The sequence below is a fragment of the Thamnophis elegans genome, chromosome Z (assembly GCF_009769535.1).
Source record: "Thamnophis elegans isolate rThaEle1 chromosome Z, rThaEle1.pri, whole genome shotgun sequence".
Classification (NCBI taxonomy): Eukaryota; Metazoa; Chordata; class Lepidosauria; order Squamata; family Colubridae; genus Thamnophis; species Thamnophis elegans.
Window position 1 is genome coordinate 126,704,200 of NC_045558.1, and position 71,287 is coordinate 126,775,486.

General features: G+C 44.4%; 3 protein-coding genes across 7 annotated transcripts in view; 1 reads left to right on the forward strand and 2 right to left on the reverse strand.

Annotated features, from left to right (window-relative positions):
• The window catches only part of TEP1 (telomerase associated protein 1), a 174,783-nt gene extending 174,643 nt beyond the window's left edge, over positions 1 to 140 (forward strand). For both annotated transcript variants that reach the window (XM_032237579.1, XM_032237580.1), the window contains exon 58: positions 1 to 140. This exon is cut by the window's left edge and continues 304 nt beyond it. The gene's annotated coding sequence lies outside the window, so the exon portion shown is untranslated.
• A 2,940-nt stretch (positions 141 to 3,080) lies between these two features.
• Positions 3,081 to 30,761, reverse strand: PARP2 (poly(ADP-ribose) polymerase 2). Of its 4 annotated transcripts, none has more exons than XM_032236968.1 (23): positions 30,533 to 30,756; positions 28,190 to 28,334; positions 27,740 to 27,859; positions 26,587 to 26,799; positions 25,671 to 25,802; positions 24,711 to 24,830; positions 23,489 to 23,617; positions 22,877 to 22,990; positions 21,548 to 21,667; positions 20,880 to 20,950; positions 16,732 to 16,782; positions 14,583 to 14,679; positions 12,379 to 12,454; positions 12,175 to 12,277; positions 11,924 to 12,083; positions 10,516 to 10,654; positions 9,002 to 9,065; positions 7,453 to 7,611; positions 6,183 to 6,310; positions 5,995 to 6,094; positions 5,363 to 5,461; positions 4,601 to 4,719; positions 3,084 to 3,585 (listed from the first exon to the last, which is right to left on the reverse strand). In XM_032236968.1, exons 3-23 carry the CDS (start codon positions 27,807 to 27,809, stop codon positions 3,426 to 3,428), a joined length of 2,424 nt encoding a protein of 807 aa, XP_032092859.1. In that variant the 5' UTR covers positions 27,810 to 27,859; positions 28,190 to 28,334; positions 30,533 to 30,756; the 3' UTR covers positions 3,084 to 3,425. The 4 variants fall into 4 exon arrangements, with proteins under 4 accessions (XP_032092861.1, XP_032092859.1, XP_032092860.1 ...); XM_032236969.1 differs by having other exon boundaries at positions 7,453 to 7,587; positions 30,533 to 30,750; XM_032236970.1 differs by lacking the exon at positions 23,489 to 23,617 and having other exon boundaries at positions 3,081 to 3,585; positions 30,533 to 30,761.
• Positions 30,762 to 33,541: 2,780 nt separating this feature from the next.
• LOC116520682 (perforin-1-like) lies at positions 33,542 to 55,331 on the reverse strand. The gene is given in 15 exon segments (XM_032234978.1): positions 33,542 to 33,997; positions 33,999 to 34,114; positions 34,117 to 34,222; positions 34,224 to 34,364; positions 34,366 to 34,422; positions 34,424 to 34,536; positions 34,539 to 34,923; positions 34,925 to 34,942; positions 34,944 to 35,019; positions 47,014 to 47,125; positions 47,128 to 47,307; positions 47,310 to 47,429; positions 47,432 to 47,610; positions 49,209 to 49,325; positions 55,047 to 55,331. Coding segments are annotated over 13 exon segments (1,665 nt in total). The 5' UTR covers positions 47,565 to 47,610; positions 49,209 to 49,325; positions 55,047 to 55,331; the 3' UTR covers positions 33,542 to 33,889.
• Between the last annotated feature and the right edge of the window lie 15,956 nt (positions 55,332 to 71,287).

Below are 71,287 nucleotides of genomic sequence, written 5' to 3' on the forward strand. Positions count from 1 at the left end.
ACTCCACTTGATGATCATAGCGGAGCCTGGATTGAATACAATCACACGGTGTGCCTGGGACTATACAAATTTATATGGAATTTAAAGAGATTTTTCACACGAGATTTAAATGGAATTAAAATTAAATTTCCTTCGCTGCATGCATTGTGTCTTTAGTCTTCTTTTTTTACACGCCTATTTGTTTGCTTCCACCTCTCAAGCCAAGCTGCCATTTTACTTTCTCTCGCAGGGTATTTATGAGAGCAATAAAGGTAAAGGTTCCCCTCGCACATATGCGCTAGTCGTTCCCGACTATAGGGGGCGGTGCTCATCTCCGTTTCAAAGCTGAAGAACCAGCGCTGTCTGCAAATGTCTCTATGGCCACCACTAAGTGCTGAAGGCGCACAGAACACTGTTACCTTCCCACCAAAGGGGGGGGGGTCCCTATTTTTCTACTTGCATTTTATGTGCTTTCAAACTGCTAGGTTGGTAGAAGCTGGGACATGTAACGGGAGCTCACTCAGTTATGCGGCACTAGGGATTCAAACCTCCAACCTCCCAATCTTTCTGATCGACAAGCTCAGCGTCTTAGCCACATCTCTTCCCCATTGGAATGCAAGACATTCCCCCCCCCCCATCATCTATTGAGTGGTTAATTTCCTAATTGGTGTGCAGCGTGTTTGCTAAGGTGTTCTGAAACTTCATACCTGCAGGTCCCAAAGATGCATTTTTTCAAAAGGCAACTGGACTTTCTTAGTTTTTAATTTGAAAACAAGCTCCGCGGTGCTAGGGATTCGAACCACTGAACTGCCAACCATTCTGATTGACATGGTCAACGTCCTAGCCACCGAGCCACCGCGTCTGTGAGAGCATTAAAAAGCTTCCTATTGTTTATTACAGAGGAAACTAAATATGATGAGTGAGGCAATTTAGGACTAGTTAAGGCAGACCCGGAATTTAAATTTGCTCATGGTCAACTTACGTAAGTCCTAAAATTATGACAATTAGGACCAGAATTTCCATTGCTAAGCAGGATGGTTATTAAGCGGTAGGTGCTTTGATTTGAAAAACCTGTTTTTTTAACTTGTTTTATATAAACAGTAGTTAAATTAATCACCTGGCTCCTCCTGTTAACTTTGCTTGTTGGAAGCCAGCTGGAAAAGTTGCAGATCACATGACCCCAGGATTCCTGCAACCATAGTAACTACATCCTGGTTGCCAAGCACCTGAGGTTTGAACATGTGACCATGGGGATACTGGGATGGTTGTGTGAGGGATGGTCACAAGTCATTTTCAGTGTGGTTTTAACTTTGAACAGCCACAAAACAAATTGTTGTAAGCCAAAGAACTACCTGCTAAGTTCCATTTCCCTTAACTCTGAAGAGTTACTCAGATTTTTATAGTCCGTACCCAGAAGTTCTAAATTAGTAAGTTTCACCTGAACTTTCTTAAGCTTTGAATACTTTCTTAGGAACGCTTTTGTAGATCCTTTTGGAGGAATGATGGGAGTTCAAATGCACTACAAATAATACATCTAATATTTGGGGTTCCTGCTTCCAGATGAAGAGTAATTTTGAGGTACATTCACCATTCTGTGCATGAATTTGAGCAGCTGGTTTGATATGATCTGGGCCCAGAATGAAATGAATCTTGGATGGTTTGGGCAGAAGTGATTGGGTGAGCAGGGTGAAGCCAAGGACATCAGCAACAGAACCAGAGACCCGCAATCATACCTGATCGAGCAGTTTTCCAAAATGTTCAGAACACCCCTTTTTAGAAATGGACCATTCCTGTTGTGAATAGCTTGTTTTCCCACCAATAAAAGTGAATGCAGCATCATGCTTCCATCAGTTATTTGATGCTTTCTGTAGCAGCACGTGAATTTGAGTTTGGTCACAGTGACCGCAGATCTTTTGTTAACATATTTTTATAATGTTGGGGCCAAGTTTTCCACTAAAAAGAATCCTACTTGGTGATACAAACTTCAAACTGTTCTAAAATGGTATGGAGAAGCAGAGAGTGATCTGAGTGAAGTGGAATCTGATTGTGGTGAAAATTTTGTAATGGACAATATTGAAACCACCCCCTTCCCCAACAGCTGATTCTGACATTAGCAATGATGAAGCTCCCAATGAAATTGATGACCAAGTACAATCTACATCATGTAAATAATTTAAATGGCAAGAACAAATTCAAATGGTCTTATGCAACCTTTTGGAAGCAATAGATCCAGAACCGCAAGTCATAATATTGTTAGGCAATTACCTGGACTACGGCCAGCAGCTACTAAGCTCAAAATTCATCTCTACTCCTTTAGAGATTTAGAAATTATTATTTTCTTGAAGAAATTATTAGTGCCATCATTCAGTGCACCAATGTAAAAATTAGGAGTAGAAAGATTGAAATTCAAGGATGAAGAAACGAAGGGACCTGTGCGATGTGGATTTGATATTTTAAAATCATTCTATGCACCAATGTTTAGATCCAACCATGAAAACATCAAATGCCTTTGTGCTATTGAAGTCATGACCACATGTAATAGCATAGCCGAAATAGTATATCTGTGGTTAAGGATTAACTCAAAACCCAGAAAGTCCAAAGCATTAAATTAAATTCTGCTGATTTGTCTATGCAGATTCCCAGATCATCCAGATCTTGGTAATTCCCTGTCTGTTTTTTCAAAAGGTTTTGCTTTTCCATGAAGACATTTTGCTTCTCATCCAAGAAGCTACTTCAGTTCGGACTGTACGGTGAATTGTGGATTTATATTCCTTGCAGTAAATCCTTCCATCTTCCACCATTCAATCAGAATTGAAAAAGCTTCTTGGATGAGAAGCGAAATGTCTTCAGGGAAAAATGAAGTCCAGTTGCCTTTTGAAGGGGGAAAAGAAAAGCACCTTTGGAACCACAGTGATTGATCTAAAACAGTTTGGCTAATCCTCCTGAAGTTTCAAAACTTTTTATGCACCTGCATAGTGAATATTTGGTCTACTAGAGAAAGGAGGGCTATATGACCCAAAAATACAAATTACATTAATTAAAAGATACAAAGACATGTTATTTTCTTTCACCCAAGTCCGAAGTCATTGACACACACCGAAGAACAAAGTGACGTTTATTCTTTTATTTTACAAAAATGTTAAACAATTGCTGTATTTCTACCAGATCTTCAGATCATACAAAAATAATAGTAATAATAATTAAAAAAAATCACAGCTATAAACCATGAGGATTAGCTTTCCTTCACGGCTTTCCTTCATTTTTGTCATTTAGGAGCCAGCTTTGTAACAAAAAAAATTAAATTAAAATACTGCAAAAGGATGAAACCAGAGTCGGTTTCAGGAGCTGATCTCTTCAGCCTCTCGGTAGAAAACAGCCATCAAAAAAATAACCATCTGTGCTTCAGGATGTTGTTCTTGCACCGGTCTTTCTCTTTTTCCCCACGTTCACCGAAGCGGCTTGAAATTGAAGCGCACCTTGAGAAGGTACTTCATACGCACCTGGTGCGGGTCATAGATAACAAATTCGTTGTAATTCAGGGTATAGCCGTTAGGGTTTACTACCCCGGTTTCTTTAGCTGGGCCCATGGGAACGGTTGCGCCATGCCTGGGCAGGAAGAGATGAAACCGTTATGTCGACTCCCTCAGATATTGCCACTGTTCCACCCATCATTTCACAAAGTTTTAAGAGATTAGCAGATTTGGAAGGGACCTTGCAGGTCATCTAGTCCAACCCACTGCCCAAGCAGGAGACCCTACATCTGCCTCTACCTGGGATCGAACTCACAATCCCTGATTTGAGGCAAGAGCTCCAGTGGCTAGCATTAAGACACCATGTAGTTTCCACTTGGACATCAAGTATTTTTTTATACATTTTTGCAATACAGCCTTTCTTCTTTAAATAAAGGGATGTTTTGCTCGACCACAATTACCTAAAAATTCACAAAAAAGCTGCGAGCTCTCTCAAAGCTACAGAAATCGAGATAAAATGTGAGAAGTTTGAATCTAATAGTTCAGGCACCTAGTTCAAAACCAGGAGATGGTGAGTTCTAGTACTGACTTAGGCATGAAAGCCGGCTGGGTGACCTTGAGTCAGTCACTTTCTCTCAACTCAACCAACCTCACAGGGTTGTTGTGGGGAAAAAATAGGAGGCAGGAATATTAGATATGCATGTTGCCTCAAGTTATTTATAATAACAAAGGCAGGAAACAAATATAAATATTCCACCTATGTTATCTTTTTTCTTTGTAGTACCCAATTCGTATTTGCTCAGGAAGAGAGCATGGAAGAAGCTCGTGCATTTAACTTCATTCTCTTTTAAAAACCAAATCTCAGCATTGTTTCCATCCCTCTAAATCTGAGTCGGCTCCTTTATGACTTGTGGACTTCAACTCCCAGAATTCCTGAGCTAGTATGGGAAATCCTGGGAGTTGGAAGTCCACATCTCTTAAAGGGGCAAGGTTGACAAACACTGGTCCAACTCTTTTTTTGATAGTATAAATAGACAGCAGTCATAAATAGACTAAAAGATATGGGAGTGTGATACCCAGGTTAGGGGAAACTGACTTAAGTAGCAATTTTTCATCCCTGGCTGCTTTCTTCCCATCATCCCCAAACTCACAGAGAAATACAATCAGATGGAACAAGCTTGCCAAGGCCTTTGGTACTGTGTTTGCCGAGCAGTAGTTTTTCGGCTTCTGGATTGGCATCCACCAGTTCATTGCATTCTCCCAGAGCCACCTGTAAACAAATACAGGACTTTAAGTGCTGACTCACATATATCCCATAGATGCTGTTTCATAGACAAATAGGGGAGGGGAAGTACAGCCGAAGTGCTAGCAAAACAAAAAAAAACAGGAAGCCAGAGTCAGGCTACATCGAGATGGTTAGATGAAAATCTGCAATTATTATCTTAAACCAAACCCAGAGGCAGGTTTTCCGGTCAGCTTCACAATTGATAGGGCTTTCGGTTAGGACACATAGAGGAAAAAGGAGGAGACTCTATGGTGGGGAAACCAGATTTCCAGTCGGCTCCAGAACTGAACGGGGGGCTTCCGGTTAGGACCTTTGTGGCTCCTTGAGTGTTTGATTGCCGACCCCTGCCCTAATCCTTCTTAAACTAGACATGCACAGTTCCTGCAACCGTTCTTCATATGTTTTAGCCCGAATCTCCCTAATCACTCTTGTTGCTCTTCTCTGCACACTTTCCAGAGTCTCCACCTCTTTTTTTTATATCACGATGACCAGAATGCAGGATGCCGTACTCTAGCTATGATCTTGCTAAGGCATCATTAAAGTGGTTTTAACACTTCACGTGATCTTGAGTCTGTCCCTCTGTTAAACGTTCTTCGTGTTTTAGCTTCCCACCAAGATGTCACCTCACCTCTGACAGCAAAAGGAAGCCAACGTCTTTGTCACGAGTGGCGAAACAGTAATTGGCACTCTTAGAAGACATGTCCGCAAAGTAAATGCCTTTTCCAAACTGGGGGAAGAGAAATAAGAAGAGGTAAAGACTAGGAACCTGACTGCTCCCTGAGTTGAATGAATTCTGGGTTCAGCCTAGAGGCGTGAAGGCGAACCTATGGCATGCGCGTCAGAAGGGGCGGAGCTCTCTGTGCAGGCACCTGAGCCGTCGCCCCAACTCGGCTCCACCGCACGCCTCCCGCCAGCCAACTGATTTTCAGGTCACCGCCATGTATGCGTATGCAGGGCATATGCAGGAGACACCCGTGCATATGCGGGGTGTGTGTGTCACGCATGCATGAGTGAGGGGCAAGAGTGTGTGCAGAGAGGGAGAGTGCAGCGCCCCCCCTCCCATGGCCCATTTTTTATCCCAAGAGGCTGCACGGAGGCCTGCTAGGCCAAAAACAGGGTGGGGGCCTCATGCACGCATTCGTGGGGAGGGGGAAAGGAGGAGTATGTGGGGTGTAACGCGCGCATTGCATTATTGGTGCGGGCACGCACTTTTGGCACATGACGACAAAAAGGTTAGCCATTGCTGGCCTAGAGACTCACCATGTAGCCTGTGACAGGCGCTTCTGGTGGAGCCACACGCAACCCCTGGCTCAAAATCCCCGCCCAGTTACCCAGGCGAGATCCGTGCCACAGCAGCATCCTAAAGAGGGGAAAAGGAGGACGAAAGATGCAATTCAAAATATAGCCCAAGGATAGGTTTCATTTTGCCCCATCAGCCCTCTTCTTACCTGTTGGGCAGGTCAAAACGGAAGCCGGCTTCTAAGCACTTCTTGTTCACTTCAAAGGCCTCGATCAGGGTCATTTTGTAAGTCTTATGTGTGGGAGCATGGGTGGAGAGCAAGTAGCGTTCCAGCACCTGAAGGAGGACATGAAAGACTTAGATTTGACACCCTTGTTCTACAGTCTTCTTATATGCCTTTGAGCTGTGGTGCAGGAGGAGGCTCCTGCATATATACGTTGGACAGAAAAGGTGAACTAACAAGCAAGTACTGGAGCGCATAACACCAGACACGTCACTATAAGACCAAATCGTGAAACTCCCCACTCATCTTGGAGGGTGTTAGAAGGAGGAATTCACTGGAGAAAGCAATTATTTTTGGAAGAGGACTAAAAGGAATCCAGGCCATCAAAGAACATGGTGTGGCTGGACATCCTCAAAAGCTGACACCATCCAGAGCATAGAAAAACTCAAAAGTGGTAGTACAAGATCAGTAAGATGTAGAGAGGTGGTTAGGTGTATGGTTTTAACCCCGTGTTATTCTCATTACAGGACACACTTTTCTGCTGAGGGGAGGGCGGCCTGTCAGACCTGGAAGCCATCTTAGGCCTTCAGGCCTGCCACATTTTCTACTGTGGGAAAACAGGAGGGCGGATTGCATAGATTGTGGGCGATATATAGCCAAAATAGCACTCTTTCTCAGAGAGTCCTTGCCACTTTGCTCGCCAGCTGCGATGAGGTGACCCGGGAGGCATCTCCAGTTTTGGATGGTGCCTGATTGGATCCTGTGATGGACATGTGGGGAGGTTGGGCAGGGACTTGAAGTTTCTTTTGGGTGGGGAAAACTTGGAAACTTTCAGATTTTCCCAGACCTGCCAATAGGACACCTCTAATAAAATGGAACTTTGGGGAAAAAATTCAAGCCTTGGATAGCAATAGCAATAGCAGTTAGACTTATATACCGCTTCATAGGGCTTTCAGCCCTCTCTAAGCGGTTTACAGAGTCAGCATATTGCCCCCAACAACAATCCGGGTCCTCATTTTACCCACCTCGAAGGATGGAAGGCTGAGTCAACCCTGAGCCGGTGAGATTTGAACAGCCAAACTGCAGACAGCTGTAGTAGCCTGCAGTGCTGCATTTAACCACTGCGCCACCTTGGCCTCTTGGAGTCTTCCTTTCGTTGGGGCTGTTACTTTGAACCCTGACAACCCGGCCCATAGAATTGCCAAGAGTCAGATTCAACTGAATGGATAACATCACCATATTCCCGGCTACACACCTTGAAAATATCACTGGTCTTCTCCAAGGGCAGGAGTTCACAGTCGAGACTCCTGTAGCTCCGGTCCAAAGGGTGTTCCAGATCCAGCTGTTCTAACTGCACATGTTTGATACCAATACGGACTTCATTCAGAGCCTTGAGAAAGTCAGCAGAGAGAACCTATTATGCTTTCAGGATATTATAGGGCAGCGTTAACCTCAAGAGGAGCTAGATATCTACATGGCTGCCTTCCAGGTGTGAATTGAATTGAATTTATTGCATTTATATGCCGCCCTTTTCCCCGAAGGGGACTCAGGGCGGCTCACAATCCAAGTCAGGGAAGGGGGTACAGATAAGGGCTAAAAAAGACGAACAGAACAATACACAATTTAAAAGCATACAACAACCATACCATTCGGGGGGGGGGGGGGGGCAAAAGCTCTTTAGTCCCAGGCCTGTCGGAACAGCCAGGTTTTAAGGGCTTTGTGGAAGGCCTGGAGGGTGGTGAGGGTTCGAATCTCCACGGGGAGCTCGTTCCAGAGAGTCAGAGCAGCCACAGAGAAGGCTCTTCTCCGGGTAGTCGCCAGTCGGCATTGGCCGGCGGATGGAATTCGGAGGAGGCCTAATCTGTGGGATCTAATCGGTCTATTGGAGGTAATTGGCAGCAGGCGGTCTCTCAAGTACCCAGGTCCAATACCATGAAGTGTGTGGTGCCCAAAATACATGGAATTTGTCACATTGGAAAAAGCTTAGTTGAAAGTTACAGCTGTAATTGGCTCAATTACTGTCATAATTTGAGGACTGTTTATTGTCCCATCTGTCTGGTGTAAAAGAATTTAGGGATGACCGAATGGTATGAAAGAACCATTAAAGAGAAAAGCAATTTTAATTTAAAACTGGAAAAAAAAATGATAAAGAAATTCAAGTCCGCCTTGTTTTTAATTATCACTAGTGCTGTTAATTCGGCATTATCTGGGTATTTATTTATAGGGGAAAAACATCCGGACCAAACGTAATTTCTAATGTTGGATTTTCCCCTTTACCAGAGGGAGGCCCCTTGTGGAGTACTGTGAACCCATTACCATGGCAACTCCACTGCGCTGCACAGTACAAGCCATTTTATGGCAGTACAGTAGAAGCCATTTTAAGGCGCAACAACCTGTATCTGAACAGAACACACACCCTGAAGTTTTATAGGAGTGTCTACCCCCACAATATTTTTCTCCAGATGGTAAGTAATCTGTACATCAAGTTTGGTTGAAATTGTTGAAGGCGTTCCAGAGTTATGCTGGAACACACACACACAAACACAATTTGATAGATGGATGGATGGATGAAGGAGGAAAAGGTACAGAAACATGAAAAGATTTTAAGGATTCTTATTATCCCGTACTACAATAAAACAGCACTATTGATATCCTGTGGCATCTCTCTCTTGAAGAACTGACATGTTTTTCATTTTCCAGTTCAGCACAGAAGCTGAAGAACTACATTTCCCCTTGATCTTAATAGCCAGAATGTCCCCACACCAACTTTCTTTCCTTCAGCAATTAAATATGACTCCCTTTACCTCTAGCAGCTGTACTTTTTCATGGAGTTCCTTCAAGGTCTTTATTACTGGTGGTGTTCTCAGCCTGAAAAGGAGAAAGAGAATGAGAGCAAACACTTAAAATTTTTTGCAATAAGATGATGAATTGCCCTTTGCTGAAGGTTCTCTTCAGACCTTCAGAGATTGGGGAGGTAGCAACCACAAAGAGGACCTTCTCACGAGCACTAGTTACAAAAAAAACCCTCTTCTTCAATGAGGGAGGCACATGGTTTGGTTTCCAGCCTCTGACTGGATCATCATAGCAATAGCAATAGCAGTAGACTTATATACCGCTTCATAGGCCTTCAGGCCTCTCTAAGCGGTTTACAGAGTCAGCATATTGCCCCCAACAATCTGGGTCCTCATTTTACCCACCTCGGAAGGATGGAAGGCTGAGTCAACCCTGAGCCGGTGAGATTTGAACCGCTGACCTGCTGATCTAGCAGTAGCCTGCAGTGCTGCATTTAACCACTGCGCCACCTTGGCTCAAAATCTAGTGGAAAAATGTAAAGGACTGTGGGAATAACCTTGGGAGACAGAAGGAAGAGCTGGAGCTAGGGCAAGTGTCAGATAAGGGATATCTCGGTCATCAAAGGCAAAAGGATGGAAAACGCATTGCAGAAATGACCCTACCTAATTTCTCTGGAACATATAAGGAAGGGTGGGGAGAAATGCTTTCAGGCTGTTTGCCAGGGCTTTGCTGGATGTGCATGAGAGTAATTCACATTAGCTTAATAAAAGGGGTTTTTGTTGGGACAAGGAGTCTGCTTTGTGATTTTGTGAAGCCTAGGTCACAACTGTTCTACACCCAGGTTTCCTTAAAAAGCATGAAGCAGAGTCTTGGTCCCGGCAAAACCCCTTCTATCTACATGACTGTGAATTCGTTTCATTCACAGTCAGCAAGGCTTAGCAAACAGTCTTTCCGAGGAACATTTATCAACATGAACCTTATCTCGTTGGGAGCGCTGTCAGATAACTAGTTTCCAGACGCAGGCGAAGGCAAAACTTGGCAGAGGGTCTCTTATAGTCACAAACAGAACATTCCATTCTTGAAACAATTGAATGAACTGTTTCTGCAAAAGCCCACTTCCCCATTTATTCCTCTTTTGCTTCCCTTGGGATGGGCCAATCACCTCCAAGGTGTGGCTTTACTCCTAAGTCGACCCTGCTTTCTTAGATGTTCTTCTCTTCTGGCAGCTTTAGGCATATGCAGACTACTCCAGCTGTCCCTTCTGCCTCACTGCTCTCTAACTCCCGTCTCTGCCTCTGATGCAGAGCCCTCATCTGAGCTTTCCTCAGCTTCAGGACTGGCCCGTGTTCCTCCCCAACCTCCTCACTGTCTGACTCCATTGCTAGCTGCCAGCAGATCACAACAAGAACGTAAGTTGAGGATCATCTGCATAGAAAAGTATGAGAATAGTGCCAAAAGGAGACTGGTTTTTCTTCTTCTCCAGGACAACTTACAAACTACAAGGTGGTGAACGGGTGCTACTAACCCAAAATCATGGGGGATCCGGGTGTAGAATTCATTGCACGCTTCTAGCAGGGAGGAAGCAGCCAGGTTGTGCTTCAGACAATCTTCCACTTTTTGAAGTGACTGATAACCTGCCCTGATCTGTTCGGCTGTCAGCTTTCCTAGAGAAGAGGTTTAAAAGAAAAGAAATCAGTTGGATTCAAGGAAGAATACTGTAAGGAGCTCCCCACTCCTGAGTAAAGGGAGTGAAATGTCTGCCAGTTCCAGGGCCTTCCGTCCTCTCCCAGGTGGAGTGGCAGCTGTGTTTTGGGTCTGAGCCAGAGGTGGGTTCCTACCAGTTCACCTATTCGTCAAATTTACCGAACCGGTTAGAAGGGGTTCCACCAGTAGACCTGGAAAGCAGGCCACACCTACAGAAGAGCTTCCAAAAATTTTTGAAACCTACCACTGGTCCTTGGATATGATTATTCTACACTATCATGTTCATATTTATAAAACTCAGTGCTTCTGTGAAAGGTAAGGATGACTACTGCGTTTGTGGTGCAATCAGAACATTGCGTGTGTTGAAGTTGTTTTAACGCAAACCAAAGATGCCTTTTAAAAAACAAGTTTACATCCTATTCTTATGCATGCCAGTGCTGTGTGTGAGGTAATTTAAGGTGGTTCTGACAAGTATCGTCGGCATCTTCATATCTGGTCACATGGGCGGCAAGCCACTCCCATCCAGTCACATGGGTGGCAAGCCACTCCCACAAAGGAGGCCACACCCACAGAGTAGGTTCAAAGAATTTTTGAAACCCACCACTGGTCTGGTCTAAGTGAGGGGGAGGAACAGATGAGGCCCATCCCAGATGCACTGGTCTGGTCTAAGTGAGGGGGAGGAACAGATGAGGCCCATCCCAGGTGCACATTTGCATAGGGAGGAGAGGAGAGCAAAGGAAAACAATAAGCTGGATCTCAAGGAAAAGCAGACACAGACGCTAGCCAACCCCTCCCGTGGCTGAGAAATAAATAGTAGGAATTTGGGAGTGGCCTGTTGTCACACACAACCATTTGTTTCTGGTCTACAGCAAGAAATTTGGATTTCTTGGCTAAACCCAGGTTTGTTGGGACTAATTACGTTCCATTTTTTGTTTGTTTATCCACCTGAATAAAAGACTGTTGCTGCCCTGTTATAAAAAAAGGGGGTTGTTTTACTCGCGAATAAACATCTTATCACTACTTGCCAAGGCTAGGTCCGAATAGATTGCTAAATCAAGGCCTCTTGTTTATTTTCAATTAAGATTTCCTAAGCCATGAACCTTTCTCATTTTTTTCTAAAAGATAACTTAGCCTAGTGCACTTTCTCTACTAAAAAAGGTGACGCTGTTTGGACAAGTTGACCTCATTAAATATATTAAAACTAAGGGTAAGAGGGAAAAGCTGCGTACCTAATGGAGCTTTTCGTGTGTCGTACTTCATCTCGGTCACCATTTCCTCCATCGTCTGAATGTTACATATCAGCTCTATCAAAGCCTGAACTCTTAGGTCCAGCTGGGAAACTGGCTTGGGTTTGGAGACCGTCGCCTCCGGGGCAGCTTCTGGATTGCTCTGGAAGGAATGCAAAATGAGGTCTTGTGAGCCAAATATATTTGCTTTCTAAAGCTGCCTCCCTCTGCTCTTTCCTGCCAAAAAGTCTTACATCATCTTTGACTTCGTAGTCCAGATGGAGAAGATCATATTTGCCAGAGACCTTCTGGAAGTTGGCACGGTTGCTCCATTCATTTTTGGTTTTGTCTAAGAATCTAAGAAGCAAAAAAATAAAAATAAAAAAAGTCAGGTTCGGGAGAAGGGAAGGTGTTGAGTGGGATAAGAATGTTGCAGAAACTTTCAGAGAGGGACTCACTTCTTTGTGAAGATCTCCTTGGCTTTTGCCAAATCTCCAAAGCAAGGAATAAGGGTGTGTTGTCCAGGCTTACCCACTAGAAAGTTAAATAATAATAATAATAATAATAATAATAATAATAATAATAATAATAATAATTGCTATTCCAAAAGCACTGGAATTACATTTAAAACAGTTAAAAATTGACAAAATCACCATCAGTCAAATGCAAAAAGCCGCACTGCTTGGATCTGCACGCATATTACGAAAATACGTTACGACGTCCTAGGCCCCTGGGTGGGGCCCGACTAGTAACCAATGCCAAATCCGGCGAAACAACTGGCCGCTGTGATACAATTGTACAACAACAACAACAACAATAATAATAATAATAATAATGATGATGATGATGATGATGATAATGATGATGATAATGATGATGATAATGATGATAATGATGATAATGATGAATTAATACTGTTTCCCTGAAAATAAGACCTACTGTATATACTCGAGTATAAGCCTAGTTTTTCAGCCCACTTTTTGGGCTGAAAAAAGCCGCCTCGGCTTATACTCGAGTCAGTGAAAAATTTGCCCGAAATGGAGGAGAAAAAGGGGCGGGGCCATGCCGCTGGGTGACACTCGTGAATGGCCCAGTGCCCCTGTGAGTTTCCCCTCCCTCTGTGTCAGTTTGCCGCGCAGCACGCACCGCACCATCCCCCCTCCTCACGTTCTAATGTAATGCAGGGCTGTCTTACGATTCCCCTTCCTCCCCCTCCTGCCGCTCTGCAACGATGTCCCACCTCCTCCTTGTTATGGCAAGCAGCCACATAGCGATGTCCCACCTCCTCTGGTACAGTGATCCAATGATAGGAATCACTGTGCCGTGTGTCATAGGAGGCGGGACATCGCTCCCGCGGCTGCACGGGACATCATCATCACAGCGGGACGTCAGCATCATGAGGTGAGTGAAGTATTTCATTGAATACACCGCTAGTTTACTGTTTTTCTTTGAAATAAATATTCAAAAACATTATTATCTATTTTTATTTTTGAAATTTACCGGTAGCTGCTGCATTTCCCACCCTAGGCTTATACTCGAGTCAATAACTTTTCCAGTTTTTTGTGGTAAAATTAGGTGCCTCGGCTTATATTCGGGTCGGCCTATACTCGAGTATATACGGTAACTGGAAAATAAGTCCTAGCATGATTTTCCAGGAGGCTCGTAATATAATTCCCCCCCCAAAAAACAAGGGGCCAGTTGTCAGTCAAATGGATGCATTAAGTACTGTATTTCCCTGAAAATAAGACCTAATCAGAAAATATCATCTGAAATAATTTTTATATAAAGTATAGCAATAGTATTTACACTTATATACCGCATCAGTGATTTACAGTGACCCTATAAAGTGGGTCAGCATATTGTCCCCCAGCCATCTGGCTCCTCATTTTACCGACCTCGGAAGGATGGAAGTCTAAGTAAGCCTTGAGCCTGTCAGGATCAAACTCTGGCAGTGGGCAGAGTTAGTCTGCAATACTGCATTCTAACCACTGTGCCACTACCGCATGAATGAATGAATGGATGGATGGATGGATGGATGGATGGAATCATCAAAAGGACCACTGAGGAGTACAGAAGAGGTGAAGCCACATTCTATAACTCAGGAAAAAAAGCAAGAACTGCAGAAGAACCCAAAAACTTGATGTATCATTGTTCACTAACATTTCAATCATCTAAAAAAAAACCCAAACATATTTATGATAACATAACACTTAGCACTTAAAACTTATACACTGTTTCCTAGCGGTTTACAGAGTCAGCATATTACCCCCAACAAGCTTGATCCTCATTTTGGCAACCTCGGAAGGATGGGAAGGCTGATTCTACCTTGAACTGGTCAGGATCGAACTCATGGCAGTGGGCAGAGTCAGCCTGCAATACTGCATTCTAACCACCTACAGCGTTTTTAGGCAGTGAAATCCCTGATAGTATTTCTCGGTGCTGACAACTTTAAGATGTGTGGATTTCAACGCCCAGAATTTTGCAGCCAGTATGAATTCTGGAAGTTGAAGTTTACTAATCTTGGAAGTTGCCATGGTTGAGAAACACAATCCTGGATCCATGATTGCTAGGTGAAATACAAGCATGATTTGTTTTTAAGTTTGTATTAAAAATTAAGACTCCCACTTCCTTCCTACAGGACTCATGCCTTGCACCAACTCACCGCGTCCCCAGCGCATCCAAACACTGTAACTTTGAGGATTATCTTCTTCCAACAATTGTATGACATAATACTTGTTATTATTAAACTGGAGATTTGTCTGCAGGAAGTCAAAATGGAAAAAAAAGAAGCTGGTCAGAAATGAGAAAACAACATCTTGTTCCATTTCCATTCCATGTACTGCTTTCCGAGCTGTCTTCTGAACAAACCTTTATGAAAGGTCGGGCTTTCATGCAAATACCCTATTTTTCAGAGTATAAGACACACTTTTTTCTCCCCTAAAAGAGGGCGACAATTTGGGTGCGTCTTATACACCAAATGAAGCGCCCTTCGCTCTTCCGCCTCCATGTGTCGTGTTTTAGACCTGTTCCAGGCTGCAGGGATTGCCACAGACCATTTCCCCCTCCGTGGCTTCCGTTTTTGCCCTCTGTGGCTTATGCTTTCAGTTTCTGAACACTGTGAGACTGGTTCAAGGCTGCGGGGATCACCAGAGCACTTCGCTGCCGATCGCCGCCTCCGTGCATCACGTTTCCAGCCCCTGAGCATCGCATTCCAAGCCTCCGCACGCCCTCCTTTCGGCTTCTGCGCGGGGTGTTTTTTGGTGGCGATCGGCGGCAATGCGCTTTGCTGTTCCCCGGTCTCAAATGGAGCGTTTGTGAAGTAGTAGTAGTTTGTGAAGTGCTTACGACTGACAGCCGGCAACAGCCAAGCCGCACCTGATTGGTTAAGGCACGGCTGGCTGAGCGTGAGCTGCCGGTCACGCGCCTATTGGTCGTCCTGCTTGACAGCTCCGTATAAATAGCTGTCAAGCAGGGCGAGGTGCTGAATCGCTACTTACTAGTTGTGTTGATTCCTCTGCTTCCAATAAAGCTGTTTACCTTACCTCAGGCGCCTCCTGCCCCGTAATTCCTCGGTCTACTTCACTGGCGACGAGGACAAAACAGTTTGGAGGCTGGAAACGCAAGGCGCAGACTCCAGAATGACAACCCGGAACAGCTGCTGCTTTGTCTGGCCACTTCTGCGCTTCACCTGCTTGACTCACTGGAGCTCCTTGTGACAATCAGCTGTGTTTTTGAAGCTGCTATCAGCCTCAACGAGGGCTCACAACCAGCGAACTAATGTGTTGAAGCTGACCAGGCTGTTTGCTAAGGACGCTGGGTGGATGCTGGTTAGGCAGAGGCAGAATTTTTTTTTTGTTTCTTATTTTCATCCCCCAAAACTAAGGTGCTTCTATTCCAGAGCGTCTTATACTCTGAAAAATACGGTATTACTCCAATCTCTCCAGGGGAATTTTGTTCTGTAGTGTGATAGGAAGCCAGCTGAGGAAGCGGGGAGCCCAAATTTATCAATAAGCTTCCCCTACTACATCAGTGGTTCTCAACCTGTGGTCCATGGGGGGGGGCACAATGCTATCACAGGGGGTTCGAAAAGGCTTGGGAAAAAATGTTATGATTTAAATCTTGAGTATCTTAAGCCTTGGGGGTCTGTAGCCACAAAAGGTATTTAAAAAGGTTCTGTGGTAAAGAAAAGTTTAAGTTTAAGTTTAATAAACTTATAGGCTGCCCAATCCCGAAGCACTCCGGGCAGCTTACATAAAAGACAATTGAAAAAGTACTAAAAAGTTTAAAAAGTAAAAGACAAAGCAGGTTAAAACACAACACACACTCAACCGTAGTGGGGCTGGACCTCATTCAAGAGGTCAACAGCCCCAGGCCTGCCGGAAAAGCCAGGTCTTAATAGACCTTTTGAAGGCTGCGAGAGTGGGGAGAGTCTGGATCTCTGGGGGTAGATCGTTCCATAGGGCCGGAGCAGCTACAGAGAAGGCTCTCCCCCAAGGAGCAGCCAAATGACATTGTCTAGTTGACGGCAACCGGAGAAGGCCCACCCTGTGAGAAAGGTTGAGAATCACTGACCTATATTCCTTGGGAGTTTCTAGTTCTGTCCCCACAATTTTGTCTTCCAGATTATCTTACTAAGAACAAGAGATTTAAAGATAGGCCTTGTCTAACCTTTTGTGGGCTCGGCAACTAAGATTGAGGCATGAACCTAGTTCTCCCCAACTGAAGTCCAATCTTTTTTTTTTTTTTAACCTGGCAGAATCTCTTGATTGGGTGAAAAAAAAAATCCAAAACAGATGATAGGGTGCACTCACTTGGTTCAACATAACATCATAAGTATCCTCTGCGTCACAGTAAACGTGAGCCTTTGGAAAAGGGAAGGAAAAGGGAAGTTATTCAATGCCCAGGAATTTTTTTAAAAAAATAAATGATAAAGAAAGCCTCTTTTAAGCTGGACAACCTATGCAGTTTCCTTGGCTGAAAAAATACAGTTATCTTCTTCCAATTTGCTAATCTGGTCTACAGCCCTAGGACTTCCTTGCAGGGCTCCATCAAGTCACCAAAAAGTTCCAAAAAAGAGACTCAAGAAGCAGCTTGGAAAAAAGTTTTATTTTGGCTAAACAGCTGGGTGGACAGGTCCACAGCATACAGGCAGCAAGCATGCAAGGAAAAAGCTACACCGGAGAAGAGTGTGGCAAGCATCTTATACATTCATCTACCCAGTCAGAACAAAAGTTTGTTACCCATTCCTTGACCCTGTCCTAAATATGCCTTTGTTATCTACAGAGAATTCCTCGTAGGGCTTCTTCGCGTCTTATCTATTTTGATTTCACCTTGGGCAGCTTTGCGTTAGGCTCTCTCTTATCTACTGGACAAGGCTGCGCCTGGCGCCACCTTAGAAGCAATACACAGAAGCGAGAAGGCGGGCAAGAAGATAGCAGGGGATAAACTAAGGGGAATTTGTAATAACTATGCAGGACGCGCTGACCCTGCAATCTGCTGTGCTTTTGCAAGACAAAAATCTAGAGAAGAAAGAGAAGAAAGGGGGGTAGGAAGGAGGGAGGGAAGCAAGGAGGGAAGGAAGGAGAGAAGGAAGGAGGGAAGGAAGGAGGGAAGGAGGGAAGGAAGGAGGGAAGGAAGGAGAGAAGGAGGGAAGGAAGGAGAGAAGGAGGGAAGGAGAGAAGGAGGGAATGTAGGAGAGAAGGAAGGAGGGAAGCAAGGAGGGAAGGAAGGAGAGAAGAAAGGAGGAAAGGAAGGAGGGAAAGAAGGAGAGAAGGAGGGAAGGAGGGAAGGAAGGAGGGAATGTAGGAGAGAAGGAAGGAGGGAAGGAAGGAGAGAAGGAAGGGGGGAAGGAAGGAGGAAAGGAAGGGGGGAAGGAAGGAGGGAAGGAGGGAGGGGAGTAGGAGAGAAGAAAGGAGGGAAGGAAGGAGGGAAGGAAGAAGAGAAGGAGAGAAGGAGAGAAGGAAGGAGGGAAGGAAGGAGAGAAGGAAGGGGGGAAGGAAGGAGGAAAGGAAGGGGGAAAGGAAGGAGAGAAGGAGGAAAGAAAGGAGGGAAGGAAGGAAGGAAGGAAGGAGGGAAGGAAGGAAGGAGGGAAGGAGGGAAGGAGGGAAGGGGAAGGAGGGAGGGAAGGAGAGTAGGAGAGAAGAAAGAGGGAAGGAAGGAGGGAAGGAAGAAGAGAAGGAGAGAAGGAGGGAAGGAAGGAGAGAAGGAAGGGGGGAAGGAAGGAGGGAAGGAAGGAGAGAAGGAAGGGGGAAGGAAGGCGGGAAGGAAGGAGGGAAGGAAGGAGAGAAGGAAGGGGGGAAGGAAGGAGGAAAGGAAGGGGGGAAGGAAGGAGGAAAGGAAGGGGGGAAGGAAGGAGGAAAGGAAGGGGGGAAGGAAGGAGGAAAGGAAGGGGGGAAGGAAGGAGGAAAGGAAGGGTGGAAGGAAGGAGGAAAGGAAGGGGGAAAGGAAGGAGAGAAGGAGGAAAGGAAGGGGGAAAGGAAGGAGAGAAGGAGATAAGCAAGGAGGGAAGGAAGGAGAGAAGGAGAGAAGGAAGGAGGGAAGGAAGAAGAGAAGGAGAGAATGAGGGAAGGAAGGAGGAAAGGAAGGGGGAAAGGAAGGAGAAAAGAAAGGAGGGAAGGAAGAAAGGAGGGAAGGAAGGAAGGAGGGAAGGGGAAGGAGGGAAGGGGAAGGAGGGAGGGAAGGAAGGGGAGTAGGAGAGAAGAAAGGAGGGAAGGAAAGAGGAAGGGAGGGAAGAAGAAGTAGGACCGTTGTAAGATAAGATGGATCTATGGGATGTTAAAAAAGCAATCTTCAAGTATATTGTTAACAGTAGGGAAAAATTGTTATAAATACATTTTATTAATAACAGTTATGAGATCATATAATTGTGAATGTATATATGAAATTGATAAAATAAAATAAAATAAAATAAATAAAAAAATCTATTCCCCCAACCAAATGCTTTGCCGAATGTTGGGGTTTTCAACTCCCAAACATTCCCAGAAAGCATGGCTAATGGTTCTGTTTTATGCTAATGTCCAGCATTGACTTAAGGAACCTCACGGGCAACCAAGGTGTCACACACACACACACACCAACTTTCTGCAGAAATTGGGTGATTCTCCCTCTGCTAGCGAGCGAATGAATGAAGTTATCGGACCGTAATAACGGTGGGAGAAGTTTCCTGCAGTGACAATCGTGCCCATGTAGCTCTTTATCATGGCAGCAAAGGAGGGATACCATCAATCAATCAATTGCATAAAGACATTAAAAAGGAAACCAACAACAGAAAACCATGTGTCATGGCCCCAATCGGCCCCTAGTTCGGAGGAGGCAAGCCCGGAGAAGGGTTGCAAGGCTACTCGTCCCATCCCTCCTAAGGAACACCAGATATGGAGTGACGTAAAGAGAAGCTTTGTGGTTTTAGTTAGTCTCCTCCAGGGACAATTGTTTGGCTTTGGCTTTGTGCGTATTGCTGTTTGCCTTTGCCTTGAAGGCTGCTTTTCGCCTCTTGTTTTGTCTAGCTGTGAGGACTTGTCTTCTGCCATGGACTTTTGCCTCGCCCTGTGGAATGTGGTTTGCCCTTTGCTTCACTCTGCTTTCAAAACTGCCTTTCACTTTGCTATTCTGCTCTGAGCACTTCCATTTGCCTTGTGCCTGAACTTTACCTTGTGGACTAGAGTTTGCCTTCTGGACTCACTTAACCGGACTGAAGTTTTGACACCCTGGACCTGTCAGGATGCTCCTACCTTGTGGGCTGTCTTTGTAACATAGGGGCTGCTGTTTAGCGGACTGACGGTGGCTGCCTTTGGGGTAGCATGGGGTGGAGCCTTACCGAGAGTTGGCGGGCCGTTTGTTCGAAACATTTATTGAGAGCAATAAAGGACGCTCTAGAGTAGGGGTGTCAAATTCAAAACCCGTCAGCCGGATGCTTAGATCTGGTCCATTGGACTGACCTGGAAACAGCGAAGGACCGTCCTGCGGTGCCTCTGCCAGCGAGAACAGAGGGCTGTAAATGGGCCCTCCTGAGATAAATTTTCGCCGGCAGAGGGTTGCAGGAGGCCGTCACAGCCGAAAACGGAGCTGTACGCGGTCCTTGCAAGCTCCATTTTCGCTGGCAGAGGGTTGCAGGAAGTGGTTGCAGCTTCGAAGCTCAGGAGCCAATTTTTGCTGGCAGAGCACTTGGCATCCCCGGCACGAGTGGCATCGAACTGGCCATGCCCACCCTCTCCCCAGCCCCTCCTCTGAGGTCAAACACAACCCTGATGCTCCCTTCAATAAAATTGAGTTTGACACTCCTGCTCTAGAGGTCTGCCTTGCCTTGGCCATTTGGGTCACAAGACCATGTGCTTGGTTTCTCTGGTCAATCCACTGACCTATGCTAAGATGCCACTCCTTCCTTCCGTCTCCCATTAGCTTCTACAAAAGGGTTACTCTCTCTACAAGTCAGGCACTGCTAACCTCAGAGGTTCTCCTCCCAGGCAGACCAGATGGGAAATGCAACCAACAAACTAATTCTATTCTACCACATTAACCGAATATTGCAAGCCTGAGAGTACAATTCTCCCACCGTTACTTTTACACTCTACAACAGTGTTTCTCAACCTTGGCAACTTGAAGATGTCCGGACTTCAACTCCCAGAATTCCCCAGCCAGCATTCGCTGGCTGGGGAATTCTGGAAGTTGAAGTCTGGACATCTTCAAGTTGCCATGGTTGAGAAACACTGCTCTATAATATAAAAGCATTCCTCCGGAGTCTCTTGCCCCACCCACTATCCCACCTGTCAGCTGCCTCTTACCTGGCTATCCTTTAGGCAGCTTGTCAATTCCAAAGGCAATCCCATTAAAGATACCAATTCTCTGCTACAGCCTTCTTGGCAAATTTCCTCACAACATCTGCCAACTTGTTTGCTGACCAAACTCTGGACACCAATTTAGCAAATACTCTATTCTCAGAATATTAATGATATCGATGACATACCTTTCCCACTTTGGCTTCACATTCTGGATCCACTGGGGCTATTCCCTTCATTTTAAGAGACTTCACTGCCTCTGTAGGTGGAAAATAATAATAATAAAATACTCACTTTGCATCGAACAGAGGTGGAATTTGGCTACAAGCAGTTTAGGCTGATGCCCTACAATCTCAGCATTTAAAAGCAACAGGTCCTTGCTCCTTAGAATCCTAGTGTCTCTGGGCTTAAAACAAAATACACTTAATTAAAAGGGGTTATTTCAGCAACTCTAACTTCTTACAGGGGAGGAATGATGGATCAGAGATTAAAGACCCTGAGCTTGTCTGCTGGAAAGCTGACAGCCTAGGTTTGAGACCTGAGCACCATGTGACGGGGAGAGTTCCCATTACTGGCTGCAGCTCCTGCCAACCTAGCAGTTCGGAAGCATGCAAATGTGAGTAGATGAATAGGTACCACTTTGGTGAGAAGGTTAACAGCATTCTATGAGCTTCAGAATACAGTCATGCTGGCCGCATGACTTTGGAAGAGTCTTTGGACAACAATGGCTCCCCTAGCTAAGAAACAAAGATGAGCACCTCTCCCTTGAGTTCGACATGACTAGACAGGGGGAACCTTTAACTTTTAACTTCTTATGAGAGACACCCCCCCCCCAAATTATTTTCTCGGCACTTACCCATCAAATCTTCTTTCCCCAGAGATGTACTGGCCTCTGGTTCAGCCTGGGGCGTCTGAGCAAGAACCGATGTACTGGCATCCAAGTCACCGCTATCCAGCTGGGACTCTTCCTCTGCCGCTGTTGCATTTGAGTGAGGAAAAAGAAGGGAATGGCAGGATGGGACATGGGATGTCAGTTGTTGTTGTTGGCAGTGGTCTACGAAGCTAGATAACAGTGAGGCAGAGGAACAGCTGGAGCCTGTTCCCAGTGTACGCATGTGCAGAGCTGCCAGAAGAACAGCTCGGAAATCACGGTCGACTTGGGAGTAAAGTCACAGGTGGAAAGTGATTGGCCCGTCGCACAGGAAATAAAAGAGGAGTTAAAGGGGAGGGGGCTTTTGCAGGAAACAATGTTCTCGTTCGGTCGTTAGATTCATTTCAGGAGTGTGAAAATCTATCCGTGAACTTCACAGACTCCGTGCCCAATCTTTCCTTGCACAGCACCTCATTTAAGAAATATTTACATGGCAGCTTTCCAAGCTAGATAAGGTCTGTACCCATAAATATTCCTTTGAAAGACTGTTTGCCAGGCCTTGCTAAATGTGAGGAATTTCCATTCGTTTAATAAAAGGGGTTTTGTCGGAACTAGGACTCTGCCTCGTGCTTTTTGGGGAAGCCTAGGTCAGAACAGTTGTTTCCATTCCTATGGGGGAGGAATGATGGATCGGAGATTAAAGACCCCAAGCTTGTCAGCTGGAAAGCTGACAGGCACGTATTTGAGACCCGAGCACTACGCGAAGGGAAGAGTTCCCATTACTGGCTGCAGCTTCTGCCAACCTAGCAGTTCGAAAGCATGCAAATGCGAATAGACTAATAGGTACCACTTTGGTGGGAAGGTAACAGCATTCTGCGCCCTTTGGCGTATAGTCACACTGGCCACATGACCACGAAAGCCTCTTTGGACAACACTGGATCCCTCGGCTAAGAAACAGAGATGTGCACCACTCCCTCAAGTCCAACATGATTGGAGAGGGAGAACCTTTAACTGTGAACTTATGAGATTCCTACTTGCAGTTCGGCTGTTCAAATCTCACCGGCTCAAGGTTGACTCAACCTTCCATCCTTCCGAGGTGGGTAAAATGAGGACCCGGATTGTTGGGGGCAATATGCTGACTCTGTAAACTGCTTAGAGAGGGCTGAAAGCACTATGAAGCGGTATATAAGTCTAACTGCTATTGCTATTTCCTATTACCAACCTCCCCACCACGCATCTATTTCCAAAGGATCAGACTGTTCTTTCCACCACACCATCATGCACTGACTCCAAAATTATTTTCTCGGCACTTACCATTTCCTTTCCCCTGAGATGTACTGGCCTCTGGTTCAGCCTGGGGCTCCTCAGCAGGAACCGATGCACTGGCATCCAAGTCACCGCTAGCCAGCTGGGACCCTTCCTCTGCCGCTGTTGCATTTGAGTGAGGAAAAGAAAGGGAAAGGTAGGATGGGACATGGGATTGTCAGTTGTTGTTGTTGTGGACCGCCAGCAGCAAAGCTGGCAGCAGAGTCAGACAGTGAGGAGGCTGGAGATGAGCATGGGCCCAGTCCTGGAGCTTGGGGAAGGCAGGAAACAATTTGTTTGTTCGGTCGTTAAGATTTGTTTCAGGAGTGTGAAAAATCTGTCTGTGAACTTCAGAGGCTCTGTGCCCAGTCTTTCCTTGCACACCACCTCATTTGAAAAATATCTACATGGCAGCTTTCCAAGATAGATAAGGTCTGTAGTCATAAATATTCCTTTGAAAGACTGTTTGACAGGCCTTTGCTGAATGTGAATGTGAGGAATTCCCATTCGTTTAATAAAAGGGGTTTTGTCGGAACTAGGACTCTGCCTCATGCATTTTGGGGCTGTTCTTTCCACCACACCATCATGCAATGACCCCAAAATTATTTTCTTGGCACTTACCCATCTTCTCTCCTTCCATCTGAGATGTACTGGCCTCTGGTTCAGCCTGGGGCTTCTCAGCAGGAACAGATGTACTGGCATCCAAGTCACCGCTAACCAGCTGGGACCCTTCCTCTGCCGCTGAAGCTTCTGAGGGAGGAAAAGAAAGGGAAAGGCAGGATGGGACATGGGATCTCAGTTGTTGTGGCCCGCCAGCGACCATCAGAGCTGGCAACAGAATCGGACAGTGAGGAGGTTGGGGAGAAGCATAGGCCCATCCCTGGGGAAGGCTCGGATGAGGGCTCTCCATCGGAGGCAGAGACGGGGCTGAGGCCGTCTGGCAGTGATCACGTGCCTAGGCAGCAGTGAGGCAGAGGAACAACCTGGGAGCTTGTTCCCAGTGTGCGCATGCGCAGAGCTGCCAGAAGAAAAGAACGACTCAGAAATCAGGGTAGGCTTGGGAGTAAAGTCACAGGTGGGAGGTGATTGGCCCCTCCCATAGGAAATAAAAGAGGAGCGAAAGGGGAGGAGGCTTTTGCAGGAAACAATTTGTTTGGTTCGTTTCAGGAGTGTGAAAATCTGTCTGTGAATCTCAGAGATTCTGTGCCCAACCTTTCCACCTCATTTAGAAAATATTTACATGGCAGCTTCCCAAGCTAGATAAGGTCTGTGGTCATAAATATTCCTTTTGAAAGACTGTTTGCCAGGCCTTGCTGAATGTGAATGCGATGAATTCCCATTCGTTTAATAAAAGCAGTTTCCTCGGGCACAGGAATCTGCTTCGTAATTTCTGGGGAAGCCTAGGTCCAAAGTGTTATTTCCATTCCTATGTAAGGACAGAGGTGAAGGGGCTCCGGGGCCAAATCTATGTGCTCTGATTTCCACTTACAAGGAGGGACAGAGCCCAGACAGAATTCCATAGTTCAATTCCCAGCATAAGAATAAATTTCTTATGGGACTTTCTGACAAGCAAAGCCCATGGGAAACCAGATTCCTTATAACAAGCTTGTTACTAGCTAAACGACTGCACTGATTCACGTATCAACTGCGGCAAGAAAGGTTGTAAAAATGGGGGGAAACTTCACTTAACAAGTGTCTCGCTCAGCAACACAGATTTTATGAGATTCCTAACTGCAGTTCCTATTACAAATCTCCCCACCACACATCTATTTCCGAAGGATCAGGCTGTTCTTTCCACCACACCGTCATGCACTGACCCCAAAATTATTTTCTCGGCACTTACCCATCTTCTCTCCTTTAGCCTGGGATGTACTGGCCTCTGGTTCAGTCGGGGGCTTCTCGGCAGGAACCGATGTACTGGCATCCAAGTCACCGCTAGCCAGCTGGGACCCTTCCTCTGCCGCTGTTGCATTTGAGTGAGGAAAAAGAAGGGAAAGGAAAGATGGGACATGGGATGTTAGTTGTTGTTATTGTGGCCCGCCAGCGGCCACCAGAGCTGGCAACAGAGTCAGACAGTGAGGAGGCTGGAGAGGGGCATGGGCCCAGTCCTGGAGGTTGGGGAAGACTTGGAGGGCTCTGCATCGGAGGCAGAGACAGGGCCGAGGCCATCTGGCAGTGATCTACGAAGCTAGATAACAGTGAGGCAGAGGAACAGCTGGAGCCTGTTCCCAGTGTGCGCATGTGCAGAGCAGTGAGAAGAACAGCTCGGAAATCACAGTCGACTTGGGAGTAAAGTCACAGGTGGAAAGTGATTGGCCCCTCGCATAGGAAATAAAAGAGGAATGAAAGGGGAGGGGGCTTTTGCAGGAAACAATTTGTTTGTTCGGTCGCTAGATTTGTTTTAGGAGTGTGAAAAATCTGTCTGTGAATCTCAAGAGGTTCTGTGCCCAGCATTTCCTTGCACACCACCTCATTTGGAAAATATCTACATGGCAGCTTTCCAAGCTAGATAAGGTCTGTGGTCATAAATATTCCTTTTGAATTCCCATTCGTTTAATAAAAGAGGTTTCCTCGGGACCAGGAATCTGCTTCATAATTTTTGGGGAAGCCTAGATCCGAACAGTTGTTTCCATTCCTATGTAAGGACAGAGGTGAAGGGGCTCCGGGGCCAAATCTATGTGCTCTGATTTCCACTTGTAAGGAGTGACAGAGCCCAGACGGAATTCCATAGTTCAATTCCCAGCATAGGAATAAATTTCTTATGGGATTTTCTGACAAGCAAAGCCCATGGGAAACCACTTACCCTTCTCATCTCCTTTCCCCTGAGATGTACTGGCCTCTGGTTCAGTCTGGGCCTTCTTAGCAGGACGTACCGATGTACCGGCATCCAAGTCCCCGCTATCCAGCTGGGATCCATCATCTGGCTTTGTTGCAACTGAGTGAGGAAAAGAAAGGGAGAGGCAGGATGGGACATGGGATGTCAGTTGTTGTTGTTGTGCCCACCAGAGCTGGCAGCAGAGTTTGACAGTGAGGAGGTTGGGAGGAACATGGGCCAATCCTGGAGACCGGGGAAGGCTCTGCATTGAAGGCAGAGAGGGGGCCAAGATCGTCTGGAAGTGATCAGGTGCCTACAGAGCTAGACAGCAATGAGGCAGAGGAACAACCGGAGCGTGTTCCCAGTGTGCGCATGCGCAGAGCTGCCAGAAGAATGACTCAGAAATCAAGGTCGACTTGGGAGTAAAGTCACAGGTGGAAAGTGACTGGCCCCTCGCAGAGGAAATAAAAGAGGAGCAAAAGGGGGACTGGGCTTTTGCAGGAAACAATTCGCTTGTTTGGTCGTTAAAGATTCGTTTCAGGAGTGTGAAAATCTTGTCGGTGAATCTCAGACTCACAGGTGGTGCGCAAGGAAAGACTCTGTGCCCAGTCTTTCCTTGCACATCACCTCATTTGGAAATATTTACATGGCAGCTTTCCAAGATAGATAAAGTCTATACTCCTTTGAAAATGAAGCCAGGAGAATCTGGATTCACCTAACAAGCATGTTGCTGGCTGAACAATGGCATCGATTCACTTAACGAGTGTGGCAAGGAAGATCGTAAAATTGTGGGGGGGAGAGGGGGGTGGAGGAGAGAAACCTCACTTAACAAATGTCTTGCTCAGCAACATAAATTTTGGGCACCATTGTAGTCATAGGCTGAGGACCACTTGGACTCAGATACCTGCTTCCTTGCATTCTATCGGACGTTCAAACTTAGTCTGCTCGTTTCTCTGCAGCATGCGGGTCGTGTCCAGCTTGTAGCACACCTGACCGAATGTCAAATCCACGGTGGGGTCCCGGTCACCGTTTTTGGCTGCCTGTAAATCCAAGCAGGTAGCAGCGGGGTATGGAATCCAGTCGTTTTCCTCATCACCTTCCCACTGCCAGACAACATCTACTCCCACGTAGCCAAAGAGGAGGAAAAGGAGAAAAAAAAAATTGAATTAACATAGGAAGTCAAGGCTAAACAACTCTCAGGAGGCGTTGAAGAGAAATGAGGAATCACTTTTTCTCTTATCCAAATAAAAGTTTATCAGCAAGTGCCCTTCACCAAGTATTTGAATTCTGATTATGTAACTGTGAGAAGGCCACGGTTGCAAGTAAGACTGGACGCATCCCTTTTTTCTAGGTGATCAACTCTGAGAAATCCCTAAATGAATTATAAATCAAGGACAACCTGTATGAGAATTAAAGAGCAGGACCAGTTATGGTGGACACTAGCAATGTTGACCTAAAGAGCAGAATACAAATGCAAAAATAATAATAATACAGGTAGTCCACAATTGGGATAGGGCTTATATTACAAGCATCCTGAAAAAAAATCATAAAGATAAAAGGTTCCCCTCGCACATTTGTGCTAGTTGTTCTTGACTCTAGGGGGCAGTGCTCATCTCCGTTTCAAAGCCAAAGAGCCAGCGCTGTCTGAAGACGTTTCCGTGGTCATGTGGCCAGTTAAATACCGAAGGTGCCCGGAACACTGTTACCTTCCCACAAAAGTGGTCCCCATTTTTCTACTTGCATTTCCACATTGTTTCGCACTGTTAGGTTGGTAGAAGCTGGGACAAGTAACGGGAGCTCGCTTCGTTACGCGGCGCTAGGGATTCGAACCACCAAACTTTCTTATCGACAAGCTCAGCACCTTAGCCACTGAGCCACTATGTCCCTTGGGGGGGGGGGGGGAATCATTCTAGGTCTTATTTTCAGGGAAGCATGGTACAATGGTCGTGTGAAAAATGGTCACAAGTGGGGGTTTTTTTCCCCCCTGGGCTGCTGTAACTTCAAATGAACTGCTTTTAAGTTGAGGACTACCTATATAATTAGAAATAGCGACTTACAGGCTTTCTGATCCCAGATAGCCATACGGACACGGTTCTCTTGGCCGCTCTGCTTGTTCTTCTGGACCATCTACAGAGGTCCACTTGGTATCTCCTAAATTTTCTTCCTTTTTTCGTGCCCTGCAGGGAAACACAAGAGTTGGCATTTCAACCTCTCCAACCAATTCCAGGCCATTGCGTTGTTGTTGGAGAAATTTCCTGAAAGTTAGAACAATTAATCAGTGGAACAACTTGCCTCCAGAAGTTGTGAATGTTCCAACACGGGGAGTTTTTAAGATGCTGGATAAACATTTGTCTGAAGTAGTGTAGGGGTTTCCTGCCTAAGCAGGGGGTTGGACTAGAAGGCCTCCAAGGTCCCTTCCAACTCTCTTATTCTATGTGTGTGTTTTATATGATTCTGTGTGTGTTTTCTATGTGGTGTTTTTCTCCTCCTCCTGGAAGCCAACTTACCGAACTGCTTGGCTCAGGACCTCATTTTGCTCAGGTGGGAACATCTGCCATTGATTGGAACTGATCTCGCGTTCCCAGCGCAGGTAAGGATGTATTTCTGCATCCTTAGGCTGGGCTTTTGGAGTTGTTCGCTTCCTTTTCATCCCTGTGGGAGCAACACAACACAAAGTGAATGTCTTAAAAACCATGCTATCTTTAAAGAACCACAAGACTGTTATCTTTATTGTGTCTTTCTCTGCCGGTTGTAAGAAGCATTTTTTTTTAAGCTGTCGGGCAAATGGTTTGCAGATTTGAATCAGGTGAGTATCATTTAATTATACGTTTTAGGCACTTACAAATTGTTTTGTAATTACGGGGCTTGCGTTCTGGATCGTGAGAGAGCGGGCTTTGAAACATTTCAGGTTTTTGCAGCAAATGCAACATCTTATAAGCCTCATATGTGCGAGGGAACTTTTACCTTTATTCCAATGGGGGGGGGGGCAGCTATAGCAATGGATGCAAAAATAAGTTGTATGGTATTTGCAAAACCAGTGTCTTTATTATGGTGGCTTGAAGACTGACAAGCCTATGTGATTTGTGTATTATAATGCACCCTTTTGCTATTTTTTTCCCCATAATAAAGACACTGGTTTTGTAAATACCATAAACTTATTTTTGCATCACTATCATTGCTATAACCGCCCTTCCCCATTGGAATAAAGGTAATGTTCCCCTCGCACATAGGTGCTAGTTGTTCCTGACTCTAGGGAGCAGTAATCATCTCCATTTGCCACCAGTCAGAACTGTAGAAACTTCCTGGATAAGAAGTAAAATGGTTTTAAAGAGGAAAAAAAAAACCCCAAGAGGGTTTTGCCATGTTTTGGGCCTGGTAGATCTCTTGCAGCCTCCTGGGAGGAAAAAAAACAGGCCAACTGGCCAGCGAGAGGCACACATACATGTGCAGTGAAGCTGAGCTAGGGCGACAGCTCCTGTGCCCGCAGAAGAGATGGTACGCATGCCATATAAGGTTCACCATCACAGACCTAGATGATTGAGAATCTCCATAGGCAAACCCATTCCTGAAAGTTACCACTAACCCCAAAACAGTTTGCCAGCCACTTCTATTAGTACTGTACCCTTTTATTATGGCTTCTAAGTGACCTTTAGCAATATTTAGCCATGGCTGGCCTGTTGCATGGGAGATACAGGTAAGCCTCAACTTGCAACAGTTCGTTTAATTATGGTTTGGAGTTAAAATGGCCCTGAAGACTGTTTTTCACACCTGCAAGCATTGCAGTGTCCTTGCAATCATGGCCTCAAAATCCAGATGTTTGACCACGGGTTCGTAATTACATAATTGCAGCGCCTCAGGGTCAATACTCCCTTTCGCGGACCTTCCGACAAGCAAGGTCAACGGGAACCAAGATTCACTTAATAACCCTGTGGTTAACTTAATTGCACGGTTCACTTAACTGCCATAAAGTGGGGAAAAAAATAATATTAAATCTCTTAACCCATGCCTCACTCCGCAACAGAAAAAAAAATTTGGCCTCAATGGTGGTTTTCGGTCGAAGGCTACCCGCGCTGGACACTCTGCACACGCTCAGATATTCCCAGACCTCAATGAGAACAACAAGTAGACATTCCCATCAATCAGGTTAAGCCTACGTTCGTATTTGCGCTCGGCAGGAGCGTCGGCTCCGTTCCCCATCCGGATTAAATTTTGCAAAATTTATTTTTAAAATTTTAAAGAGAAGCGACGACGTTGACTTGTAGTAGCGGAGAAGGAAGATGAAGGGGAAAGGAGGAGGAAAAAGAAATTAAGTAGCGGTAGCCGTAGCAGGTAGTAGTAGTAGTGGAGGAGGAAGAGGAGTAGGAGAAAAGAAAAGATTAGTAGAAGTAGAAAAAGTAATAGTAATAGTAGCAACAGAGGTAGTAGAATAGTAGTAATGGGAAAAAAAAAGCCGGCTTGCTTGAAACCACTCAGTCCACGGGAAACATTCTAGCAGCAGCAGCAGTAGTAGAATAGTAGTAGTGGAAGAAAAAGAAAAAGCCGGCTTGCTTGAAACCAGTCCACGGGAAACATTCTTGGGGACCGCCTAAGCGTACATTTTCCCTTCCACCCCCCCCCTTTTCTTTGCTTCACTCTGGCACCCCTATTCCCGAACCCCTCAACAAGCCAACAAAACGTAGCCTTCCCGGACCCCGTCCAATTTCTTAACAAAATTTTACTGCAAGCAAGATTTTTTTGCAACTTCGGCCCGCTTTTTTCGCCTCCCCAGGACGCTAATTCAAAACTCGCTTTCCCGCGCCGTGCGAACCCGTCTTCTCCCTGTGGTTTCTTGCCACCAACCCGCAACTCACCTGCACCTTCCGTTCTCACCGCTCGAGATGACGCTTCCAGCTTCCACTCGCAAGCTCCTTCCCGGGAAAGTTCTAGGACCCGCGAAGACTCCGCCCCTTTTATAGATTTGCATCCGTCAAATTTGCAACTGAGGAGGAGGAGCGGAGAGCCGTTTCTCGGCCGTCCATTGGCTGAACCGGCTCGGAGGGAAGAAGAGAGATTAAAAAAAAGAGAGAGAGAAGGACGATTTGCGTATGTGAAGAAGTGCATGCTGGTCGCCGCTCGAATTAGAAATAGCAGTTCTCCAGCCCGTTTTGTCCCGAGACGCGCGTTTTACAATTTGTAAAGCATTGTATATTTTAGTGGAAGGACCTAATTTCTCGTGTTTGGAACTGGTACGAAGACAACGGGCACGAATAAATAGCCACCCTAACTTATCTGAAAATTAAGAATTAGCCTTTATATAAGGTATGTAGTTAAAGAATTGATAATTGCTGGGAGGAAGCTCTCCGTAGAGGCCACGTGCTGGGTGTCCATCACCCTCTCTCCCGCCTCTGGGAAGGTCTGAGGGAAGGGCCAAGTTTGCCACCCTAGCAGGGGTGCCGCCTTCGAAGGTGGGTGAGTTCCCAGCAATGCGGATCTCGGATCAAGCCCTAGAATCGAGGCAGGAGATGCGGCGAGGGGTCCTCGGGCTCCTTTCCGCGGATGCCTCAGTGGCTTGTTCGGGATTTGGGAATGACTCACGGCCGGCAGCTTTGAGTACAATGGGAAGAGGTGAAGCACCGCCAGCTTTCATAACCCAATTCAGACTAGTCTCCCCCCAGTATTTTAACATTATTTGTAAAAACATTATTTGTCATCCATTCGCTCTATTTCCCCCATTCTGGAGGGCATCTGCAGAGCGTCATGTGGAGATGACAATTTAGGAGAAATCTCATCGAGGGTCATCTAGTCCAGCCCACTACTCAAGCAGCAGACTTTAAAGTTTTTCAGACAAGTGGCTGTTTAGCCTCTTCTTAAAAACCTCCAGTAATGAAATATCCCCAACTTCTGAAGGCCAGCTGTTAATTGTTCTCACTGTTAGGAGGTTTCTCCTTAATTCCACTGTTGCTTCTCTCCTTGATTAGTTTCCCATCCATTGTTTCCTTGTCATGCCTTCAGGTGCTTTGGAGACTAGCTTGACCCCTTCATCTTTGGGGCAGCCCCTCAAATTTTGGCAGACTGCTATCGTATCTCCCCTTCTTTTCACTAGAGGAAGCCCAACTGCTTCTCCACTGCTAAAGGAAGACCATGCCATTCATCCATGAAAAACTGGCCTTCAGCGTAGCATTCGCTATCTATGCAATGTTCATAGCCCTACAAGAGGGGTGTCAAACTCGATTTCATTGAGGGCCACATCAGGGTTGTGTCGGAGGTACCTGTGGTAGCCAGCAAAAACCGGCTCCTGAGCTCCGTTTTCAGCTGCAACGGCATCCTGCAACCCTTCGCCAGTGAAAATGGAGCTCTGCGTGGTCACCTGCGGCCCCTCCATTTTTGCTGCAGAGACACCGCGGTCTGGTCTCTTTTCCTGTTTCCATGGCAGCCCCAGGGCCAGATCTAAGCACCCCATGGGCTGGATCCGGACTCTGGGGCCTTGAGTTTGACACCTCTATCCTACAAAGTTTGGAAGTTTTGGAAGTTTATTGACATTTGTATGCCGTCCACTCCCTAGGGACTCTGGGCGGCTTACAGACAAACAAGGGAATATATAAAAATTAAAATAGAAATACAACAATTTAAAATTCCACAACATACATACTACTTAAAATGGGGCTGGATGCTAATTCAACAGCCCCAGGCCTGCCGGAACAGCCAGGTCTTAGTGGCTTACAGAAGGCCGGAAGAGTAGTGAGGGTCCGGATCTCAACGGGGGAGATCATTCCATAGGGCCGGGGCAAAACCCCATGGATTTGTATAAATCAACTTTATGATCAGAATGGTGAGGGGTCCTTTTCTAAAACAACCAGTATGATGAAGGGGGGGGGGCACAGAAAGAACAAAGCACACACCACGGACAGATTTGAAGATTTATTTATGTATGTTTTATATGTGTTTTGCAGATTGTGTTAAAAGTTTCTGAAATAGCAACAGCATTTATATATCGCTTCACAATACTTTTACAGCCCTCTCTAAGCAGGTTACAGAGTCAGCCTATTGCCTCCAACAATCTGGGTCCTCGTTTTACACACACACCACACACAAACCACACACGCACACGCACACACACACACACCGCGGAAGGATGGAATCTATTACAAGTAAAGTATTGAATTGATTAGTACAGGAAGGATTTGACAGATTCCCAAGAGTCTCTCTCTGATCCGTATGAAAATATGTTGGATTAATTTCTCACAGCATACTACTACTTCTCTAATTATAAATACAAAAATATACTACCCATACAGGTTGTGACTATGACGTATGCAAAAAGGGGGCCCCATGGCATGTTACTAGTTCACAAGAGGGTGGCCCTGATATATCCCTGGTCCGCGGTATAATTGGACCACATGGAAAAGCGCTAGTGCATCATAATAACAAAGACATTAAGAAAAGGAAATGATTGAGCCCACCTACATTGGCCCTATTTTCAGGAAGGTCTTATTATTTTTGAGGTGCAGGAGGCGGCAAGCGTGGTCACCTCAGGGCAGCTGCGTTGTTGCAATATTTCAGGGAGGGCTGATTTTATGCGCATGCGCTCAAAAGCCCGGTCGGGCTTATTACCCAGGGAGGTCTCATTTTCAGGGAAACAGGGTATATAGCAGAGGTGGATTGCTCCCGCTTCAGCCCAGATCGGGGGGAAGCAGTAGTAGCGGTGGCAGGAGGCTCCGCCCATCCGCCCGGATGTTTCTGTGCATGAGCGGACTGGTAGTAAAAAAATTGGAAACCCACCACTGCTATATAGTAGTTCTTGACTTAAAACAGTTCATTTGGTGACTGTCCGAAGTTACAACGGCACTGAAAAAAACGGACTTATGATCATTTTTTTACACAACTGTTGTATCATCCCCGTGGTCATGTGATCACAATGTGAGTATTTGGCAACCGCTCCATATATTTATGATGGTTACAGTGTCCTGGTGGGGTCATGTGATTGCTTTTGATAACCTTGACCAGCAAAGTCAATGGGGAAGCCAGATTCGCTTAAGGACTGTGGGAAACGTTAGGCTCAATCGGGGTTGTAAATTGAGGAGAAGAGTGCATTTTTCTAGAAATGATCTGTTCAAAAACTCTCTTCCAGTTGTTGTATAGAAGAAAATTGATAGGGATTCCTATTAGATTCTTTCCAAATCTGAGCAATGCCTTAATTTATCAGTATGAGTCCCACCCATGCAGGGTACTCAGATATGGAATGTGTGTGACCATGAATTTTCCTGGTCACGATTTGTGTCATTGAAATAGGAGGTTGGCAGATGCAAAGGGACATATTCATGGCAGCTGGACCCGGCCGAGAGTGGGGGCACATGTCAACTCGTAATAGAACCTAATGTGCCCATACTTGAGATAGCATATCTGCCAGTTGCTAAGACCTGACCTCAGCCTCCCCTGACAGCGATGCAAGAGGCGTCGTGCCAGACGTCGCTGTCCCAAATCTCCACCACATATTTGTCGTTGCCGTTCAGCGTGACAGCCCCGAAGTTCAGATTCTCTGACCACCGAGGGTTGTTATTGCCACCGAATGACCCTCGTGCGCATATCCTGGTCTTGGAAAAGGAATTTGACGTAGGCATCAGTGGAGGAAAAATGGTCACCCCCAAGACCGGACCCACTGTCCACATGGAACTTGAGGTGAGCCCTGCCCCGCTCGGTGCCGCAAACATTTGTTGTTGATGAGGCCGTTGGGTATACACATGCAGGTGCACTTTTCGACCCAGTTGTTGAAGTTCTTCTGGGGGCACGCTTTGGTGGCAGTCTCTCCTTAGGGCTCTTCTTTTGATGTAGCTCACGGTGGCTTGCTTTAAAACATTCCTCCTGGGGTCTGTTTGTTCAACAAGCTATACAGAGGTAAAAGGGAATAAGACACCAACCCAGGGGTCCTTTCGGTGCTGTCTAGCCATTCGTTGAGATGGTCCAGGTCTCTGCTATCCGAGAAGAGCATCTTCTTGTGGCCTCCTACCACCTCCATGTGCTGGGTCGTGTAAAGCTCGTAGAAGCTGATTTAGATTTCCCGAACCATAGCTTGGCACATTCGAATGGAAAGAAAAGGACCCCAAAGACCTATACGCTTCAGCTTTGTCTCCAATCCAACAGTATTTGATCTTCTCCGCCGTGAACCCCTCAAGGTCATGCCACAGGTTTTCAAAGCCAGCAAGTAACGAGCTCGCCCACCTAGATACACCAGGCTGATATAATGGGTGCCATAGATATTGATGAAAATGCTGGTATTCCTCGGGGGTCGTGATGGGGGGGCAACTTGCCGATGGCCCGAACAAAATGGAAGGACAGCAGAGGATTCGTCTGAAGCCCCAAACTGCAAAGGAAAAGAATGGGGGGGGGGAGGAAAAAAGCAGGATATTGTCAGCACGACAAGATGGAACTGCTTTGCTTCTTTCAAACCTTAATGCTTTTCAACTTGCCAATGAACCAGGGGAAGAGGGAGGGAAAAGGGGAAATGAATGTGGAGAATGTATGCATAGATTATGAAATCATGGAAGCAGGGGGTGGGCCGTACGGGGGTCGCCCGGATTCGGGAGACCCTGCAGCTAACGTTATGGCCGGGTTGGAGAACCTCCAAGTCCCACCCCTGGCTGACCCTCATCCAACCCTTCCCACCCCACCAACCCCTCCTGGAGTTGCCACACAGCCCATTTTGGATGTGAGGTAAGTGCAGGGCCTGTGCGGAGGCTCGAGGAGTGGGGGGAAAGGGGCCTCCTAGAGTTCTGGAAGGCCGGAAACGGGCTTGTTTCCAGCCTCCAGAAGTTTTTGCCCTCCCAGAGGCGTGAGGGAAGCCTCCGGAGCATGGGGAAAGCGAAAACAGACACCCCCCCTGCCGTGGTGTAGGAGGCCGACCAGGCCATTCCCACCATGGCCACGCCCACCCATCAACTGGGCAGAGAACCTGTTACTGAAATTTTTGAAGCCTGCATGGAAGCCATCAAGGCCATCACTGCGGGTGCTTGAGAAAGAGATGGACTGTTCCCATAACAAAAGAATGTCTCAACTATACAAAGTGATCCAACAGGGGAGGGGAAGAAGAGGAAAGTATTGTTTAATTGGGCAAGCATTTGGGTGAGAAACCAGAGCAGGTTTTGTTTTTTCAGTACCAACATAGTGTATCCAATAAAGTTTTACTTTTGGGAATTGCAATTCTCTGGAGAGTTTTCCTTGTTTGGGGTATGCTAATTGGACAGTTCTGTGTCAAAAGCAACATCCCAAATCACATTTCCTGCCTCAGCATTCAGCATGAGAAAGGAAGGTGATGCAACAACCATGCTGAAGGTCAGATGGTGTCTAATGGTCAGTTAATGGATAGGAGTCATGTGGCGTGTTTTCTGGTGTCTCTTTCTTCCCCTGGTTAATCTTGAAATATTCTGGAAATGAGGAGAAGCCCTTTTTATTTTTTGTGCCCTGACACCAAAGAATACTTACTGAGAGTGTAACAGTCAATACAAAGTAATCCTTAATTAAACCATTTGTTTAGTCACCAAAGTTATAACGGCACTAAAAAAAAGTGACTTACTGCCAGTTTCACAGTTAACAACTGTTGAAGCGTTCTGTAGCCGAATGATCAAAATTCAGGCAGTTGGCAAATGGCATGTATTTATGATAATTGCACTGCCCAGGGTCATACGATCAGCATGGGTAACCGTCCTAACTAGCCTCCGACAAGCCGAGTCAATAGGGGAAGCCAAATTCGCTTAATGACCATGTGATTCACTTAACAGTTGCAGTGACTCATTAACAACGTCTGCGCTGAGAAAGCCGTTAAAAGGGGGCAAAACTCACTTAATCACTGTCTTGCTTTAACAATGGAAGTTTTAGGGTTATGTAAGCCAAGAAGTACCCGAAATCTGGAGCTGCAATTTATTTTAAAGGTAAAACCATAATAAGTATGTTATCACCTACAATAAATATCTGTCATAGGTACCAATTATTGCCTGTAATTATGGTGCTTCTCTCCTTAGCTAAATTGTATCTAAATGTTTACTGTAACCAAGTTCTGGATATGGGTTTGAAGGTTTCGTCCTGTGGTTTATTGCGGTGTTTGAAGTCTGACATCAGATCAGGAGAGGGCTTCAAAAATTGCAGCAAAGGGTTCTCTGCCCCGATGGTGGGTGGGCGTGGCCTAGTCGGCCTCCTGCACCATGATGGGGGGGGGGACATATTTTTCACCCTCCCCACGCTCCAGAGGATTTCCTGGAGCCTCCGGGAGGGCAAAAACTGCTCCTCCCCTCAAAGGCTAGAAACAGACCCGTTTCCGGACTTCCAGAACTTTCAGTAGGCCCGTTTTTTTTAGCCCTCCCAGGCTCTGGAGGCTTTTGTCGAGCCTCCGGGAAGGCAAAAATTGGTTACTAGGGCTCCAGAGACTTTCCGGAGGCCGGAAATAGGCCCATTTCTGGAATTCCAGAACCTCCGGTAGGCCATTTCCCCTCTTCCGATCCTCGCATGAGCTCTGCACTTACCTGGCCTGATGAATGGGCGCGTGGAGACCATGGGATGGGGCAGAGTGGGGGGGGGCGTTGGGGGGGGGCAGCCAGGGGTGGCATTTGGGTGTTTGCCAAACTGGGCAGAATCCTCTCTAGAGGATCACTCGAACCCATCTGAGCTCCCACCATCCCACCCCTGCATTAGATCATACCTATGATTTTGTTTGGTGTCCAAAAGTATATCCTCCTAACCAAAATGGGGTCTGAAGTGTTTTGGCCCTGGAAGAGGCTGTTTAACCTGGAATACTGTCTCCTCAACTCTTCAAACTGCTTCCAGTTCAGAGGATTATTTTCAAGAAACCATCTAACTGCCCCCTAAATGGTATGGACCAGGGGGAACTAGAACATTCTGGAGCTTTATGGAACATTCTATTCCGTTCCTGAATCAGACAGTTTTGTACATCTTTTGTGGTAATAAAAGATCTCACGGAAAAAACTAGCCTGGTTGTAGCCATAACATTCTCATTCTTCAAATTCTTTTATGCTATTTTCGACATTGTAAGCAGCCTGGGGTTGCTGGATAGTGAGATAGGCGAGATATAAATTTAATAAAAAACAACAAAGAAACAAATAAATAAATACAGGTAATCCTTGATTTGCAACCCCAATTGAGCCCCAAATTTTCAACGCTGAGGGAAAATGCTATTCAGGGAGCTTTTCCCCTTTCTGTGACCTTCTTGCCACAGTTATAAGTGAATCACTGCAGTTGGTAAGTTGGTAACATGATTGTTAAATGAATCTGGTTTCCTCCATGACTTTGCTTGGTCAGAAGCAGGGCCGGATTTAGATGAAAGAGGCCCTAGGCTATTCCACTTATGAGGCCCTTTCACCTCCATTTTTAAGTTGTAAATTACATGAGAGACATAAAAACATCATTACTGTGATATATCATATATATCAATATATAGCTGGCCTCCCGACGGAGGGCGGCTCTGCTCTGCGGCAAAGGCAGCGAGGCCAGCCGCCTCCCATGCTGCACTCAGCGCTGGCTCGGCCCCCTCGCCCTCACCTGCCTGGCCGCTGGTGGGCTCTGCGTCGACCGGGCGGCTACTGGGAGCGGCCGCCCCTCTTGCCCGACCGCCGGTGCCGGGAACATGGGCGGGCCCCCCAACTGCCGCGGCACTGGAACGATCTTAACCAATACATTTTTATGTTTGTTCATATGCATAGAATTTCTCCTTATTTTCGGTTCAGTGTTTTAGTGTTCACTGTTTTTAGAACAGTGTAATTTAATTTTGCTAACAATTTGAATGTAGGCCCCTCTTGATCTTGAGGCCCTAGGCTGAAGCCTAGTTAGCCTATAGGAAAATCCGGCCCTGGTCAGAAGGTTTCGAAAGGTAATAACATGACCCTGGGGACACTGCAAGCATCCAAAATTCTGAGCACGCGAGCACTGCAAGAGTCATACATGTGGGGGGAAAATATGTCCTAAGTCATTTTCTTCAGTGTGTTGTAACTTAGAATTTGTCCTAAACAAATGGTTTAAAGCCGAGGACTAGCTTTAAATGAGGAGCGCTCCATACAGGAGGTCCTCGACTTACAACAAGTTCACTTAATGACCATTCAAAGTTACAATGGCACTGGAAAAAGTCACTTATGACCATTTTTCACAACCTTTGCAGCCCCCCCCCCAATGATCACTGATCAAAATCCAGATCTTTGGCCACTGGTTCGTATTTATTGACGATTGCAGTCTCTTGGAGTCATGTTGTCCCCTTCTGACAAGCAAAGCCAACAGGGGAGCCAGGTTCATTTAACAAGCCTGTTACTAACTTAACAACTTCAGTTATTCACTTAACAACCATAGCCAGAAACATCATAAAACGAGGCAAAACTCACTTAACAAATGTCTCATTTAACAACATAAATTTTGGACTCAGTTGTGGTTGTAAGTTGAGGACTGCCTGTTTTAGGGTTCTCTGTTCCAAGAACATCCTTAACCCCATCAGTCACTGACTTAGTCCAATCTCTTAATCAATGATTTTGGCAGCACATTATTTATAGCAATACGTTGAAAGTTTGGAATTACGGCTAGTTCTGTAACCTGCAATAGTTCATTTAATGACCATCAAAATAAAATTACTGGGGGGAAAAGCGACTTACAACCAGGGGTGGTATTGACTTACCTTCCCTACCAGTTTGCAAATGTGAGTGTGCACATCCACGCATGCGCTGAGGCTTCAGCACATGGGCTTTGGCTAAAAAAAGTGCCTAAATGTGACGCCATAGAGCTGGGGTGGGTGGGTGGGGCCAGCCACAATTTCCGCTACCGGTTCAGGTTCAGGCGACCACCAGGGTGGGTATTGATTTACCTTCCCTACCGGTTTGCAAATGTGAGCGTGCACATCCGCTCATGCACTGAGGCTTCCGCACATGCACTTTGGCTAAAAAAAGTGCCTAGAACTGGGATGGATGGCTGGGGCCAGCCACAATTTCTGCTTATGACCATTTCCCACACATTGATCATTGCAACATCCTTATGGTCACATGATCAATATTCAGACGCTTGTCAACTGACTCATATTTATGACCTTTGCACCGCCCTGGGGATCATAGGACTCCTTTTACGACCTTCTGGCAAGCAAAGGCAATGGGGGAGCAAGATTCACATCACAACCGTGCCCCTCGCTTAACAACTGTTGTGGTTCCCTTAACCATTAGGTCATAAAATGGGGCAAAACTCACTCAGGAAATGTCTCACTATTGTAACACAAATTGTGGGCTCAATGGTAGTCGTAAATTGAGGGCAACCTGTACTGGGCCTCTCCTTGTTCCCTCCAGGAGGTATCGGAAGAAACTTTACTCCCAAATAATTGACGGAGCTGTACTAACAAGCAAGGCATGATGGCATGATTTGGCTGGCATTGTGGCACCCACTCACTGCATTTTGCTATTATACCTTGGCAGCAAGTCATTATTAGAAATGCTTTCTTTCTTTTTAAGTAACTCTTATCTCTATCCTTTTTTTTGTTTTAGAACTAAGTACAAACAATGTGTTTGTAGTTGCCTTTGTGTGGGTGTTCTGTAACTCAGTTGACCAGATGGATGTAACCCTGTCCTTGACTGACTTGTCATGAGATAAATTTTTACTCCCTTCGGATTCAGTTGCCTGGATTAATTATCTATCTCCCCTCCAACTCCAACTGGAGCCAGGGAGATGCATTGAAGAAAGCAGGATGAGGAACATTAACTGAGCGCTGCAACCTTATTCCTAAAATTGATTGTAGCTGCTCAGCAAACAGTTCTATGTGCTGTTGGTTTGAGATCCAAAGCCAGTTTATCTGGAGGGCCGTTTTTCACCCTCCAGAGGCTTCAGGGGCCCCCAGGAGGCTTCTCTGAAGGCTCCGGAGGGCAAAAACCAGCCCTACAAGCAAGTGACTTACTCCAAGAAATATGCTATCTTTGGTGAGGAGAGCCCTTGAAATCTGATGCTTGAGATGATCCCCAAAGATCTTCAAAAATCCTATCTGGAACACAGCAGTTATCAAACTCATATCCATAAATCCTCATTCTTGGCTACATTCAGCTATAGCCTACCATCCAGCCTGTTGCAGATAATCCTCAATTTACAACACATTATTGAGCATTCAAAGTTACAACAGCCTGTGACTTATGCCCGTGACTTATGTCCATTTTTCATAAGGCCGTTGCAGTATCCTGGGGGTCACATAATCAAAATTTGGATGCTTATGTAGGATGGCTGCAGTGTCTCACTGATCCCCCTTTTACGACCTTCTGACAAGCAAAGTTAGTGGGGAGGCCTGATTCACTTAACAACCTAATGTAGCTGCAGCGATTCACGTAACAACTGTGGCAAGAAATCTCATAAATTGCAGCACGATTTACTTAACAACTGTCCTGCTAGCAATGGAAATTCAGGGTTCGATTGGGGGGTTAAAAGTCGAGGACTTCCTGCATTTGCATCCAAACACCAAAGTGGGTTGTGCACATTGTACACTCAGATGCAATGGAGAAAAATAGTTGGTGGGTCTCCGTCAACATTTTGATTATGCCCATTAAACAGACTCTCCTAATTAACACAACTGATAGATTCATACCAGAGGTCAAATAAAACCAGTCAAAATTGCCTTGGGATACTTCTCATTTAACTGCCATGAGTGTGAACACAACTCAAGAAAAGACAACACAATTCTAGGCTGCATAAACAGAGGGATAGAATCAAGATCATGTGAAGTGTTAATATCACTTTATAAGGCCTTGGTAAGGCCACACTTGGAATATTGCATTCAGTTTTGGTGCCATGATGTAAAAAAGATGTGGAGACTCTAGAAAGAGTGCAGAGAAGAGCCCAAAAATGATTAGGGGACTGGAGACTAAAACATATGAAGAAGGGTTGCAGGAACTGGATAGTTTAATGAAAAGAAGGGCTAGTGGAGACATGATAGCAGTGTTCCAATATTTAAAGGGCTGCCATAAAGAAGAGGGAGTCAAAACTATTCTCCAAAACATGGAAGGGCAGGACCAGAAGCACAGATGGAAACTAATTAAGGAGAGAAGCAAACTAGAACTAAGGAGAAATTTCCTGACAGAACAATTAATCAGTTGTAAGAAGAGATTGGTATAAAATTGTCATGAAGTGGTATGGGTTTCTGCCTAAGCAGGAGGGTGGGACTAGAAGACCTCCAAGTCCCTTACACTCTGTATTCTAACCCTTTCAATCTACTCCCCAGCCAAACTAATTTGAATGGAATATGGCACACACGGTTGCCTCCAACTTTGTGATGTTACGGATTGTTCCTAGAGGACTTTATAGCTGGTGATATCAAAACCATTTGGAGGTTATGGAGAGACAACAGCTATCTGTGGTCTTTGAATAAAGATTACTTGTCAGGATGACAAAGACTAATTCATTTCCCCAACCAGTCCTAAAACAAGAATGAATGGATTTGGACGTCGGTGTCTTCGAGGTAATTGCAATCTTGCCATCAACACGCATCAAGCATCTTGACCCCAAAAGCTGATATTGGTAGTTGGTAATAGTTACCCCAAGCCTCTGAGATCTATCATGAGCTAGGCAACTTTTTAATGGTACATGTAATAACAGAGGCTAGAATTAATATGCACAAAATTGTAAATTGAGGCGCTTCAGATGGAATGGTAATAACTAAAAATTTAGAATGTGCGAAACGGCAAGGTTAACAATGGAACTAAAGAAGAAAGAGAATATTGCTCAATATGGGACTTATGGTATAATTGGCTAGATCATAGATACAGAGTTTAGAAAATTAATAATGAGAAGAAGATTAAAAAACTAGAAACAAATAGTAGAGGTACGAAGTTATATAGAATAATACATATTGCAAGCAATCCTTATTGGATGTTGTACGCAACATGTCATAATCAAATAATAGAGGATAAATGTATACAGAGTCGTTTAAAACTATAGAACAATGATCAGTTATGGTATACACCTTATGTTTACAAGTACTTACTAATATGATTAAGAGGAACTGAGTGATTAGGGGGCATAACATCATATATATTAAAAGGATTTGATACAAATGCAAAATTGAAATTGTGATGTAGAATAAAAGAAAACGTGCAATAAAATATTTTTTTTAAAAAAGAGTCTAAGAAACTTTTTGTTATAGATTCATTGCCTGTTGCATGCTCACAATAAAAGAGAATATTTGTAGTTCAGGATTGAAATGAAGGGTCCTTGATGCTCCCAAGTTGGCTCGTTTTCTTGAAGACGTTCATTACCCAAACTAGGTACCATCATCAGTGCTAGAAAGGAGCGGGGTTTGCTGTCAATATACTGAGAACAAACCTCACTCATTATAGCACTGAAGACCATCCTAAAGGTGCTTTTTAAAGAAACACTGGACTTCCTTCCTTGCGAACAGCAGGGAGGTGACACGGGGCTGGATCCAGGCGATAGTTATCGCCTCCCTTCGGGAGGGGTTCTTTCCCCTGCATAAAGGCGGCGGTGGTGAGACCCTCCTGAAGAAGCCATCGTTGATCCAGCCAATCTAAAACTATCATCCAGTCTCCAACTCCCTTTGTGGGGGAAGGTTGTGTGAGAAGTGGTGGCCTCTCAGCTCTGGCGGTCCTTGGATGAAATGGTTATCTAGATATTTCAGTCTGGATTCAGGCCTGGCTACAGCACAGAAACTGCTTTGGTCGCACTGACCGATGATCTCTGGAGAGCCAGGGACAGGGGTATGCCTCCATCCTAGTGCTCCTTGACCTTCAGCGGCCTTCGATACCATCGACCATGGTATCCTTCTACGACGGTTGCGTGAGAGGGGGTGGGGAGTGGCAACAGTCCTTCGGTGGTTCTCCCCACCTCTCGGACAGGTCGCAGTCGTGTTGGTTGGAGGGTAGAGATCGACCCTAGGCCCCTTAAGTATGGGGTGCCACAGGGCTCGTCCGTCCCCACCTCCTGTTTAACATCTACATGAAGCCACTGGGTGAGATCATTCAGCGGCACGGGATAAAATCACACAGTATGTGGACGATACACAGCTGTATCTGTCCATCCCGTGCCAACTCAGTGAAGCGGTTGACGTGATGTGTCAGTGCCTGGAGGCTGTTAGGGTCTGGATGGGGGTAAACAAGCTTGCACTCAATCTGATAAGACCGAGTGGCTTGTGTGTTTCCCTCCCAACAATTGGCCAAGTATTCCATCTCTCAGCTGGGGGGTGAAATTGTATGCCCCTCAGACAAGGTTCACAATTTGGGAGATCCTCCTGGCCCACACTCTTAGAACACCATTTGTCGGCTGTGACCAGGGAGGCATTTGCCCAGGTTCGCCTGGTGCACCAATTGCGTCCTACCTGAACCGGGAGGCCCTCGCAACAGTCACTCATGCCCTTGTGACCTCTAGACTGGACTACTGCAACGTGCTCTACATGGGGCAGCCCTTGAAGAGCATTCGGCGACTCCAGCTTGTCCAGAATGCAGCCGTGCGAGCGATCGTGGGTGCGCCTCGGTTCACCACATAACACCTATCCTCGCGAGCTGCACTGGCTGCCTATTGGTCCGGATACACTTCAAGGTGCTAGTCGTCACTTATAAAGCCCTTCATGTTATTGGACCTGGGTACTTTAGAGACCGCCTGCTGCCAATTACCTCCAATAGACCTATTAGATCCCACAGAATAGGCCTCTCTGAATCCCACTACTGGCCAATGCCAATTTTCTACCACCCGGAGGAGGGCCTTCTCTGTGGCTGCTCTGGCCCTCTGGAATGAGCTCCCCGTGGAGATTTGGACCCTCACCACCCTTCAGGCCTTCTGCAAAGCCCTTAAAAACCTGGCTGTTCCGACAGGCCTGGGGCTGACGAGTTCCCATCCCTGCTCGAATTGTGTGGCTGTTGATTGTTTTAAATTCAGTGGTTCCTTGTTGTTGTTTTCCCTCTGTTTGTATCCCCTACCTTTGGTTTGTGAGCGCCCTGAGTCCCTCCGGGAATAGGGCGGCATATAAATGCAATCAAATCAAATTAATCTTTCCTGGAAGATGTTTTCACTTCTCATTCTTGAATGAGAAGCAAGATGTCTTCAAGGAAAAAAAGAAAGTCAGTTGCCTCACTTTTGGGATAACCACGACCTGGATGACTGAGAATCTCCATAGACATTTAGCATGCTGATGTTACTAGTTTGGGTGATGAAAAGTCTGCAATGAAATAACCAAGCTCAGAAGCTAAAGCCCCCCCACTCCACTCCATGTTCCACAATGTTCTGATCAACTCCAATTCAGGGGGGATGGAGCTGAAATTCCTTCTTCATCATCCAAGAGACGTTCAGCATTTAATAGCTTTGGGGTGGGATTTGGACAGGTGGATTCAAATTAGAGTTCTCCCACCGAGGATCAATGGGATTCCTCAAGGAGTCTATTATTATTAACAGTAGTAGTTTTATTAGTTAGTATTTATTATTAAATTGACATACAATAAATTTTTGGAACAACATTGTTCCAAACATTTATTGTATGTCAATAATTTAAAAACTACTAATAAAATTTAATAAATAAATACTAAATTTCAGATTGTTCCACAAAGTAATCTTTCAATAGCAATAGCAATAGCAATTAGACTTATATATTGCTTCATAGGGCTTTCAGCCCTCTCTAAGCGGTTTACAGAGTCAGCATATTGCCCCCAACAATCCGGGTCCTCATTTTACCCACCTCAGAAGGATGGAAGGCTGAGTCAACCTTGAGCCGGTGAGATTTGAACAGCCAAACTGCAGAACTGCAGTCAGCTGAAGTAGCCTGCAGTGCTGCACTCTAACCACTGCGCCACCTCGGCTCTTCAATGCTAATGGGACTAAGATTGTTTATATGGATTTATTTCTCTGTCTGTTGGAACAATTACTTACGTACATTTTTGATCAAAGTGGGACCAGTAACATTTTACTACAGTTTCAGAATTATAACAGTTTATTTACCGAGAGTGCAAGGTTACAACATCGCTGAAAAAAGTGACATGACTTTTTTTCACACTTATAACCATTGCAACACTTGATCAAAATTGGGATGTTTGGAAACTGGTTCATATTATGATGGTTGCAGTGTCCCAGGATCATGTGGTTCACTTTTGCGACCTTCTGACAAGCAAAATCAATGGGGAAGTCAGATTTACTTAACAACTATGTTGCTAACTCAACAATTGTAGTGATTCACTTAACAACTGTGGCAAGAATGGTTGAAAAATGGGACAATACTCATTTAACTAATGTCTCAATTAGGCACAGAAATTTGGGCTTGATTGGGGTCATACAGAGGTGATTTTCTGCCAGTTTACCCCGGTTTAGGCATCATCATGGACACTCTGTGCATGCCCAGAACACACTGATTTCAAATGGTAGCGAAGGTAAGAGGATTTCATGCTTGGGTCATATGTCAAGGGTTACCTGTACTCTTTCCCAAAAGATGCATTTTCAGTAAAGATTGCCTCAAATTTTCAACTCCTTGGAAAAAGAAATATGCCAAATGAATGGAATTCCTCAGCATTATGTTTCAAGGTACGAAATTGCCATATTTTTCAGAGAATAAGATGCACCTTTTTTCCTCAAAAAAAAAAGGGTGAAAATCTGGGTGCGTCTTATACACTGAATATAACATTTTTGGCCCCCGAAACCCCCACCCTTCATCAAAATGGCATGCAGAGACTTTAATGAAATGAGTGAAAAACATGCCTTTTTTGCTCATTTTTGCCCTCCCCAGCCCTCAGGATCACTCAACAAGCCTCCTAAAGGCTATGCATGTCTTTTTCTTTTTTTTTGACAAAAAAATGGGCCGTGTTCATGAAAAACGGGCCGTTTTTGGGAGGTCTGCAGAGTGCAAAACTTTTTTTTAATTTGCCTCTTCAAAATCTTGGTGTGTCTTATACTCCAGTGCAACTTATACTCTGAAAAATACGGTATTTCCTCTGGGGGCAAACTCTGGAATTGTTGTAACAAATTCCATAGCATATTCTGAAAAGTGATTTCCCCCCCCCCCAGCAAATTGGCTACTGCAGCTCCTCCCCCTGTTTATGCTTTGAAGTGGTAACAGTAACAGAGTTGGAAGGGACCTTGGAGGTCATCTAGTCTAACCCCCTGCTCACGCAGGAGACATGTACTAGGGATTCGAACAGTGGTGAGATTCAAATAATTTAACAACTGGTTCTGTGCCCTAATGATTTCTTCCAAGAACCAGTTCACCAGACGACTCAGAAAGTTAACAACGGTTTTCCCGGAGTGGTGCGAACTGGTTGAATCCCACCACAGGATTCAACCGCCGACCTTTCTGATTGACGAGCTCAGTGTCTTAGCCACTGAGCCACCTAGCCAAGCTAAGTGCTTTGATGCTTACCTGTAATGTTCACATTCGATCTCGTTCCTCAGAAAGCTGTACCTGTCTTCGCGGGTTTTCTGATATGCGAAAATGGCCATATTAGAGTGAGAGCCAGCAAAAGCCACCTGAGCTTGGAGAATCCCAGGTCCTCCTCCATGAAATCCTCGACCATCTCCATTCTCCAGTCATTCTTGACTTCTTTGGCTATTGCGTTGGCCACTATATCTAACTCGTCCACAAAGTTGTTTGCTTTTTGTCGGCAGTTTTCCTTCTGCCGCCAGTCCACCCCAACCAGGGGAAGTCTCTGCAGCTCCCACCCATTTTACGATTCCGACACAGGGTGCACGTCCCATTGGGTCCCTGCCATTTGCTGATGTCCACCACGTAAGCCCCTTTCTTCTCCAGAGTGGTGATATCAACTCCTTCCCCAATGAATTATGTCCTGGTACGAAGTTGACATTTTTCTTGCAGTCATTTCCGTGATGGGTCTCGCATTCACTATTGTGGAGAGGGAGGGAGAAATGGAAGGAAGCAAAGTAAACCATGAAGAAGAGATGAAGCTTGGGCATGTTTCTCAGAAAGATTTCCTCCTTCTTAGGCAGTTTCTGAATTGTCCTGAGGAGAGAGGGGGAAAAAAGCAACAGATGTTGTTTAGGGCTGGGATTTGGAGGTGTGACAAAACGTTACAGAATATTTGAACAAGCCCTTTCCTACAGTGAAGCTGGGAGATATCTCATTAAAGCAGCTTGTTGGCACAAGAAAGGGCAGGTTAGGTGGTGATGATGGGCACTGCATTATTTGATATTAATTTTCCACTGGGGAGTCTCCAATTTTTAATGGACCACAAATGGTCCAGATGTTTTATATGGTGCATATTTGGATAACCAATAATGACTAATAATGATTCACCAAGTAAATTTCATTCCTGTCTAGATTCACCAAGTAAATTTCTTGGCTGAGTATGCACATGAATGCAGTAGGCTGCACAATGAAGCAGCTATTTGAGATAGAATAGAGTAGAGTAGAGTAGAGTAGAGTAGAGTAGAGTAGAGTAGAGTAGAGTAGAGTAGAGTTGAATAGAATAGAATAGAATAGAGCTAGAAAGGTCCTTGGAGGTCTTCTAGTTCAACCCTCTGCTCAAGCAGGAGACCCTATACCGTTTCAGAGATGTGGATGTTCAGTCTTTTCTTTAAAAAGATGACGAAGCAACCACAATTTCTGAAGCCAAGTTCTTCCACTGGTTAATTGTTTTCACTGTTAGGAAATTTCTCCTTAATTCCAGGTTGCTTCTCTCTTTGATTAGTTTCTATCCATGGCTTCTTGTCCTGCTCTCTGGTGCTTTGGAAAAATTAATAGCAATAGCAATACCAGTTAGACTTATATACCGCTTCATAGGGCTTTCAGCCCTCTCTAAGCGGTTTACAGTGTCAGCATATTGCCCCCAACAACAATCCGGGTCCTCATTTTACCCACCTCGGAAGGATGGAAGGCTGAGTCAACCCTGAGCCGGTGAGATTTGAACAACCGAACTGCAGAACTGCAGTCAACTGAAGTAGCCTGCAGTGCTGCATTTAACCACTGCGCCACCTCGGCTCATGTATTAAGTTGACCTCCTCTTCTTTGTGGCAGCTCCTCAAATACTATCATGTCCTTCTTTTCTCTAGACTAGCCAAGCCCAAATCCTCCAACCGTTCTTCATATGTTTTAGCCTCCAGGCCTTTAATCATCTTAGCTGCTCTCTCTCTGCAATTTTTCCCAAGTCTCAACATCTTTTTTGTAATGTGGTGACCAAAACTAGATGTAGTACTGCAGCTATGGAAGTCACCATTAGAGGCTTTGTTCCAGAATCCCCATGCAAACGTTGGAATGGGAAGGAAAACATGACCACCACCAGCACCACCACCACCACCACCATCATCACATCATCCATTCCTGTCTAGAGTTAGCCACTTGCCTTTTCCTGCACATGGATTCTATCTTAATAGCTTGGTAACAGCTAGAAATCCACCATGGCTGGTTTTCTTCTGTGAGCAGCTGTAAGTTTCCCTCATTCTTGCATTCTAAAGAAGTCAGAATGACAATCTTCCCTTCCCTCCTTTCACCTTTAATCTACAATTTTCTTTTGATATCTCCTATCACCACAGCCTGCCTCCCGCTGTCCGCTTGACAGTGGCTGGGAAATCAAGATTAGATATATATATATAGAAACTTACCCTCCTCTCCTTCTCTAGACAAGCAGGTCTATTCCGATGACCAATTCTGCAAATTTCCTTCTCGCTCCGTTTACTTTTCACTTCTTCCCTGTTCTAGCACATGGGGGGGGCTTGGTTCTAGTGGAAATTTTAGAGAAAGGGAGAGAAAGAAAGAGAGGGAAAAACAATAAGGGAGAAATGATTTTTCATAGCAGCGTATCAAACTTGCCTTTTGCAAAGACAGAGAGCATTTGGTGTCTTCTCTTTGTTTCACTTCTCCTTTTAAGTTGACCACACTCCTGTCTGGAATCCAGAGCTGGAAAGGAAATGACATTTCTTCCAACAGAACAACTTGCACTTTAATTTTTTCCAGATGAATGATTATTTATTACATTTAGCAAGTTTCTCATGATGCTCCTTTGTGAGTTGGGCATTCCCCTTTGGGTGGATTGTGGGAGTAATGAGATGGGATTCAACAAAGAAATATTTTACCAAAAGAGAGAAAGAGGCCTTTAAGAGGGAATATTTTATGCCAGAAGGACCTTTGTATTTATAGTAACCTTCACTTTTAAAAGAAAATAAAAAATAGAGGTGGCTTCCTATCAATGGGGCTTTAAATCCCTGAGCGACAAGCCAGAAACTTTTGTGTGAATTGTCGTATCTCATTTAAAATCCGAATGCTGATTTGTGTATTTTGAGCTACAATACAAACAGAAAATCAGGCACTGTCTTCTTATAAATGACAGGCCAGGTTAGTAGTTACCTCATTAGAAATCAACAGTACGGGTAGTCCTTGACTTATAACCATTTTTTACAGTTTTGATCTTTGCAGTATCCCCAGTATCACATGATCAAAATTCCCTTTTTGTACTGAAATCTTCTTTTTTTCCCATTTCAGCTCCGATTCTGATAGCACTCACTAAACAAACTTGGGGCAAGAAAGAAGGGCACATTTCTCATCTTCTGAACTTCTGACTCTCTTTGTTTTGAGGCTGATTCAGTCAACATGGGACATACAAGTTTACTGTACAAAGGTATATTTACCAGTTAGGTGTATTTCCTAATACTTAATTGCCCAGATTTGGTTGGAAGATGGGCAGCTATATAAATGTTTTAAATAAATAAACAAATCAATAAATAATTCTCCTCAGCTCACTTTTTGCTTCCTGAAAGTTCAGTGCATTTTTTTTTAAAGAGAAGAACCCGTAGCTATAATCCTACAATAGTTAATTATTTATTTTATTCGTAGCAGTTCTACCAAACAATTCTCCATCAAGTATATCAGATATGGTATGGGGGGTGGGGGTGGGGAAGAGGCTGGAAAAGGCTATCAAAATAACAACAATTCTTCTGGTTTTATGGTTCTTTCAACAATTAGTCATGATGATCTCATCTGCCTTCAAAGTTCTAGGAAACGGCATCGTCACTAATGTAGGTGATTTCTACTGTTTGCCATTACAGAGTAGCTACTCCCACAAGACTGCTGAGAAACTCAAAGACAGAACAGATAAAGAGGTTATATTTTATCTTGAAAGCTTGTTCAACTTTCCTCAAAGATTCTCCACCATTATTTTCTGTCTCCTAATCCACTGACTGCAAATTGTAACTGGTGAGAAATATCTGTGGGATGAGCAATGTAGCTTGGAAGTGGCGTAATGCAGTGGTGGTTTCCTACTGATTCGGACCAAGTCAGCCGAACTGGTAGTGTTTTGGTGGCCTGGGTCACTGGAACTGGGTCACTGGAATCGGCAGTGGCCCAGGCCTGCCATGCCCCCAACCAGTTCTCCAGACAGCACCATGGGTGCCACCATCTTGTTTTTCAGTCCTGCACATGCGCAGAACAATTTTATTGTAGTGCACATCTATGCACAGCATACCCATGAGTGAACCAGCAGTAATGGCTGCCAGAACCCATCCCTGGCATGATGGCCTAGAGGTTTGAGCACTCACCTCATAATCACGAGGCTGTGAGTTTGATCCTAGCTAGTGGCAGATACTGTATTTCTCTCAAAGAGCAAAGAGAAAATATCTGCTATGAACTCCGTGTAGCTATCAGGAAAATCATCCAGCCAGTAACACTCATGCCTCGTCTCAACTCTACTAAAGAGCTGCTGGTGGAACAATGGTTAAAATGCTGTTCTGCAGGCTACTTCTGTTGACTGCCAGCTGTCTGCAATTTGGCAGATTGAATCTCATTAGGCTCAAGGTTGACTCAGCCTTCCATCCTTCCAAGGCTGGTAAATTGAGGACCCAGATTGTTGGAGGCAATAGGCTGACTCTGTAAACCACTTAAAGAGCGCTGTAAAGCACTCTGAAGTGGTATATGTCTAAATGCTACTGCTATTGCTATTACAGGATTATTAAAAGAAAAAAATAGTAATATGGCTTGGGATCATATTCCCTATACTATACTGAATCACCTATGGATGTCTTAACTGCTATGAAGATATTCAAGGCTTTACATTGGAAAATTGATCTCATTCTGTAGATAAATGACTAACTTGTGAGAATCTGCTTTGTTACTTAAAATAACCTTCTATCTAAAAGTAATCTGATATAGAATATCATTCAGTTCGGAAACCATTTTTAGAATGCAGGTCCTTATGTAGATTTCTACCATATATAAAATATGGATTTCACTTTTCAAATAGTCTTATTATTTCCATATTGTACAATGCTTTAAATCAAAAGACACTTTAGCAGTGTGCATACAATGGATAGTAATTTATACTATTTTTCTTTTCTGCATTCAAATGAGTGTTATTCCAGATATTTGTGTTCTCTTTAATTTTGCATCATTTTTACCAGCAATATAAGTCACTCAATCATTTATATACATAAATTGAATGCCAAAAAAAAAAAAAAATCATAGCTGTAACATGTCTTCTGTACTTCACCTTCCAATTTGTAATCCATTAAATCCATTTTCTCTCCTCTACTTTTCCATTCATAACTCACTTGAATATCATTTAGTAGGAAATATCGCAAGAGACATATCTAATACAACCAGATAGTCAGCTTGGACTTCTTCAGAGTCCTCACTGAGATTTTGTTAACTCTATCAAATAGCCATATATGAAGACTAAAATACATTACCGAAGAGAAGAAAATATGCCCAAATCATTCAGCAGCTGCAAAAAAAGAAAGAAAAAAGCCAGTGCAGTCTTGAATTGCATCAACAAAGGGATAGGCTCAAGGTCACGTGAACTGATAGTAGTGCTTTGTGATGCCTGGTAAGATCACATAAGGAATACTGCATCCAGTTTTGGTCACCATAATACAAAAAATGTTGAGATCCTACAAAGAATGCATAGAAGCAAGAAAAATGTTTAGGGGACTGGGGGATAAAACAAATGAAGAATGGTTGCAAGAATTGGGTATGTCTAGTCTAAAGAGACTTGGGATGTGGTGGCTCAGTGGCTAAGATGCAGAGCTTATCAATCAGAAAGGTCAGACGTTCAGCAGTTCGAATCCCTAGCTCTGCATAACCGAATGAACTCCTATTGCTTGTCCCAGCTTCTGTCAACCTAGCAGTTCGAAAGCATGTAAAAATGAAAGTAGAAAAATAGGAACCACCTTGGATGGGAAGGTAACAGCCTTCTGTGTGCCTTCGGCATTTAGTTATGCCACAGAGACGTCTTCGGACAGTGTTGACTCTTCGGCTTTGAAACGGAGATGAGCACTGCCCGCTCGAGTAGGGAATGACCAGCACATATGTGTGGGGAAGCTTTATCTTTACCTTTAGTCTAAAAAGAAGGACTAGGGCCAGGGGTGGGTTTCAACCGGTTCACGGCGGTCCCCGTGAACCAGTTGGTCGGTGAACCCGGAAGTAAGTAACTTCCGGGAACGGCAAAGAGCCCACCCGCCCGCCCGCGTTCCTTACCCGGTCTGACGAGTTCTGCGCTTCCACGCATGTGCAGGACGCATACAGCACCTGCGCGATCCTCCAGGAGCAGCTGGAGCATTGCACAGACGCTAGTATGCATGCGTGCGCTGCGCCGTGCACGAGGACACCACCGGCCCCGTTCCAACCGAACCGGTTGGAACGGGGCGAGAAACCCACCCCTGACTAGGGCTGATATGATAGCAGTCTTCCAATATTTGAGGGTATGTCCATAGAGATAATGGGGTTGATCTATTCTTCAAACACTGAGGGTAGGACAGGAAGATCATTAAAGAGAGATCCAAACTAGATTCAACCATTGTTGGGAGAAATTTCCTGACAGTGGGAAGAATTAATCAATGGAATAGCTTTCTTCTAGAAGAGGTATGTTTTCCATCACCAGAGGTTTTATGGATAGCCATTTGTCTGGAGTGACATAGGGTCTCCTACTTGAGCAGGGAGTTAGACTAAAAGACCTCCAAGATCCCTTCCAGCACTGCTATACAGTAATATTAATATTACAGAATATGTAATATTTATTACATAAAAATTACAGAATATTACATATTATGTAAAGTTCAAGATGATTTTGCAACCTGGAGAAGAAGAGGGGGGGAAATCTGGCCATACAACTGGCAATGATTACTTCCTTATTTAAAACATTTATAAAGTAATCTTGATGTACAACCACAAATGAGCCCAACATTTCTGTTGCTAAGCAAGGCAATTGTTAAGCGAGCCACGCCCCATTTTATGACCATTTTCCAGAAGTGGTATTTAGCCACTTCTGACAGGTTCTGGAGAACCGGCAGGAGAAATTTTGAGTAGTTCGGAGAACCGGTAAATAGGCTGGCCCGCCCTGGCTTCCTCCCAGCTGATCTTCTTCTGTTGCCCTGAACAGGAGAACGGAGCTGTAAAGCAGGTTAGTGGGGTGGGGAGGGAATGGGATTTTGCCGTATCCTTCCCCTGCCACTCCCACAAAACCACTCCCACAAGCCACGCCCACAGAACTGGTAGTAAAACAAATTGAATCCCACCACTGTCTTTTTTGCCATGGTTGTTAAGCAAATAACTTACAGTTGTTAAGTGAATCATGTGATCGTTAAATGAATTTGGTTTCCCCCACTGACTTTGCTTCCTAGAACCTCCCTAAGAAGGCTACAAATTACCATCACAGAACCTGGGACACTGCAAGCATTGTAAATACCATACCAATTGGCAAACACCTGAAGTCTGATCATCTGGCCATGGGAATGCTGCATCAATCTTAAGCGTGAGAACTGGTCATAAGACATTTTTTCCAGTGGCGTTGTAACTTTGAACACTATGAAATGACTGGTTGTAAGTCAATGACTACATTTATAGCCACCCATCGTAACTAGAATAGAGTAATAGAGTAGAGTAGAGTAGAGTAGAGTAGAGTAGAGTAGAGTAGAGTAGAGTAGAGTAGAGTAGAGTAGAATTCTTTATTGGCCAAGTGTGATTGGACATACAAGGAATTTATCTTTGGTGCATATGCTCTCAGCGTACATAAAAAGACAAGATACTCTGTCCCTCCCCAAAAAATAAGACCTTCCTGGATAATAAGCCCAATCGGGTTTTTGAGAGCATTCACTAAAATAAGCCCCCCCGAAAATAAGGCCAATCTGAAAACAACACAGCAGCAGCAGCCATGAGTGACCACACTCACTGCCTCCTGCACCTCAAAAATAATAAGACTTCCCTGAAAATAAGGCCAAGTTCTTATTTTGGGGGTGAAAAGAAAATTAGACCCTGTCTTATTTTCAGGGAAACACAGTACATTCATCAAGAATCGTAAGGTACAACACTGAATGATAGTGATAGGGTACAAATAACTATCTGGACTGCTCCCAATCAAAAGTTAAAGCAGCATAAAAACTATAAAACTAACACATTAGAAACATAAGAAAAGAACAAAAATCTGGTGCCAAATCAAACCTCTGACGTGCAGTCACCTATAGCAGTTTTCTCTATGATTTGAGGATGATGCTTCATTGAAATTTCACTGCTTTGAGCCCAAAGGTAAATCACTCAAGCTCTTCAGTTGTGTTCACATGTAGTTCATCCATCAGTGGGTCCTTTCATTTAAGTAGATTTCATTCCCAGTTTAAGATGCACCCTAATTCGGTCCAGACAGTTTTGATTAGTTTCAGATCTGTTTGGATATCAGGACACTGGGAGGCTTTATATTTTTGGGAGACCATAGATATTGCAGAGATATTAGCCAATCCACATTTGCTTTCTCTGGTCAACAGTTGACTAAGGATGAGGCTAGCCAGAAATTACCAGCCTGTTGGGTCCCTGCCTAAACACACATCCCTTCCTCCTGTTAGTACCATTTGTTTATGTTCTGTACTTTCCAGGAAGACCCAAATCCTTTGCCTTCCAAACTCCGATTCTGCCAGTTCTTCATTTGAGCCTTTGCAGAAAACGAGCTAGAGCAAGTACAGAACAAATCGTCCTTTTAAGATCCAGGAGTAATTTGTTGATATTCCCAATGTGGCATTCCCTGCTTTGAAACAGAATTTTCTTCATCCATGTGTAGCATGGCGAAAGAGGGAGAAGGGAATAAAATAAGGATTTTTTTGTGGGAAACAGGAGAGAGCAAGGGAGAGAGCGAAGGCAATAGAGAGAGGGAATTTTTTCTTTGAGGCAAGCCGGAGGGAGAAGGGCGAGAAAGGAAGAAAGGTCTATCAGCTCTCCAGGCCTTCCTCTCACTGAGTGAGGGAATATAGAAAAACCAGTGCGAGGGATAGTAGAGAAAAGGAATGTGAGGGATAGTAGAGAAAAGGAGTGTGAAAGAAAGTATAAAAAGGAGTGTGAGGGAAGATAGTGAAAGGAGTGTGAGGGAAGGTAGCGAAAGGAATGTGAGGGAAGATAGCAAAAGGAGTGTGAGGGAAAGTAGAAAAAAGGAGTGTGAAGGAAAGTATAAAAAAGGAGTGTGAGGGAAGATAGTGAAAGGAGTGTGAGGGAAGGTAGCGAAAGGAGTGTGAGGGAAGATAGCAAAAGGAGTGTGAGGGAAGTAGAGAAAAGGAATGTAAGGGAAGGTAAAGAAAAGGAGTGTGAAAGAAAGTAGAGAAAGGAGTGTGATGGAAGTAAAGAAAAGGAGTGTGAGGGAAAGTAGAGAAAAGGGATGTGAGGGAAGGTAGAGAAAAGAAGTATGAGAGAAAGTCGAGAAAGGAGTGTGAGGGAAAATAGAGAAAGGAGTGTGAGGGAAGTAGAGAAAAGGAGTGTGAGGGAAAATATAAACATAAATAAATAAATAATAATCAAACAAATAAATAAATAACATCCTAGGCATAGAGATATCCCAACATTGTTTACAATTGCAATTCTCACATGATCATAGACAAACTTATCTCTCTTATAAACACTGATTCTCTGCCCGGATTTGGAAGACCTTTGACCCTCCTGTTTTCATTAAAAGCTTATTTTCTTTTTGTTCTTAGCTGAGTATTCACGTCCTGTTCAAGCAGGAACAGTATCAAAAGCAGGCATGCAACACTCCGTATCCAAATAATTTAAACAGAATGTCAAGAAATCTTAATTTTGATCAGTGGCCTCAGGTTTTAGAAGAAGAAGGAAAACCAATTTTGTCCATCTTTGGCAACCGTTAACATTTGTCTTTATTCAAATGCAACCTTTAGAATAAGATACGGGTTTGTTTTGGACATTTGGCTAAGTAGGGGAAAAAAACCTGACAGCATGCAGTGGCATAAATCCCTACTTAAAGATAACTATCTTTTCCTTTGATTCTGTTTTTTTCTTCAATATACTCTTTTTAAAAAAATAGAATTTATTTTATTTTCAAAACAACACAACATATAAAATCTTTCTTCCTTACAACTGTAGAAAGTGTATCAGTTGGTTACAAAAGGTTTTCGTGCATCTCTTCCACAGTCATCAAGCATAATTCATATTAACTCAAGTATTTTAACTCAAATATTTTTATACATGCTACCCTTATACCAGGGGTGGGTTTCTCGCCCCGTTCCAACCGGTTCGGTTGGAACGAGGCTGCGGCGTCCTCGCGCATGCGCGCGGTGCGCGCGTGCGCGCGCACTGCACACATGCGTACTAGCATCTGTGCGATGCTCCAGCTGCTCCCTGGAGGATCGCGCAGGCGCTGTATGCGTCCTGCGCATGCGTGGAAGCGCAGAATTTGGCAAAACCGGTAAGGAGCGGGCGCGGGAGCGCGGGCACGGGGGGGCTTCGCTGTTCCCGGAAGTTACTTACTTCCGGTTCGGCGACCAACCGGATCGCGGGGACCGCCGCGAACCGGTTGAAACCCACCCCTGCCTTATACCTACATTTTTATTTGACTATAATTATTTAAACGTCCGTCATCATAAACTATACCAAGATTTAATACATAACCACATACTGGCATTTCATTTAATATTTCTAAATCCTCCAATAACACTCAATCCTTAAGTCCTATTCTAACTAAACATCCATATATTTAACAAACTTTTCTAATCGTCCTTTCCAAATCAATGTTGGCAATTTTCGTCTAGTTTCCTTATATTAGTCATACATATATATATAGGTTGTCAACATTATCCCTCCTTTATTTGATTATATCCTGTATCATAACATTTTCCCCCTAATAATCAAACTTAACTATATCTAACTTGTATGTATTAATTGAATTATGCTTGATGACTGTGGAAGAGATGCAGGAAAACCTTTTGTAACCAACTGATACACCTTCTACAGAATGTAAGAAGAAATATTTTATGTGCTCTGTTTGTTTTGAAAATAAAAATAAAATCTATTTTAAAAAAATCATCACCTGTCGGAAACACTTTCTCTTTCCATATCCTTCCATTTGGTGGAGGCGCCCCGACTTTGTCAGCCTTGGCTGACTTTTTGTCACCGACTCAAAGAACTTCTCTTGCTTCTTTCGAGGATTTTGCGATATCCCCAAGATCAGCAAGTATTTTTCCTGTTCACCATCTCTTCGGGATTGTTTAGGTCTGTTTGGACCGCCCAGTGGCAAAAGAGTTGGCTGTGATCTCAGAGCATTGAGACCACACAACTATCTCGTCATGACATTGGCTCCTCCTCCTTCAATATACTCTTGATAAACCCGCCACCCTGGGCCCAACATTTGGGAAGCCAGACTCTGCCTGTCACAAGCCAGGACAAAGGGTGAGTGATGGAGGAGTAACACCCCTTAAAAAACCTTGGTCCTGCTGGCCTGGCTGGTAGCCCCTCGTAAGGGCCCCTTTCCAGGGTTACAGGAGAAGATGGTCAACGGTTTTGAAGGCGGAAGAAGTCTCTATGCCCCAACAGCAGATAAGCGGCAGAATCTTCTAGGAGAAGGGAAACTCTGATTACAAACCTCCACTGCCTTGTGGCTATATCCACTACTGGAAAAGGCTTCAGGAGTCAACCTTGAGGCAAAATCCAGAGCCGGAGTCGTGGAAGCAGTTCGTGACTATGTGTAACCATGTTCTGGTAACTCCTGTGACGCAGCTGGAACCAATCATATCAGCTCTCCCATTTCATTGGACTATTTCAGTGAAGTGGAGAGGAGGTGGGATCTGCTGCTTGGGTAACAGCCTATCCTCCATATTAATCTACCCAGGCCTCATGCTGGAGAGGAAACTCCAGCTTTGACCTCTTTCCAGAGCACGATACCATAGTCTTTTAAGACTGGAGGATGCCAATAAATAATAGCAATAGCAATAGCAATAGCAGTTAGACTTATATACCGCTTCATAGGGCTTTCAGCCCTCTCTAAGCGGTTTACAGAGTCAGCATATTGCCCCCAACAACAATCCGGGTCCTCATTTTACCCACCTCAAGATGGAAGGCTGAGTCAACCCTGAGCCGGTGAGATTTGAACAGCCGAACTGCAGAACTGCAGTCAGCTGAAGTAGCCTGTAGTGCTGCATTTAACCACTGCGCCATCTCGGCTCATCATTAGATTAACATAAATTAATGTTCTTGATGCAGTATATATTGCATGAATGAAAAAGAATCCAGTTATACAACTTACAACTCCAATTGAGCCCAAAACTTCTGTTGCTATCCAGGTCAGTTGTTAAGTGAGCTTTGCCTCATGTTACAATCTTTCTCGCCATGGTTCTTAAGTGAATCCCTGCAGCTACCTCGTTAGTAACAAGGTTTTTAAATGAACCTGGCTTCCCCATTGACTTTGCTTGTCAGAAGGTCACAAACACTGATCACATGACCCCCCCCCCAGGACATTGCAACCATCATAAATACGTTTCTGTTGCCAAGTGGCCGAATAGTGATCACATGACCATGGGGATAGTGTAACAGTAGCACCAAACAGTAACAGTGTAACAGTAGCACCAAACTGGATAGTGTAACAGTAGCACCAAACAGTAACAGTGTAACAGTAGCACCAAACTGGATAGTGTAACAGTAGCACCAAACAGTAACATAACACTACCTAACAGTATGTGAGAAAGGGTCATAAGTCATTTTTTTCAGTGAGGTTGTAACGTTAATCATTAAAGAAACTATTGTAAGATGAGGACTACCTGTAATCCATGAATATGCCCACAGTTGGGTTGATACATTTAGATAGATATATAGAAATATAAATGATATAAAGATAAAGATTTATAGAGATAGAGATAAACATACACATTCCCAGCAAACCACAGCATGAATACTGTACGAAAATTAGATAGATAGATAGATAGATAGATAGATGATAGATAGATAGATAGATAGATAGATAGATAGATAGATAGATGATAGATAGATAGATAGATAGATAGATAGATAGATGATTTGGATGGAGGATAGATGAGAGATAGATCGATATGGATGGAGAATAGATAGATAGATAGATAGATAGATAGATAGATAGATAGATAGATAGATAGATAGATATGATAGATGGGATGGATGGATGGGTAGATGATATAGATGTGTGTGTGTGGTGTGTGTGTGTGTGTTTCCTTTTACAATATAAGGAAAACATGATTTAAAGAGCAGACTGTCTGAGTCATTCTCCTGTAATTTTGAGCCATCAAAAAAAATTCCCAGCATCAGAGAGGAGGTATCTGTATTTACAAACAATGTGGAATGGAAAAATGATGTTGTAGGACATTAAATTTAAGGATAATTTGCCTCAGTCCCTGGAATCTAAGCTGCCCAGAGTCTCTAGGGAGTGGGCGGCATACAAATCCTAATAAACCGTAAACCATAAAGAAATTCTTGTTTTTGTTATGTATCCTATCGTCCAGTCATGCACCTGTTTGCTATATTTTGTTCCTTTATTGTGGGAAGCAAAAAGCTTTGAAAAAGACGGGAACACCTGACTCATATGGTACATTGGCTCACATCGTTGGCCTAATCAGGAAATTTGGGATTGCCAAAATGACAGTGTTTTCTTTTCGTTTATAATAATCTGTTGGGAGGGGAGAGGGAAATGGAAACCAAAGACCAAAGCCAACATCTAGAAGTCACAAGGCATTTGGGAATAGAAGGGTGAGAGAGATGGAGATCTGCATTGTGATGTTACCACTTGTGTTCATTTTTGAAATCATCTCAGTTAGCTCCAGATTATCTGTGCTTTCAGTTCATATTATATGGGTATCTATTCCTGTTGCAGGATCCTGATTGACCAATACAGAGGTAGCAGAGGTGATATTCAGCAGGCTCTGGCCAGTTCTGGACAACCGATAGCGGAAATTTTGAGCAGTTTGAAGAACCGGTAAATACCACCTCTGACTGTGGCCCCATCTATTCTTTGCCTCCTGAGTCCCAGCTGATCGGGCGGGAATGGGGACTTTGCAGTAACCTTCCCCTGGAGTCGGGAGGGGGAGATTTTACAGTATCCTTCCTCTGCCACGCCCACCAAGCCACACCCACCAAGCCACGCCCACCAAGCCACGCCCACCAAGCCATCCCCACATGTAACGGAGAAAACGTTTTTGAATACCACTATTGACAGGTAGCAATTAACTTACAACCACAATTGATCCAAACATTTTTTGGAGTCAGACATTAAGTGAATTTTGCCTCATTTTACAACCTTTCTTGCCACAGTTGTTAAGTGAGTCACTTGAGTTAGTAACGTGTTTATTAAGTAAAAATAGCTTCCCCATTGACCTTGTTTGACAGAAGATTGCAAAAGATGATCACATGCCCCTGGGACACAGGAACTGTCGCAAATATGAATTTTGATCACGTGACCATGGGGACGCTGCAATGGCCATAAGTGTGGAAAATGGTCAAAAGTCACTTTAACTTCAAAATGCTACTCCCCTTCCATCAGAGTGGGTACAGGAGGAGGTCAGGTAAAGGGCAAAGGGCTGACACGGTTTCAGGTTTCAACAAGCTGCAGTGAAACACAGGGTGAATGCACTTAAGGTTCTTGGGCAAGTTGTACCGTGACTGGGTTAATTAATATAGCCTGCACAAAGTTCTCAGGGATTCCAGATTTTTATAGTCAGTCCATACTTCAAAGAGGGCCCTTGCTCCTTCCACGAAATGCCACCAAGTAAGTAGGGCCCCCGGTTCACCAACAAATGCACGCTCGACAAAAGTGCGCTGACGAAACCGCGGCGAGAAAATCGCGAGTTTGAAATCGCGCCCACAATGAGCGCAGAAGCGCACCGATAAAAGTGCACCTTCAACAAAGAACTAATAAACCCTAATCCTAACCCTAAACCTAACCCTAAACCTAATCCTAACCCTAACCCTAAACCTAATCCTAAACCTAACCCTGAACCTAAACCTTACCTTAACTTAAATCATACTTCCCTTACCTTAACTTAAATCGTGCTTTTGTGGGTGCGGTTTTGTCGGCGCGTTTTTGTCGTGTGCGCATTTGTCGGGTCACGGGGCCCACACTGCATACGCCTCCTTCTCCTATATCGCCGACCTCTGTTCAGTCTCTGTGATTTTCTTAGAGGTGCATGTGCATGAATGTTGCAAGTTCCGGACATTCTTTTGCAATAACACTGCCCCTATGTCTATATCGGTAACGTCAACCTGAATTACAAATGGAGCATCTGGGTTGGGGTGCTTCAGGACAGGTTTTGCCACGAACAATCGTTTGAATTTCTCAAATGCTGCTTGGCACTCCATGGTCCGCTTAAGTTGCTGACCCTCATCTTTAGTTTTTAAAAGTGTTTTTGTGATTGGCAATGCAATCTTTGCAAATGAGGGGATGAACTGCTGGTAGAAATTTGCAAAACACAGGCAGCTTTGTAATTGCCTCCTAGTGCAGGGAAGGGCCCCCTCTAATATTACCTTTACCTCTTCTAGGATCCATTCCCACTCCCTCATTTGAGATGTGGTAACACAAGTAATCAATTTTATCTTGGTGAAATTCGCACTTGGAAAGCTTTGCATGCAGTTTAGTGGCTCGGAGCCTTTTAAGGACTGCCCACACCAATTTCAAATGTTCCTCCGTCGTTTCTGTTAAAATAATCATCTAAATGCACCAACGCTCCCTTGTACAAAAAGTCATGCAGCACCTCATTGATCAGTTGTATGACTATTGGGGGGGGGGGGTCCCTGTAGGTGAAAGGGGGCATCCAGAATTGAAAACATCCCAGAGGGCAATTAAATGCAGCTTTACATTTATCATCCTCCTTGATTCGTACCAGTGGTGGGATTCAAATAATTGAACAACCGGTTCTCTGCCCTCATGACCAGCTGGGTAGGTGTGGCTCAGTGGTCATGTGACCGTGTGGACGTGGCCAACTCAACATCACTCACATTGATGGGTGCTTTGCTTTAGCTGTTACAATGTAGTAAGGGTTAACCAGAGAGGCAGTTTCTGTAAGCAAGGCAATAGGGATTAGGCTAGAAACAACACCAGAATGTTTCCTTCCTGCCTTCCTTACAGGATTAGCCCAGTCAACTGGGAAAAAACTAAAGGAGATTTCTTCCAACAACCGGTTCTCCGAACTGCTTAGAAAGTTAATAACCGGTTCTCCTGAATTGGTGCGAACCGGCTGAATCCCACCACTGATTTGTAAGCTTCCCGGAAGTCTAACTTAGTGAAATTTTTTCCTTTGGCTAAATGTGTCAACATGTCCCAGGGGTAGTGGGTAGACATTTTCTATGCACTGTGTTTAGCCCACTATAATAAATATATAGGCGAAGAGTCTCATCTTTCTTCTCCCAGAACAAAACCAAGGCTGCCATTCATGGCCGTGCTGGTTGGATAAATCCACATTTAAGTTCTTGTCTATGAAGATGTGAAGCTAGCTCATGTGGAGTCATTGGGTTTCAGAAGGTTAGCCCTGGGAAGGATTTCAATACCGCAGTCTATGGGATGGGAGTACATCAGAGCCTTCCTCACTAAATACATCTCACAAATCCCAGCACTCCTTCGGGATTCTGGATTCGCTTATTGAGTGATCCTGAGCTGCTGCCCCCAGCTCTCTTTGCCCTCTGTTTCTCTCACTGAAGGGTTATGGGATCATTTTCTCTTCCTTGGCCACTGTCTGCTGAATCTTTAAAAGCCCCCCCTCCAATTCACATCAGGGTTCCATTTCTGTCCAAGACTATCCAAGTAGGAGGGGCCTCTCCATTCTTGGCATCGCTATAAAACTCAGAATCTCTTTATGTTTTCCCATTCTCATCTACTGATTCAGTTATAAAGTGAGCTTGCCCCCCTCCAGCTACAGTCCCATCTAGCTGGCAAAACGCTATGGGCACCCTCAGCCATTTAAGTCTCAATCCCAGCTTTTTTAAAAAAAATAAATTTTTATTTTTATTAAACAACAACACATACACAAAAAAAGAGAAAAAAAAACCATCATCATACAGTGTGCTGAAATGAGTAAATTGACATTTGAAATTAGAGAACAAGAAGACGAGCAATTTATAAGATATAGGATTTGTTTTATCAGTGGTTGGGGGGAAAAAACTTGGAAATGAGAAATGTTTTACTCATGTTTTAACTGAAGGAGTTAAATGATAACACAATTATGCTGTAAAATAGATTAACAACGATACAATGAAAAACTGGTACATATATGAATTGAATACTTTAGAACTTTTCATTTTAAAATGGATAAGGATAACCATGATTTCATGTATACTTGATAGAGAATCGGTGACATAATGTATGGTTCCACCACAAAACCGCGCTCGACTAAACCACATCCAACTAAACGTCAACAGGGCGACAACAGCGCGGAGACAGAAGCACACTGTAAACCCTAAACCTAAAATTAACCCCTAAACCTAAACCTAACCCCCCTAAACCTAATCCTAAACCTAACCCTAAACCTAACCCTTAACCTAACGCTAACCCTAACCCTAACCCTAACCCTAACCCTTAACCTAACCCTAACCCTTAACCTAACCCTAAAGCTAACCCTAAAGCTAACCCTTACCTTAAGTTGAATCGGCTTGCTTTCAAAGCGCTATTTAAAGCGCCCTTCTTTCTCCGCGCTGGCTGTTGTCGCCCTGTTGATGACATCAGCGACGCGGTTTAATCGGGTGCGGCTTAGTCGACCACGGTTTTGACGGGTCACGATAATGTATAACCCTAAGAATATATTACAAAGATATCTTGTTGTTGCTTTTCAACGACTTCAGGGCTAACTACGCATCTAACAGCAGCCCAATAAAGCCAGCATTATTCCATAGGTCCTCAAAGAGGCACCAATAATTCCACTTGGAGGGTTACAGGGTCACCCATCGACTTAATAGGGGATCGTCTGTCAGTATCGCCAGAGCTGGTTGGAGTTCCCAACCTCCCAGACAGGCAGGCGAACTCTACAACCTCCAGACCTTTCAGCGATGTCTCTCGGGTCCTCGGAACTGGTTTCATTACCTCCTTCTTCAGGGTTCCTCTGAGGTTGAGGTTGTGTTTATTGGACTGGCATGCCACAGCTTGGTAGACTTCCTTCCCATCTCTGAAACATGTTGTGGTCCTGGTGTATTTTTTTATGTGGGGGATGGAAGGACTAGCCATGTCCGCTGGCCCTCCAGTATCGGTCCCGGGCAAGATCAATCTCCACTTCCTCCGCCAACACATACCAGCGTTATCAAGCCTCGTTTCCTTGACATTTTTTTGAGGGGGGGGGAATAATCATTTTATCCATCCAGCCATACATCCTATCCCGTGCACATATTTCCTTCGCCAGGAAATATTTAAAAATAATTTTTTTAAAACCCTGGCCACTTATTTGGTGGATGTTGTCCTTGTCCCATTTGGTTATCTCTTTGCAAATGTATTTTGGCTTCAGATTTTTTGGAAATGTGCAAGGTTAAGGTTTTATTTATTTATTTATTATTCATTTTGGGATCGTCTGCTTTTCTCAGGGACACCCAAGTAAAAACTCTTCTTTTTAACGCTAACCCTAACCCTAACCCTAACCCTAACCCCCAACCCCAACCCCAACCCCAACCCCAACCCCAACCCTAACCCTAACCCTAACCCTAACCCTAAGCCTAAGCCTAAGCCTAACCCTTAACCTAACCCTAAACCTAACCCTTAACCTAACCCTTAACCTAACCCTAAACTTAACCCTAACCCTTAACCTAACCCTAAACCTAACCCTAACCCTTAACCTAACCCTAAAGCTAACCCTAAAGCTAACCCTAAACCTAACCCTTACCTTAAGTTGAATCGGCTTGCTTTCAAACGCTATTTAAAGCGCCCTTCTTTCTCCGCGCTGGCTGTTGTCACCCTGTTGATGACGTCAGCGATGCAGTTTATTGGAAAAAAAAACAATAGTACTAATTGTAATTGAACATATACTGTAGAATGAAAGTGAGGTATTTAGTTATACTAGATGAAAATCTATGATGATAAATGCTGTTTGAGAATATGGATGCAAAAACACTTGTAACCAACAACATGCTGTATGTGATGTCAGTCCCAGCTTTTCAACGACTTCAGGGCTAACTATGCATTTAACGGCAGCCCAAGAAAGCCAGCATTATTCCTTAGGTCCTCAAAGAGGGCACCGATAGTTCCATTTGGGGGGTTACAGGGTCACCCATCGACTTACCAGGGGGTCGTCTGTCAGTATCGCCTGAGCTGGTTGGAGTTCCCAACCTCCCAGAGACAGGCGGGGCGAATTCTACAACCTCCAGACTTTTCAGCGATGTCTCTCGGGTCCTCGGAACTGGTTTCATTACCTCCTTCTTCAGGGTTCCTCTGAGGCTGAGGTTGGGTTTATTGGACTGGCATGCCACAGCTTGGTAGACTTCCTTCCCACCTCTGACACATGTTGTGGTCCTGGTGTATTTTTTTATGTGGGGGATGGAAGGACTAGCCATGTCCGCTGGCCCTCCAGTATCGGTCCTGGGCAAGATCAATCTCCACTTCCTCCGCCAACACATACCAGCGTTGTCAAGCCTCGTTTCCTTGACATTTTTTTGAGGGGGGGGAATAATCATTTTTACCTGCCCAGCCATACATCCTATCCCATGCACATATTCCCTTTGCCAGGAAATATTTAAAAATAATTTTTTAAAAACCCTGGCCATTATTTGGGTGGATGTTGTCCTTGTCCAATTTGGTTATCTCTTTGCAAATGTATTTTGGCTTCAGATTTTTGGAAATGTGCAAGGTTAAGGTTTTATTTATTTATTTATTCATTTTTGGGATCGTCTGCTTTTCTCAGGGACATCCAAGTAAAAACTCTCCTTTTTAACGCTACCATAACCCTAACCCCAACCCCAACCCCAACCCTAACCCTAACCCTAACCCTAACCTAAACCTAAACCTAAACCTAAACCTAAAACCTAAGCCTAAGCCTAAGCCTAAACCTAACCCTTAGCCTAACCCTAACCTAACCCTAAACCTAACCCTAAACCTAACCTTACCTAACCCTAAACTTAACCCTAACCCTTAACCTAACCCTAAACCTAACCCTAACCCTTACCTAACCCTAAAGCTAACCCTAAGCTAACCCTAAACCTAACCCTTACCTTAAGTTGAATCGGCTTGCTTTGAAAGCGCTATTTAAAGCACCCTTCTTTCTCCACGCTGGCTGTTGTCGCCCTGTTGATGACGTCAGCGACGCAGTTTATTGAAAAAAAAACAATAGTACTAATTGTAATTGAACATATACTGTAGAATGAAAGTGAGGTATTTAGTTATACTAGATGAAAAATCTATGATGATAAATGCTGTTTGAGAATATGGATGCAAAACACTTGTAACCAAACGACATGCTGTATGTGATGTCAGTCCCAGCTTTTCAACGACTTCAGGGCTAACTACGCATTTAACGGCAGCCCAAGAAAGCCAGCATTATTCCATAGGTCCTCAAAGAGGGCACCGATAGTTCCATTTGGGGGGTTACAGGGTCACCCATCGACTTACCAGGGGGTCGTCTGTCAGTATCGCCTGAGCTGGTGGAGTTCCCAACCTCCCAGAGACAGGCAGGGCGAATTCTACAACCTCCAGACTTTCAGCGATGTCTCTCGGGTCCTCGGAACTGGTTTCATTACCTCCTTCTTCAGGGTTCCTCTGAGGCTGTGGTTGTGTTTATTGGACTGGCATGCCACAGCTTGGTAGACTTCCTTCCCACCTCTGACACATGTTTTGGTCCTGGTGTATTTTTTTTTTTAATATAATTTTATTAAACATTATTACCTTTAAAAAACAGAAAAAACAATACTGCGACATAAATACAACGACATAAGCAAGACAAATCATACATAACATATAAAGTAAACATACAGATACAAATGCCGTTTAGACATACAACCCCCCTCCCCCCCCACGGTGACAGTCATTCACAGCCCAGTTTTTCTTTCTTTCCTTCATTATTAGGTCTCTAAGCCACATCTTCTCATTGCAGATCAGGGATCTATTACAGTACCTATGTTAACTTTCCCCATTTTAAGTCCCTGCTGTTCTCCTAGTCGCCCACATATACCATAGGTTCCAGCTAAGATAATGTTCTGTTTCTCCTGGTGTATTTTTTTATGTGGGGGATGGAAGGACTAGCCATGTCTGCTGGCCCTCCAATATCGGTCCCAGGCAAGATCAATCTCCACTTCCTCCGCCAACACATACCAGTGTTGTCAAGCCTCGTTTCCTTGACATTTTTTGAGGGGGGGGGAATAATCATTTTTATCCATCCAGCCGTACATCCTATCCCATGCACATATTCCCTTCGCCAGGAAATACTTAAAAATAATTTTTTAAAAACCTGGCCATTTATTTGGTGGATGTTGCCTTGTCCCATTTGCTTATCTCTTTGCAAATGTATTTTGGCTTCAGATTTTTAGAAATGTGCAAGGTTAAGAGTTTATTTATATATTTATTCATTTTTGGGATTTTTTGCTTTTCCTCAGGGACATCCAAGTAAAAACTCTTCTTTTTACCCTAACCCTAACCCCAACCCTAACCCTAACCCTAACCCTAACCCCAACCCCAACCCCAACCCCAACCCCAACCCCAAACCAAAACCTAAACCTTAACCTAACCCTAACCCTTAACCTAACCCTAAAGCTAACCCTAAACCTTAACCTAACCCTAAAGCTAACCCTAAAGCTAACCCTAAACCTAACCCTTACCTTAAGTTGAATCGGCTTGCTTTCAACGCGCTATTTAAAGCGCCCGTCTTTCTCCGCGCTGGCTGTTGTCGCCCTGTTGATGACGTCAGCGACGCGTTTAATTGGCGCAGCTTAGTCGAGCGCGGTTTTGACAGGTCACGATAATGTATAACCCTAAGAAGATATTACAAAGATATCTTGTGGTTGATAAATAATTTTGAATAAGGAAGTAATTAAAAATTGGTATATATATGTAGTGACTATTTGAATATTTTGTTGAAAAATGAAGGAATAAGATCTCTGTTTGAATGTACGATGTACAAGGACAATAATGACCATAAGCAGACTCGATAGTTGATTGCTGGAATAATGCATAATTGAAAACAGTGATATACAATATAAATGGTTGGTAAATCTCTTTCATAATGGGATTTGTGATTATATAAAGGTATACTGTTATCAAATAGACAATCAAGAATGTAAGGGAATTAGGTTTATTGAAAAAAAAACAATAGTACTAATTGTAATTGAACATATACTGTACAATGAAAGTGAGGTATTTAGTTATACTAGATGAAAAATCTATGATGATAAATGCTATTTGAGAATATGGATGCAAAAACACTTGTAACCAAACGACATGCTGTATGCGATGTCAGTCCCAGCTTTTCATGACCTTCAGGGCGAACTACGGATTTAAACGGCAGCCCAATAAGCCAGCATTATTCCTTAGGTCCTCAAAGAGGGCACCAATAGTTCCACTTGGAGGGTTACAGGGTCACCCATCGACTTACCAGGGATCGTCTGTCAGTATCGCCTGAGCTGGTTGGAGTTCCCAACCTCCCAGAGACAGGCGGGGCGAACTCTACAACCTCAGACCTTTCAGCGACGTCTCTCGGGTCCTCGGAACTGGTTTCATTACTTCCTTCTTCAGGTTCCTCTGAGGCTGAGGTTGTGTTTATTTTACTGGTAGACTGGAAGTCTACCAAGCCACAGCTTGGTAGACTTCCTTCCCACCTCTGACACATGTTGTGGCCCTGGTGTATTTTTTTATGTGGGGGATAGCAATAGCAATAGCAGTAGACTTATATACCGCTTCATAGGGCTTTCAGCCTCTCTAAGCGGTTTACAGAGAGTCAGCATATTGCCCCCAACAATCTGGGTCCTCATTTTACCCACCTCGGAAGGATGGAAGGCTGAGTCAACCCTGAGCCGGTGAGATTTGAACCGCTGAACTGCTGATCTAGCAGTAGCCTGCAGTGCTGCATTTAACCACTGCGCCACCTTGGCTCATATGGAAGGACTAGCCATGTCCGCTGGCCCTCCAATATCGGTCCTGGGCAAGATCAATCTCCACTTCCTCTGCCAACACATACCAGCGTTGTCAAGCCTCGTTCCTTGACATTTTTTTGAGGGGGGGGGGAAATAATCATTTTTACCCACCCAGCCATACATCCTATCATGTGCACATATTCCCTTCCCCAGGAAATACTTAAAAATAATTTTTAGAAAACCTGGCCACTTATTTGGTGACGTTGTCCTTGTCCCATTTGCTTATCTCTTTGCAAATGTATTTTGGCTTCAGATTGTTTGGAAATGTGCAAAGTTAAGGATTTATTATTTATTTATTTATTTATTTATTTATTTATTCATTCATTCATTCATTCATTCATTCATTCATTCAGTCATTCATTCATTCATTCATTTTTGGGATCGTCTGCTTTTCTCAGGGACATCCAAGTAAAAAATCTTCTTTGAGATAAAAGAAAAATGTCATGCCTCTCATGAAACTTAGGCCTTATAGGAAGAATAGAAAGTGAAAGAACTTCATAGCTGGAATAGATTTGAGTAACCAAGTTGCTTAATTGTTGTCTATTACCACTCAGTCTCAAGGGATCATTTCTTAGGTCAAAACTCAGGGCACACACAGAACAGAAACCGGATGAAACAGTGAGCTGAATTCTTTACTTTTTAAAAAAAGGGAGAAAAAAGAAATTATCCTTAGCAGAAGTAGATCTGTTTATTTAATGTCGGTGTTTCTGCTTTGAATGTTTGAAATTTGAGAACTTACCTGGGAAAACATCCTACCATCATATAGTGTATCAAATCTAGGAAAAGTTTGATTTGCTGATTGCATGAATGTAGCAGGATGTTATGGTTTGGCTGGTATAAATGATATCTCTGTTCCTACCACCCCTCTACCAAAACAAAAAGGAATTAAAAATAGTCCTGGGTTTGCACAACAGCCCCTAACCATAAATTAGCCGAAGTAGCGGTCCCGGGCAAGATCAATCTCCACTTTCTCTGCCAACACATACCAGCGTTGTAGGGTTTGTGGGATCTTGCACAAGATGTAGGTGTGGTAGACATTGTAGTTGAGGCCATCTTTGAAGCAGTCATGAGGATGTTTTGGGCTATGTGGCCACCAGAATGTCAACTTTCAGAACTCCTGGATGTACTTGGCTACCAACTGCTGCCCTTGGGTGATGGCCTTTATCTGGATCAGAGCCTTGAACTTGGCTACTGGCTCCTTGAACCATTGGTGAAGGGCTCCCATAAAGAGATCATAGTTCTGCAGTTGGGGGTCATTGTTATTGTGGAGGGAGACCATCCACTCAGCCACCGTCCCTCCAGAGCCATGACTACTCATCTAATTTGGGCTTCTCCCATCTACAATTCACTTCCATACTCCTGCATATATACCGTATTTTTCAGAGTA

Excerpts from the sequence above, each read along its gene's own strand:
- PARP2 (XM_032236968.1), bottom strand. The coding sequence starts at position 27,809 with ATGGTCCAGAAGAACAAGCAGAGCGGCCAAGAGAACCGTGTCCGTATG. Across the intron at positions 23,618-24,710 it reads GGCTAAAGGAGAGAAGATGG|AAGCTTCAGCGGCAGAGGAA; the intron begins GTAAGTGCCGAG and ends TTCCTCCCTCAG. Across the intron at positions 4,720-5,362 it reads GCTTCCTTTTGCTGTCAGAG|GTGGCTCTGGGAGAATGCAA; the intron begins GTGAGGTGACAT and ends ATTTGTTTACAG.